Source organism: Scomber scombrus, chromosome 13 (assembly GCF_963691925.1).
Source record: "Scomber scombrus chromosome 13, fScoSco1.1, whole genome shotgun sequence".
NCBI classification, from domain to species: Eukaryota; Metazoa; Chordata; class Actinopteri; order Scombriformes; family Scombridae; genus Scomber; species Scomber scombrus.
In genome coordinates this window covers 25,588,559-25,659,047 of record NC_084982.1, presented here as the reverse complement: position 1 = coordinate 25,659,047, position 70,489 = coordinate 25,588,559, and the positions used below count along the sequence as shown (strand labels likewise).

Here is a 70,489-nt window from a genome sequence, read left to right as displayed (position 1 = left end):
TAAGTTAATATAGTAATTACGAGAGCAATTTCAACCTAAATGAGAGATTTATGAAGCTGGGTAATAATTGATGCATGTGAGTGCACTGGAGAGCTGCAGGGTGTGTGACTTTTACTGACAAAATACCACCTGAACAAAGGTTCAACCTTACCTGGGTAAATAAAGATAATATACATGATAACACACACAGTAATCAAGACATCTGAGGTCAAGCAGAAAATATAAGGAAAACATAGAGAGATAACTGCTTTCATTATTTTAACAGCTAAACATGATTTTAATAGTATTCAAAAAAGTTTATCAGACCAACATCTGATAAAACACACTTGCTTTCAAATGTAAGTGGTCAAATAAACTGATGACTATAATGAAAAGCAGTTGGCAACTTAGCTTGTTTCTCTTCTCACATCCAGAAATCGTCATCTAGTCCAGGAGCTACTGGAGGACTACAACAAGGACAAGAACAATGTAACAACAAGTAATTCATTAAAATTATATAATCAATAACACTGTAAATACTGAATGCATGAAGTGATTTAATTATCATGTCTTTTGATGATGAGCACATTTCTGGATCTGGGAATCCTTTTATAAAATTAGTCTTTAGGAAAACATTCAATTTTGACTGATTTCTCATTTATATATCTCACAATTATTAGCAGTATTATTGTTGCTTTTCTGTTTGTGTTTTCTGTTTGGGACACACTCACAATTAACATGTAAAGCTTTTGAAGTGCATTGGGTCTGTTTGTGGATTTTCTTGCCATTAAATCTTGTTTAAAAGTGCAGACAACTTTGTAATTTCCAGACTGGACAAAACAGATGTTTAGCCTGAAGATGGTGCCAGAAACCTTGTTAAATCAAGAGCTGAGCTGTAATAACTGTAGATGATATAAATGCACACAGATGGAGACAATAGAGTGTATAGTTTTCACTTTCCTAGCCCATTACACTGTCTTCCTTTCTTGTGACAATGGCCATGCATGTGACCACCCCTGTGCCTGTGCCTATGACCACGACCTCGACCATGTCCATGACCATCACCATGAGAATGACCATGTCCATGTCCATGTCCATGTCCATGTCCATGTTCATGCCCATGTCCATGACCATGCCCATATTCATCACCATGTCCATCACCATGACCCTGACCATGTACATCACCATGACAATGACCATGTCCATGTTCGTGCCCATGACCATCACCATGACCATGCCCATAACCATAACCATGTCCACGACCCCAACGTCGACCATGTCCATCATCATGTCCATGACCATGTCCATCACCATGACAATGACAATGACAATGACAATGACCATATCCATGTCCATGTCCATGTCCACGTCCACGACCACGACCTCGACCATGTCCATCACCATGGTCATGGAGATCGATCTGCAGTCCAATTAACGGTTACCAGACACAACATCATACTCTTTCAAAATAAAAGTTCTGGTTAAATATAAAACCTACTGTTAAACGTAGTATCTGTAAACGTATCTATCTTCTCGTTGATTCTGCTTTATATGAACAATCACACAGTCATCATCAGGGGCGGTGCCTGAACCCCTCTTTTAAAAAAAACCTTATTTTTTTTAGTAAGGGTGTGTGTGTGTGTGTGTGTGTGTGTGTGTGTGTGTGTGTGTGTGTGTGTGTGTGTGCGTGTGTGTGTGTGTGTGTGTGTGTGTGTGTGTGTGTCTAGGGAAGTCCTTAATGTACAACTAAATAAATGAACCACAACCTTTTAAATAAACATAAACTAAACTGCCCTAACTAAACCCTTATTTTTTTAATAAGGTGTGTGTGTGTGTGTGTGTGTGTGTGTGTGTGTGTGTGTGTGTGTGTGTGTGTGTGTGTGTGTGTGTGTGTGTGTGTGTGTGTCTCTGTGTGTAGGGAAGTCCTTAATGTACAACTAATTAATTGCATTTGTGTAAAAATCAAATCATTTAGATGTGGAGGAGTGGTGGTATTTATTGCAATTTAATGCTTCTATTCAAATAATGGGTTTTGAATGAAGTACTCAATTGGTATCAGTATCACTTTAAGGGTACTTGGATTGGTACTGGTATCGTCCTTTTTGAAACGATACCCAGCCCTAATCACAATACTTTCAAATAGTAATAATCACAGAAAAACTCTACACACTGTGGCAGTCTGAAAATCCTACAAGTTGACATGAACACAGGTTGCTGAAAAAACTGAAACTGAAGCTCATCTGTTTTCAGTTTGAAAATATATTTTTTTATTCAAGTATTTGATACAAAACCAAGCAAAATGTGTACTTTACATATGTTCTGACAAAAGCTTGTTTAAATTTATTGAGGGAGTTACGCAGTACATCTTAAGGTCATACTGTGTACGACAGGAGGACGAAGACTTCCAGGTGGTTCCTGGTCTTGTTTGTCTTCCCATCCAGGAATCTTCATTTAGTCAGAGTCGCTGCTGCTGCTGCAGGAGCTGCTGGAGGACTAAAGCATAACAGAGAAACATATATTCAATGAGGTGACAACTACCAAACAGATGTTAACTTCATTTTATAACTTGTATATTAGATCAGTTTTGGAGAAATTGTGTCCGAAAGGTTGTCGGTTCAATCCCAGACAAACAGGATACATTCTGAGCAGGTGACAGAAAGACTAACACTTGCTCCTCCCTGATGATGACTGTTAAGATGCTCTTCAGCAAGGCACTAAACCCCCAAACTGCCCCAATAACGTATCAGTAATCATCCAGTTGTGGATGCATGTAACTCAGTTCTCACTACTTTAGATTTCGCAGACTCTTCATGCTTCTGGTTTCACTGAAGAAAATACACCTTCTGTTGTGAAGAAATGGACCATTGCACCACTGGATCTTACCCCGTGACAGTCCTTCCCCTTCTTGTGGCACTTGGCATGCTTGTGGCCACGCCTATGCCTGCGCCTGCATTTCTTCCCGCGTCCATGCCCGTGTCCATGCCCGTGTCCATGCCCGTGTCCATGCCCATGTCCATGTCCATGTCCATGTCCACCACCAACACAACCACCACCATGTCCATGGCCCTGGCCACCACAATCCCCTCCATGTCCATGGCCCTGGCCACCACAATCACCTCCATGTCCATGACCATGACCATCACCGTGTCCATGTCCATGCCCATGCCCATGGCCATGACCATGACCATGAGCATCACCGTGTCCATGTCCATGCCCATGTCCATGACCATGACCGTGACCATGACCATCACCGTGTCCATGTTCATGTCCATGTCCATGTCCATGTCCATGTTCATGTCCATGTCCATGTCCATGTCCATGTCCATGTCCATGTCCATGATCATGCCCATGTCCATGTCCATGTCCATGTCCGTGGTGCTCATGCCCATGTCCAGGACCATGGCTAGGCCCATACTCACAACAAGACCCTTGTCCATGACCAGGGCCTGCCTGCCCTCCACAGTGTGGGTCTATAGGACGGATTACAGGTGGACCACATGGCTCAGGGGGTAAGATTTGAATAGTCCCTGATGGACCATAGGGGTATACTCCGGGTATTGGCTGAGGACCACAGCCAGAGGGAATCTGAGCTTCTAGTCAAACAAAAGGGTGATAATTTTAATCAGTTTCATTGCCAGTTTGTGATGTAATTTTTTTGCTCCTTAAAATCCACACATAGAGTTTGAGAGAAATTATGGGGACAGCATTTTAGTACAGGTGAAAAATACTGAGAAGTGAACAGAAGAAATGTGACTCATTTACCTTGATTATGCCCGTACATGTCGAAAAATGTCAGATCCAAACCCTGAAACAGAAAGAACACACAAATCCCCTCTGAACACAGGAAAATAAATTACTTTTCATGAAAATGTCGATATATTATAAGCAGCTATGTCGTGTAGACAACAGCCGTAGTCCAACTCGCTTTGCTAAATGTTACAAAAACAGGGTGAACAAGATAACAAAATAATCAGTCTAATAATTTACAAATAATAAAACACACACACACACACACACACACACACACACACACACACACACACACACACACACACACACACACACACACACACACACACACACACACACACACACACACACACACACACACACACACACACACTTTATGGTATTTAGCCCTGGTAGCCACTAGTGAACTTACTGTGTGCCGGACTTCAGATCCTCAAACTCAGCAGTCTGTTGATTCTGCTTTATATGAACAATCACACAGTCATCATCAGGGGCGGTGCCTGAACTCCTCTTTAAAAAAAAACTTTTTTAGTAAGGGTGTGTGTGTGTGTGTGTGTGTGTGTGTGTGTGTGTGTGTGTAGGGAAGTCCTTAATGTACAACTAAATAAATCAACCACAACCTTTTAAATAAACATAAACTACACTGCTCAAACTATTTTAGGGAACACTTCACACATCGGATCATGATTAACAAATTATTCAAGTTGAAAATCTTTATTGATGTAAATTGTATAATTTGTTGAGAACAAAATGACCTAACAACAGCTAATGGAAACCAAAATCATCAACCCATTCAGGGCTGGATTCAACATCACACCGAAAATCAAAGTGAAAAATTGAAATCACAGGAACCAACTTATGATCTGTGGTTCTTAAAGGATATGGATGGTGAATTTCTCATTACGACATATGATATAAAATATACAGTTAGGTCCGTATGTATTTGGACACTGACACAAGTTTACCAACACATATTCAACTCACAGTTATATGATGAATATGGGTTTAACGTGCAGGCTCTCAGCTTTAATTTGAGGGTATTCAAATCCAAATTGGAGGATGGGTTTAGGAATTACAGCTCTTTGATATATACCACTCTCTTTTAAAAGGGACCATAAATAATTGGACAATTCACTTAAAAACAGTTTCATAGACAGGTGTGGGCAATTCCTTTGTTATTTCATCATCAATTAGCCAGGTAAAAGGTCTGGAGTTTCTAGGTGTGGTCTTTGCATTTGGAAGCTGTTCCTGTTCTGTGCTCTCTCGTCTCAAAGGTAACCTGGGTTGTAGACGTTCGGATGAGAGATTCCTGTCCTGGAACTACTATTTTCAATGTTGATTTTCAATGTGTTTCTCTCTCCCTCTCAACCACAACCGGTCAAGGCAGATTGCCGCCCACTTAGAGCCCGGTTCTGCCTGAGGTTTCTTCTCGTTAAAAGGGAGTTTGTCCTTGCTGCTGTCGACAAGTGCCTGCTCATGTGGGAATGTTGGGTCTCTTTGAATAAATATTTAAGAGTACAGTATAGACCTGTTCTATGTGTAAAGTGCCTGGAGTTTACTTTTGTTGTGATTTGGGGCTATATAAATAAAGATTGATTGATTTATTGATTGAACTTACAACATGCAATCAAAAGAGCTCTCCATATAGGTGAAACCTGCCAAAAACAACAAAAACTCCATCAGAGAGGCCAAATCAACCGCCTGGTACATTCTGAGGAAAAGAAAAACACACTGGTGAACTTAGTAACACAAAGAGGCCTGGATGTTTACAGAAGACGTCAGTGGTGGATGATCAGGATCCTTTGCATGGTAAAGAAAACCCCCTTCAACATCCAGCTAAGTGAAGAACACTCTGTGTGGAGAAGGCTTGGAACAGCTAATGATGGACAATGACCCAAAACATACTGCGAAAGCAACCCCGGAGTTTCTTAAAGCAAACAAGTGGAATATTCTGTTATGGAGGAGTCAATCACCTGATCGCAACCCATTTGTGTATACATTTCACTTGCTTGCACTTCAATCAAATCTTGATTATTTCATTTCAAATCCATTGTGGTGGTGTACAGACCCAAAATAATGAAAACTGTGTCACTGTCCAAATATTTATGGACCTAACTGTATCAGGTTTTAGATATACACACAATACACTGTAAATTGATCAATTCATTGTTGGTTCTGCTCTGCACGTGAGATTTATTGACATTAAGAAATACATATAAAATCACCAGTTATATACTTTAAAACTACTATGCAAAATATTTGAAAATATCATACTTTAACGCCTCTTGGTGGTCATATCAATAATGACACTGGCTGAAAATGACCTCCAATGACCCTCATTGGTGCAACTTTGATTTCCATCTGAATTGTTTAATTTTTCTACAAAGAAAAACTATCACAATTAGGACTGGGTATTGGTACCAGGCGGGGAGTTCCGGTCCTCTGAGCGGAGGCCAACGCGGAAGTAACTTCAAAAGGCCACCAGGGGGCGACCGTTTTGGTGTCAAAAGGACTTCCGTCTCTATACAAGTCAATGGAGGATTCACCAACTTCTCACTTGATTTCTAACCTCAGTAAACGTTTTCAAAATGTGTTTATGGTCTCAATCGCTAGTTTAAAGCCTTGTTCAATACAGTATGATGTTCATTTGTGAAATTTTGCCCTCACTAATTTTATATTTGACGATAAAGCAGGGTATGCATTAGAGCGTGGCTACGTCGTGATTTACAGGTTGATTGGTTCACAGGTTCAGGAGCGTGCCTCATGCCCCTCCTGATGCCCATATAAGTAGAATCCGTGTTTTTATTTTTCCCGGCATTCACCTGAAATTTTCAAGATGGCACTGCTCAGATCCGAAACTATTGGCCTCCGAGCAGCAGTCCACAAACCAATGGGTGACATCACGGATGTTACGTCCATTTCTTATATACAGTCTATGATTGGTACTCAATACTTTTAAGGTATCAACTGAAATACATCGATACCAACTAGTATCGAGACGTCTCCCATCAAACGATACCTGCAATAAATCCTTTTTGCACCCAGAGCTAGAAAATATGAATATTTATATGGACCTACTCACAGCCAATCAACGCAAGTTGACATGAACACAGGTTGCTGAAAAAACTGAAACTGAAGCTCATCTGTTTTCATTTTGAAACTATTTTTTTTTATTCAATTATTTGATACAAAACCAAGCAAAATGTGTACTCTACATATGTTCTGACAAAAGCTCGTTTAAATTTATTGAGGGAGTTACGCAGTACATCTTAAGGTCATACTGTGTAAGACAGGAGGACGAAGACTTCCAGGTGGTTCCTGGTCTTGTTTGTCTTCCCATCCAGGAATCTTCATTTAGTCAGAGTCGCTGCTGCTGCTGCTGCTGCAGGAGGAACTGCTGGAGGACTAAAGCAGAACAGAGAAACATACAGTCAATGAGGTGACAACTACCAAACTGATGTAAATGTCGTTTTATAAATCTTGTATGGACATTAGATCAGTTTTGGAGAAATTGTGTCGAAAAAGTTGACGGTTCAATCCCAGACAAACAGGATACATTCTGGGCACCCTCCCAATGATGACTGCTAAGATGCACTAAAACCCCAAACTCCCTTAATAATATATCAATAATCATCCAGATGTGAATTAGTGTAACTCGGTTATAACCACTTTAGATTTCACAGACTCTTCATGCTTCAGGTTTTACTGAACTATAAAGAAAATACACTTTCTGTTGTGAAGAAATGGACCATTGCACCACTGAATCTTACCCCGTGAGAGTCCTTCCCCTTTTTGTGGCACTTGGCATGCTTGTGGCCACGCTTATGCCTGCGCCTGCCTTTCTTCCCGCATCCATGTCTACCACCACCACAACCACCATGTCCATGTCCATGTCCATGTCCATGTCCACCACAACCACCACAACCACCATGTCCATGTCCATGTCCATGTCCATGACCATGACCATGACCGTGACCATGTCCATGTCCATGACCATGACCATGACCATGACCATGTCCATGTCCATGTCCATGACCATGTCCATGTCCATGTCCATGTCCATGTCCATGAACGTGGCCCTGTCCGTGTCCATGGCACTCCTGGCAATCCTGAGGACCGTGTCCTCCTGGAAATAGTCATAAATTCATATTTAGCAAATGGGAAGATACAGTTCATATATGAACTAACAGCAATTGTGTTATTTACCTTGGTTTTGAAACATTTCACAACCTGAAACCCTGAAATTAAAAAAATACACATTAAATTGTTTTGAATAAATCCATACAGATCCACTTTCACATGGGTAATTAAAAACATATGCAAGATGGCAATGTTTAATGACAAAACATTCAAAATTAAATGACTGTAAGTAAGTGTCATGTGCAAAATATATAAAAAATTACACCATCATCCCAGTACTTACTCCTTACACTCCAATCTTTTCAACAGACCATAAGCAGAGATGGACTTACTGTCTGCTTTGGTGCAAATCCACAGATGCACCTGTTACCTGCTGCTTCTTTTAATGCGAAGCCACACCTCCAGAGTTGCTTATCATGGGCGGAGGCTGACGTCCCATCACAACATCTTTGTTCTGTCAGGGTAAAGTATGTGTGTATGATCTGAACCATGGAGCTAGAATGAAAAAACACAGCAGTAGCTTTTTCATGCTATTTGTAACAGTTGCACTCATGATTTGAACATTGTTAGACTTATTGCATGTTTACTGATATATTTGCAGTTTAAGACACAGAAATATTAATGCAATTCAAGGCTCAATGTTTTTTTTCAGTTCATTTGTTTCAAACACACACCCTCATACCAAACCAGTGTGATGTTATCAGGAAACAAAACCTGTATTCTGTCCTCCCCTGAGGAACAAAGAAACACTTGAACCATCTGTTTTGTTTTGTTTTTACATACCAACACACAGATCTCTGTAATTCAAACCCTCAACAAAAGATTTGAGGGTGTTTCTTTTCATTGGTATTGCAGTACACACAAATTGAACAACATAATAACAGGCAATGAAACTGTCAATCAGCAATAATTAACAAATACTATAGGGTATTTTTTATGCTAGTGTTATGTATGTATGTATCCTCTAAAATAGTGTCAAATGCAGCTTTATTAAGTATAATATCCTGAAAGATAAGTTTTAGTCACACAAAGCACAAATCAAATACACACAAATAAACAAATAAAATAAATAAAAAATAGGTAGTCAAGGCTTTAGGGGGTCACATCTCAGGTCAATTGATCAAACTACTTAAAGTATAATGTGGGACTTTTATTGGAAGTGTGATAAAAACAAGTGCAGTTCTTTTGGAGGTCAAATCTGAGGAGTCTGGTCAAGACTTTTGGAGCCAGGTGAAATCTAACAACTGTCATGTTATAAATCTGCTCTCAGACACAGAGTTATTGTGGGCCAAGTGCAGCATGGAAGGCTCTGGGCCACAGGCACAGAGCAACACCTGTCCACAAGAGAGGGCTGGTGGTAAAACAGCAGGACTAGGTAGAACGATGTGCAAAGGCGGTCTCACAGGCAAAACTGGGCCAAAGGGCAAGATGGGAAAACCTTGAACATCGGAAGCTTGTCTGTAAGGATCTTTGGGAAATAGAAGGAGGCAGTCTTAGCTTCGTTATCAGAGCTATCTATGATGTTCTTCCCAGTCTGAAGAGCCTAAACCAGTGGTTTGGAGAAGACAGATCATGTTTGCTTTTGCTAAACACCAGCAACCCTTTGGTGCATACTCACTGGCTGCCTCAACCAAGGATGCTACACCTGCAGGCACAACCAGATCTTAAGCCAAGACTAGTATTGGAAGAAAGGAGGTAATCCCCTGGCTTCTCAAACACCACCACCTTTGTACCAGCAGTAAAATGTACCAAAGAGGTCAATTCCAGGAGAAGAATCAAGCCCAGGCTACTGGATACAGCCCAGGATTTGAAGATAAACATCAATCTAGACCAGAGGCTCGCCCTCCCACTGGAGATCATTAAAACCAGTCTCAGGCCTGATCTGATCCCCTGGTCATCATAGAAACTACCTGTGCTGAAGTACTCTAATCTAGCAAACCAACATAGGCTATCAAGTCACTGGCACAAGCTGCCGAGCGAAGCAGCAACTGAGTCTGGCTGGAAAGAAACAAAAGAACTAGACAGCAAGATGATCATCAGCCAGCAGGAGGGGCAGAAACAGAGTGGCAGAATCGGGGGGTACATCCGGTCAGAGGTTTTATAGGCCTGTCAACAAAACACCAAGGAAGGATGTTGCCCGCCTTATGACCCAAGTGAAGCTTCTACCTCCACTGCTGGTTATGATTTACAGTCCACATAAACTGGACTGAATCACTGACAGAAGAAATCTGGACTTGACTGATCCTCTTGAAGTTCTGTTGTGACATGGCCCTATCAAAGAAACACCAAGGAAGGAAGATGCCCACCTGATGACCCTATTGAAGTCCATGATGTTGAGATCAGTCTTTTTCTTCTTGTTGATGACTCTGGCTGCATGTTCGGGCTTATTGAATAAATTTGGGTCTGATCTGACACCTCTCTGATGGTGTTGATTTATGGACAAGAATCTAATCAACTAAAGCGCCTCAAACTTTTGCACAGTACTGTATATATTTATTTACTTGTCTTGTTTCAAAGGGGAACTCACTTTTAATTTGCACTTTTCTATTGAAGATATGTGGAAAAGGTGAGGGAGGTGAATAGAAACCAGCTGTCTTATCAGTATCTCACCACGCTTTAGACTCTAAACAAAGAGTAAACAGCACAAGCTGAACCAGTTACATACTCACATACTACTTGAGGTCTTGTTTCAAAGGGGAACTCACTTTTAATTTGCACATTGCTATTGGATTTGGCAATCTTGAAGAAGATATGTGGAAAAGGTGAGGGAGGTGAATAGAAACCAGCTGTCTTATCAGTATCTCACCACGCTTTAGACTCTAAACAAAGAGTACACAGCACAAGCTGAACCAGTTACATCACACCACTCACATCTTACACGCTTGTTTTCAATAACAAGATCTCAAAAAAGACCCACTGTGTGCTGCTGCAGTCACATGTGCCTGCACCCAAGCTACACAAATAAACACTCTTTCATATTAACATCAGGCACTCCCAAGGTGAACAGCTTTCATATGCACATTATATAGCACATTCACACATTTCCACACAAACATTAAATACCTTAAAACATTCATCACAACCACACCTATACACCCTTCAGAAATTCAGGTGTGCCAGTGACGACATTATTGGTCAAAGGGCAAAAAAACTGAGGCTTCGGTTACAACTGACTTTCCACACAATCAATCAAAGTGTTATGGGTGTCAGAGGGACCAGCTTCATAAATAATCTAACTGTGTGAGATGGGATTTGTGGGATTTCTGACTCCAGGCTGATGTAATTATTCTGGCAATCTACAGAAGGTGTATAAATCTGTTTGCTGGAGCAGAGGTGAGAAAGAAACAGAGGTTACAGAAGTGGATTTTGCAGGTTGCATTTTTTAATCCCTGGATCAAAGTAGAAGGTGTGAAAAAGGCACATGCTTTGCTTCTTTCCCTACAGCAAACTCTCAAACCGGCTCTCAAAATGTCAGACAGTCACGTCTGCTAGATAAGAGAGTTTGACACATAAACTCTGTAAAACAACCATAACAAATAATATATAATGTGCTAATAAGGGATTTTTTATAGTGCAGGTATGCCAATTATTTTTTTTAACTTTTTGGGCAGAACCTGGCTGTCTGTTTCCAATCTTTATACAGAGCTAGGTTAAGTGACTGCTGGCTTTACCATCATATTAAACTGACTAATATTAAAGAGTGGTATTGACCTTCTCATCTAATTCATGCCAAGATAGCAAGTATGTGTTTTTCTTAAAATGTTCAACTATTCTTTTTAGAGCTGCAACTATTAATCAATCAACAGATAATTAATCAGCAACTATTTTGATAATGGATTAATTATTTTTAGTCATTGTTTTAAAGAAAAAATGCCCAAATTGTGCTGCTTCTCAAATAATCTCAAAATCTTTTATGTCTTACATGAGTAACTGAATATCAACACATCTGAAGACATCATCATGAACTCAATGACACTGTAGCAGTCGTTTTTCACTATTTTCTGACATTTTATAGAGAGAACATAATCAATAGATTATATGGCAGATTAGTCAATACTGAAAATAATTGGCAGCTGCAGCTCTAATTCCTTTAGAAACGTCACCATTAACTCATACATATTGTTACAGGTAATTTTCACTCTTATCTGACATTGCATTCAGAGGCAAATTTGTTGCTAATGAAAATAATCACCAGTTGCATAAACTAACATTTGGCCTTATCAGTTCAGATTGATCAGCGTCATGTTTGGTCTTTCTCCAAATGAAATAATTTGTTTTCATTTCCTGCATGCTCTGTGTTTGATATTCAGCTCAGCACAAAATAATGTGAAGCAACATCAACTAAAGACACACATTCATTTTAAATTATACCATAGAAAAATTCTTTATTCTAAATTCACATAATACATAATTAAAAGGAAGGAGACAGGGCTGTAAGGCAATGTGAACATACAGTAAACACATTTTTTTTTAACCACATTACCTACGTGTCTTGGATAGCAGCAGATCTTATCGTCATGGCTACAACAGACTAGCCACGCTGGAATGTCAACATAGACAGAAATTCAGAGAACGAAATGTTTTTTTTCTGATTGATTTATCTCTGAAATCACATCTGACACATCACACCACATGTCCATTGTGGAAATTTACACTTAAAAAAGGGCCACATGCATAATGCATAATGCATAATTTGTGGGCTGGCTTCACGTCATTAACACTCGTTACTCCATTGAGACAGTTCAGGTAGCGTCAGAAAATATACACTTTCCATTAAGTGTTTGAGCTTTTTGACAGACATTTACATGTAGTGTTCTCATCCATTTTTTTTAAAGGTCTTCACAGCTTGATCTTCCCAGTTAGGGGACTGAAGGGGTAAAGTGTTGAGAAGCGTCCGAGGGTCCAGATGGGGAAGACGTTTCTGTAGGAGGTGTAGCTGATAGCGCAGCTCTTGTTGAACACACCTGCAATATTCTCCTGATGAGAGGGAAGCAAATATTGTCATTAGATTAACTTCACTGTAGCTGTAATACTGGTGGAGTAAGCTGAGTATAATTAATAATAAAGAATATATGACATGTAAGTAAGAAAATATATGCAGGACAGAGACTCACCTGTGGCCAGTCTCCGTTGGGCAGCTGCTTGTCAATCAGCAGCTGGACTCCTCTCTCAATGGCCCGCTGGTCAGGATGTCTGTGTGAGAGAGAGAGAGAGAGAGAGAGAGAGAGAGAGAGAGAGAGAGAGAGAGAGAGAGAGAGAGAGAGAGAGAGAGAGAGAGAGAGAGAGAGAGAGAGAGAGAGAGAGAATGAGAGAGAGAGAGAGAGAGAGAGAGAGAGAGAATGAGAGAGTGAGTAAGTGAGTGAGTAAGTGAGTGAGTGAGTGAGTGTGAGAGAGAGAGAGAGAGAGATTAGAGATTAGAGATTTGACTGAATTTGAATTAATTAATTTTGATTAGATTCAACTTTACTATCAACAGCCGGATTTTCCTTTTTGTAGTGAGGTGAATATTCTGTGCAGACACATCTTAAAGGGGATAAATGATGCATTTTGTGATCTTCTGTCATTTATATACTATTATACTATTGGATGTTTATGTTATGAATGGTCAAAGCTGTAAAACTTGAGGTGAATGTTTGTAAAAATGCTCCCTGAAAGTCAAAATCCAGCCTGCCCTGAACACTCAGTTTGCAAAGTTATCTCTATTTCCTTCTCAAACTGATATCAAAGACTGTTCACGCATGCTCATTAACAGCTGTCTGTTCTGTAGCCCTCATAGCTCGCATATTTCATATAAGATACAGGTCAAACTAAACTCTATGAACATATGTGTGTCTGCCTATAAATGCAAAATCTGTACGCAAGGGACAGTAACCAGTCTGTGTAGCGAACAAAAAAGAGACAAAAAGCATTGGCTGAAATGTTGTCTGGTCCTAAAAAAAACTGACAAAATGTATAGATGCTTGTATATTATGTGGAAGAACATTATATTTATGTAACTAAAGAAAAAAACTGCTTTCAATTTGCTTCATCAAGTTCCTAATCAGAATGTAAACAATACAGGTACACCAGATGCCCCGAAAGTGATGATAGCTAGATGTGTTAACATTTCAAGTAAAGGACGAGAAAAAGAAGCAAAATCTGACAACTATTGTTTGCTTTGGTGGAGCTAAAACTGTCCTTAAATCACACCAAGATGTTCCAGAAAATCCCAGAATATAACAGTGTAGTCTTGGAAATGTGTGTCCTCGTAAAAGCACAGCATGCATGTTATCAAAGGCAATACAAAATAAATGAATAAAATGAAAATGAAAAAATATAATTAACATATATATAAATAACCAGCACATACAAATAATTGACGCTGAGGACTACTCTACCTGACAGCCATGAGGCCTAACAAAGCCCAGCAGGTGTTGTGGATCTGAGCCTCGCTGCTCTGGATGTAACAACGCTGCTCACACGACTCAAAGTCCTCCCCCCAGCCTCCGTCTGGCATCTGCCAATCCAGCAGGAACTGACAGGCTTTCTGCACCTCCACACACACATCCCTGGTAACAGAGGAGAAGCAGGGTAGTTTATAAAGTAAGAGAGGAGTTGATGGAGGTGATGTGTGGCTCTGCAAGTTAAGGTTATGATCTTATGGGTTAAATAATGGGTCCTTACTCATCCTTGTAGACGTGACCCATACAAGCAAAAGCTTCGAGGCCGAACCACGCTCCATATGTGAAGCACACTCCCCAAGACCTGAGAATGAGCCGAACATTAATTAATATTATTTTATCTAGACCGTGATCTGTTTTTTGGATTTGATATCAAGCAGTTAAACAGAAAGCAGAGTCTCACCCTTCCCAGGATCCATCAGGCCTCTGCACCTTCCTGCAGTACTCCAGTCCTTCTCTAAGGGTGGAGCTGGAGAGGGAATTAACAAACATAACATTTGATACTAAACTTTGTGTATGACATCTTCTGCAATCATGTGTGTCTCATTTAACAAAAACAAGATGTTTTTCATAAATCCAGAAATGTGTCCTCAAAGAATGTTTGAACCATGCAGTGGAAGCCACTTCAATCTGAATTTAGTATCTGAAGTTGTGTTTTTTTCATTCATTCCAATTAGTCTGATGTGTCTGTGCCATCCAGTGATTCAAAATAATATATTCATACAGAAATATACAGAACTGTGCAAAAGTTCAAGGCACTTTAGGTAGTTTGTATTGGTCCCTGGTTTATTCTGGTACATGAGAAGAACAAGGAGTCCTGCAGCAGATGGTTTGACCCCTCAGAGCCCTGATGTCAACATCATGGAGTCAGTCTGGGATTAACATGAAGAGACAGAAGCAGCTGAGACGCCTAAATCCACAGAAGAAGAAGCACTGTGGCAACAACAGACTTGACGAGTACCTGAAAAACTGTGAGCAGGTGCTGTTTTATCCTCCTTTGACTTTTAACACGTAAAACCTTTGCACAGTACTGCATATATATGTGTGTGTGTGTGTGTGAGAGAGGTATTACTCATGTTGTGTGGCGACATAAATCTGTTCCCACAGTAACATTGTGGGGGCATGCTTCCTTTTTTTGGTCGGACGAAATCAACCCTCCATGACGTGAATCATTCATTTAAGGGGTGAAGACTTGGTTAAGTGAAGGTTACAGTTAGGGTAAGTCTCCAGGAAATGAATAGAAGTCAATATAATTTCCTCTGAAGTGATATTAAATACTACTCTTTGTGTGTGTGTGTGTGTGTGTGTGTGTGTGTGTGTGTGTGTGTGTTATATAGTGTACCTTATCTCCTCAGCACGGTGTTCAGGATGGGCCTTCTGGAAATGCCTCAGAGCCTGCATAACGGCTGATGTACACTCCACATAGGTATAATCTATCATGATATCACCTGATTGTGTTTTTGTGTAAAAGAGAGGGAAAGAGAGAGAATCACAGTGATATTAATAAACATTACACAACACACGCTACATCCTCTTTTTAAAAAGGGAAACACACCAATATTGAACTCTTTGCCCTTTTATGAAAAGGGCAAAATATTTCAACATAATCCCGAGTTTAATGGAAAATGGAAAACATATTTTCAGGTTGAGTAACACTGGCAGTGCTGAGTAGTTGACTGAGCTCTTACGCAAAAAGGACTCAGGACTGTGATTTGAACAAGGTATGATGAATATGTGATGCTCTTATTAAATGTGAACATCAAAAAATCATTGCAGGGGCTTTTTATATCATGCCTTTGGTTAATTCATAATAATAATTAACACATAACATAATAAAAGACAATAGCAGACAATCAAGCATCAGACTCACCAAACACCTCAGAGGGGTTGAGCAGCTCCAGTAGTTTCCCTCCTCTCTTCGTTTCATACGTGGCAAACCCACCGTCTGAGTTTTTCATGCTCAGCAGCTGCAGGGAGAAGACGGACATGTGTTGAAAGAGTTGATCCACTAAAACACTAAAAGCAGCTATTTCTCAGTAGCAGGACTCAGGCTTCAGTATGGATTGCAGTCTGACGGCTCTTGCCTGTGTGTGTGGCAACGCTGAACAAATCTTTCAGCAAGTTGTTAATAAACCTGCACGTTTCATTACAGACTAAGTGTGTCAAATATGTAAAGACAGATTTTATGAAGGTGTCAAGCAACTGATCTTGTAACGCTCTTGTCTCCCTGCCTTTTTATTTTTTATTGTATATAGATCAGGATATCTGCACATTGTTTAAGTACAAATATAATGACTTTTAAGACCTTTTTAAAATCTCTTTAAGGAAAAAATAATGCCATTGTTGTAACTAATGATTATTTTATAGTTCAATCTGCTAATTATTTTTTTAATTTATTAATTTAAGTAGTAAAATCATCACAAAAATAATGATGATAACGATGAATAATATAAACTGAACAAATATAATTACGCTCAAATCAAATTTAATGCCTTAACTTCTACATTTTTCGATCTTGAATATCAAAAAGTAAATTTAAGACATTTGAAAGACTTTTTAAGGATCCGCGGGGACCCTGATATAGATATGTATGTTGAACTTTATTATTATTATTTAATATTTATTTAATTTCCTCTGTCACACTTTTTATAGCTCCCCTGTGCGCTCATAATCTCTCCAATATTGTACAAAGTTCATGAATCTTGAGGTGATACTGCCTCTGTTTGTCATATGCTTTTATAAAGCTCATCTACAATACCTTTTTAATACACAGTACGTAGGTGTAATTCCTATTTTCGAGGCCGACTGAACACAAAGAGCTCTTTCTCAAGGACATCTGACAATGAACAAAAGATTAAACGGATGATGTAATTTCTGAGTTTACACAACCGATGGAAAAAAACCAAAACATGGCAGCGTGAAACTTAAGTGAACTTTGTTTTCAAATCTTTAAATGGTCTGGCCCCGCTTTACCTCTCTGAGCTACTTCACCCCCCACGCTCCTGCTCGGTGCCTCAGGTCAGCTGATCTGCTGCTCCTGGAGGTACCGAGGTCAAAGCGGAAGCTCAGAGAGGAAAGAGCATTTTCTGTTGCCGCTCCTAAATTGTGGAACGAGCTTCCTCTAAATATCAGACTAGCTTCCTCACTGTCCATTTTTAAAACTCGTCTTAAAACCCATTTTTATTCCTTGGCTTTCAACCGTGCATGAGACTCTGCTCCTGTTTTAGTGCTTTATGGTTTGTTTTTAGTTATTGTTTTATTGTTTTTAATTTGTTTTAAAAACAATAAAAAATTATTTTAGTATTTATTTCTTTTTTCTTGTTTTATCCATTTATGTTTCAGCTGTGGTTGTTTTAAAGTGCTTTATAAATAAAGTTGAGTTGAGTTGAGAGTTGAGAACTGACCACGTTGACGGCATCGTAGAGGCGCTCTGAGCGGATCGGCTGGCTGATGGAGGAACAGAGCTCCTGCAGCAGCATCACTGACTTCAGGCCCTCGGCTGTGCAGTCGGCCACGATCCAGCCACAGTCGCGGGTACTGAAGGGGAAACCTCCCTGACAAAAATCAACACAGGGGTAAACAATGCATGTACAAACACACACATATATAAACAGAGGGCATTATTAGGGTGTTAAACTCTTATCTAACAATGATGTGAAAGGTGTTCTTGTGTCGTATAGTGTTACCTTGTTCATTTGTCTGTAGTATTTTTGGTATTCAGGAGGATTATCAGGAATCTAAAGGGAGTGGAAAACTTGTCAGGCAAAAGTAATCACTTATGTCAAGGATCATATTACACTCTTTTTACCTTTAGCACACTTTAAAGTCTTTGATAGAGAAAAAAGTGACACAAATAAGCACTACGAAAAAAGTAATAGCAGCAGATTTTTCATTTACAAAGTCAAAGTTTGAATAAAAAAGCTCATTTGTTGTGTATTTTTAAAGATAAATGAACACAAGTAAATGTCAGTATAGTGGAGGATGAGGTTTTGGAGGATCGGTGGGTCGTACCTGTGTGAGAGCGAGGAATTGATGGGCGTCTCGGAGGCACTCAGCGAGTCTGGGGTTATCCTGGGCTCCCGCCTGAAGGAAGACGCCAATAAACTTCTTATATAATAACTAGCTACATGATACATTTCAATCAGGATACGCTGCTAACCACTGAACTGAAACAACTCTTCTCAAGGTGATGAGTAATCTAAAACTAAGCAGTGAAAATGGTGAAATTTCTACTTGAATATTATTATATTTGAGTCTAGTGTTCGATTACAGCATCCAAACTGACATGCTTGGGTTTTTCTGGCTCAGTATTTGCATCCTATCTAAAGAGACGACTGTTTTCTGTGTCTCCTGGTAATTTTACATCAAGGAAAAGTTGACGTTGTATGTGGTGTCCCTCAGGGATCAAAACTGGGTCCACTGCTGTTCAGTTTGTACATAATAATAATAATTATGCAGATGACACCCAGTTATACTTCTAAAAGTCATCTGGAGACCTAAATCCTTTTAAAATCACTGAATGTCAAGCAACTTCTGGCAGCTCAAGAGAAATATGTTCTTAAGACATTACGAAAGAGGTCAGAAATCTGTCTATTATCCTCGATTTAGACATTAAAATCCAGAGCAACATAACAAAAACTACATTTTGTCATTAGATAAACTATTTCCTTCTTGTCTCAAAGTCCAACAACAATCACATTCATTTTCTTGTGTTTTATATACATAACGCATGCATGCTTGCATTAAAAACTCTTAATTTTGAGTGTCCAGGTTTGGGTTACCTCGAGGAAAGCCTGCACAGCAAAACAAGTGTCCCAGAGTTGAGATCCGTTGGTTCCCTGTGCACAACGAAAAGGAGAAAGTGGTCAAGTGTCTTCAATAAATAAACAACACTGTTTAAGTTAAATTCACTGAGAGCTCATATAGTTTGCAAAACAAAACACAAAGCATAGAGCTAGAGTTAGTACAACTTTCAAAGTCAGTCTATTTATTTTCTGATGCTTATCTGCATGTGAACTGGCTGAACTCTACTGAAAAAGTAGAGTTTCTATTTTGAGCTCCTCATCTGTCCTCAAAGGTGAAACTTCACGGTTCAAGAATTTCTTTTGTAAAGAAACAGAACTGAGAACAATCGCTCACCTGCATTTTCAAGCCGTCCAATCCCAACCTGGAACAGACAGAGCTTACTGTTAGTCACCCATTTTTTCACTTTACGTGTCATATATCAGAATATCCATCACATGAGATTTTCTTTAATACCAAATTCTGATCACGGATGGGACAGAAGTTTGTTTTGTGTTGGTTAAACATTGTTAGACACTCGGCTGACTCACCAGAGGTAGTCTGGGATCCTGGAGACATGCTCCTGAAAGACCGCAGAGGACGGACCGTCCACGTACCAACGAACCAGCATGTTGATCGTCTTGGAGATCTGTAGACAAAGGCCAGTGTTTCATAACAGCATGCTATTGTATTTTATATTTGACACACTTGTAACACCTTAGTCTTTTCTGTTTTAGTTTCATTTTGTATGTATTTATCTGTATTTCTTTACTCTTAAGTTTTTATGTTGTATGTCTCACCATAGAAGGGCCACCTAATGAGCCCTTAACGGGTTTTATTGACTCCTTCTGCACATTTTTCTTTTCTTAAAAAAAATTAAGAAAAATTCTGCATGTATTGCTTTTTTCTTGTATTATATATAGAAAATTGTCTTAACATACTGTATTCAATATGCATTCTTTGCTTTTGGATGTTACAGTGTCAATTAAAGGTTTGGACACACCTTTACCTTGAATGAGAAAGTATGTCTAAACTATGTATGGTGTGTTTTTTTTGGCACTGTGTTACATTACCGGTCCGATGCTGATACATTTAGTGAAACGGTCGTCGGCCTGGATGTGATCGTACAGCTCTTTGACAGCCATCCCCCTCAGCATGCTGCTGTGGTGGGCTTCGTACACGTTCAGCACCACTGTGGGGGCGACAGGAACAGAGCGGTCACGAGGTCAGCTGACATCGCAGTGATTCACAGAAACGAGTTTTTAGGGAAATCCCAGTAAAAAAAAACTTCTTCTTTATCATTGCAACAAAACGCACCGTTGCCATGGTTATGGATAAATGTTTGATTTTTTTGTGCATCACAGCTGAGTGTCTCTCTCGGTTGCGGAAAAGCATTACTAATCTGCAATGTGTCATCACCTTTAAGATCAAACTTTCACCTGTGGAAAATTCATTTCGACACCTTATTGCCCCATCTCGCCCCACATGCAGCTACATGTTAGTGTAGGCGGTGCAGTTTATCATTATGGTGTGTAATATTCTGGGCATGCTTACTGTAGGCGACGGTGAGCAGGGTGCTGTGAGGTGTGTATATGTCACAAGCTGCCACATTGTTCCTCTGAGCCGGCCAGTCGATGGTGGCGTAGTCCTGGACATAGAGCTCCTAGAAAAAGGACAAGAAAGAGCACATATTCATATTTTATGAAGGGTTATGGACATTTTTAAAACATATTTCATTGCTGGTGGCATTTTTATCGACCCTATTTTGTGCTCATCAGAGTTCAGAGACTGTCATAATCATATAAAAACTGCACTGGCTGCTCCCTCAGCATAGTTTTTAGGTGAATCACAGAAAAGGAAAATTCCACGCCTTGAATCTCCTGCATTGATTTACAGATGGTTGAGAAGTTAAAGAGATGGGGGGAAAAAATCATAAATATTAAATAAACGAGTGGAGAAACATGAGAAATGCAGATGGTTTTATACAGGGCATGAGGGGTCACTCAATCATTTGTCAAGTATCATATAAAATGATGTGAATGATGTACCGTGGCGTTCACGGACATCAGATTTAAACCAAACTGTGAACATCTATGTGAGATTTTAGAGACTCTGCATCCAGTAGAGTTCTGAGACTGGGATCAGATACAATTTAACTGGTTTTTCCTTTAATATGTCACCCATTATTCACTATTAGTCTGTGATGTTTGTTGTACTGTCATTTTCTTCTCACAACCTCAAATTACCCAAACCTGCAACATTCAACATTCAGATTAATACACAGTAGCAGCAAGTTTCTCTAGTAGAAAAAAAAGTTTAGATTAAAGAAAGGTGTTATTGTATTTGTAGTATCTGACAGCAAACGTCACAATTTACTATTTATAGTTCTTAAACTACTAAATATTGATGTTGTTGTAGTAATTTTTATCATTATTTAGATTTCTCTAATATTAGATTTAATCTTCAATTGAAAAAAAGAGGGCTTTTCTAACCAAGAGAAGGAAAAAAAAGAAATTTGATGAACAGTATTTAGTAGTTGTGTTTAAAGTGCTATATAAATAAAGTTGAAGTTAAACAATGACAATTAACCCTTTATGTCATTTATAAAGCGGATATATATTTGCGGTTTCCAGCTTCTTGAGTGGGACAGTTTGCTGCTTTTTTCTGTTTTAAATCACTGTGAAATGAACATAGTTGTTTCTTTGGCCGCTTGTTGAACCGAAAACGAACAAACATCATCTTGGTCTGTGAAATTGATGAATCTCACTTTTTCCTGATATTTCATTGCTTAAACAGCTAATTGATTAATCACACATAAAAGACAGATGAATCTATAAGGAATAATCATATGTTGATGCCCTAACTATTAATATTGAGTGCTGCATCATGAGGTATAATATTGCTACATCATCATCTTTGAAATTAAACACATAGAAAACAGCTATTTGCACCCAGGAATGAGAAGTACACTACTAAAGACTCTTCAGAGCTTTATCATTAACTTCTGGCTGTCAGTATGTCGCCCCCTTGTGGGATGACGAGGCTTCAGTACCTGTCTGAGGCTGAGGACCAGCGAGTCCTCCTCTGCTGCCAGTCTGACAGCGTAGCAGTAACTCATGGGGAGGTAAACCTGGCGACAGTGACACCACAGGGTGGAGGGGTGAGCTGGCATCCAGGTGGGGAACAACCTGGAAAAATGACAACAATGAATTTATACAGGAGGAAAATAAATGTTCACACGTCTAAAAAAATGTTTCCCTTCTTCCCCGTGGCAGAGATGTCAACAGCAGTGACTCAGTCTGTGTACTGGTGCAACATAATTGTGTTTTCTTTAAACCTTGGCTGAGATTTGAAGCTTGTGTAGTGAAGGATGGATGAAGCCTCTCTCTTTGTTTGTGCCAATAAAAAGATGTGAAGCTTTTTGGGGATTTAAACTCAAAGAGCACAGTGACATCTGGTGGTTTGCAGAAGAAGCTTAAGCACGACAACACAGCTGATTTATAGTTTTAATATCATCTGTTTGCTATAAAAATCCAACAAGCCTAGAAGTTGTTTTCTTTAATAGAAGCTATAATACTGTGTGCAGACGTGTTGCAGTACATACACACATCATTGTGAAATATAGTGCAATAAAATAATGAGTAAATGCATCTATATAAAGGACAGTTTGGTTCATACTGTATGAAAAACTGGTGTGGTGTCCACTATGGGCTCGTGTGATGTTTCATGTGTCATAGTGTAATGTGATTGGAGAATGACATGATATGAATTCCCTCTAATATCACAAATCATGTCGCAAATCAGACCTTGTTTTTTAAACATGTTTTTCACTTCAGCGTAATCTTATCTGTTTACCTGTATTCATTCATCATTTTCTTTTATTTTTTATTTATCTACCTGATATTGTTTTGCATTGTTGCTGTTGTTTCTCCTCAATGGTCTTTTGAGGTAAAATAAAGGTTAATAATAAAATAAATAATAAATAATTGCAATATCAGTAAAAATAATCACAATTATTAATTTTTTCCACAATCATTCAGCTCTAGTTTCAAGTGTAAATCGCCATATTTCTCCACTATTATAAAGTTTGTGTCACTTGTGTCACTTAAGTATATTGTTTATCTGAATTAAGCCTTTTCTGAAGCACGTGTGACGTCTGAAGCTGCAGAAATCATCATCATCATAAGTCACCTGTTGTTCTTCATTAGACGCAAACTCTGACCAAACACAATGAAACTGAGCTTCACAGGAGAGAAATATGCTTCACTGCTTTTGTATTATCCAGCAATCACTAATCTAAAGCTTGACTGAAGGGGTTAAAGAGAGTGTTATGGGATGTTTGAACGTACCACATCTCTGGCAGGAGTGTGTTCATCCCTTCCCAGCTGTAGACATTTAAAATGGCCAACCAGAATTTACCCCACGAAGGAATACCTGCTGCACCTCCTGTAACAAAAAGAAACATACACACATTTTCGGTTAACAGCTGCTAACTTCAGTAATATAAGATAAGCAGTAATTAATACTATCTGTAAATATTACTTGTAGCTTTAATACTATCTGACTCTGTGTTTCATGCTTTTAGGAACCATTCAACGTTTTTTCTTCAGACCTTTGCTGTGCAGGTTGTTTCTGGCTCGAACCATATCTGGATCATCAGGCTCCACTCCGAGGATCCTTAACGAGGTGTAGCTCAGCGCTGTGCCAAACACGGTCGACTTATCTTCAATATGTCTGCAATATAAATAAAACACACACCCACGATGCTGCTTAATCCATATTCCTGGTGTGCTGCCACTTTACGATTTAAGACTTTAATCCTGTAATTATTTTAAGTGGAATGATATTTTTTATTTAATACAACACCAGTTTCCATGTTGCAGCTCAATAACAAATATGACATTAACAGTAGATGCTTGTATGATGAATTTAACACTTTTAAAGACCTTTTTAGAGTGTAATTCAATACTTTTCATTGATCATATTGACCAGAGAAAGAAGGTATGATGGGAAACCAGTAGGGACAAAATTACCTACAATTATTTATTATTAATCACATTCTTTCAGTTCTTCTTAGCAGTATAAGTCCTAAAGATATAACTAATCAAATGAATGCCTAGACCTGAATAAGCAGCAGAAAATGGATTCACCAATTAAAACGTATATGCCTTCCTATAAGAAACTTGCACAATTCATATTTCTGAGATCAAGAGATTTTTCACTCACAGTCCCCAGCCTCCATCTGGCAGCTGAACGGAGCGCAGGTATCGCACCATTTCCTTCTTCCAGGCCGCTCCCAGAGGGATTTTAGCCACATGACACGTAATCAGGAGACCTGGGAAGCACAAACATGGACAGATGTAAAGGCGGAGAAGTACATGGATACAGCTGTTTTGTGATTATAGATTTGTGAGTTTGAAGAATTTTGAAGAGTTTTTCTCTGATCAGTGTACTGCTAACTGTTGAATGAAGCTCCTGTTAGTTTTTAAAAAATCCTTTTACTTTCACTCTTGTGAAGTTTATGTGTATGTTTACTATATTAATTCTAGTGCTGTACTTCATCTGAGGACTTTACTGATGATGCTGTGTTTCTTCCTAGCATGAACAACTTAACAAATTTGAGATCTAGTCTATACTTCCGTTAATCCAGTTTCTATAGTATAGTCATTTTAAAAACTTTAGTCTGACTGTTGTTTATGGTATCTTGTTTAGATTTGAAGAAGAACCTCAGAGTGAGTCTTCTGTCTTAAAGCTTTACTAGAAGTGTGTTTATCTCGCTGAACAGCTGTTCACCTACGCATAGTAAAGGGGAAGAGGATATTGGTTTTAAATGACAAAATATAGCCACTGCAAAGCCCAGGTGGGGACAGGTAGGGGTGAAGATGTCTTCTCTTACCTGGTAGCAGGAAGAGAGGGCCGCCGTAGTCTCCTGCCCAATGACCGTCCTCAGCTTGGAGGTGTCTGTAGAAGTTCATACCTTTCAGAGCAGCATCCACAGCCGTGTGGGCGGCTGGCGAGCCAGAGACGAACTTAGTCTGTGGGGAGGATTTGTGATTAGAGATGAACATGTTTTCCTACTAGTCCTGCTAAAGTTTCATGTGGCGCTCAAACAGGACAACAAACTATCCCAGAGAGCAGCACAGAAAACTAATTTCACTGTTATGAAGAGTGAGAGAAGATCCAATGCCCACCGTGTCGAGACCCAGCGAATGGGCTTCTAACATGGTCTGTTCTCTGTCTGGAGTTTCTTCATCTTCCACATAACGCCACGTCTGCCTGCCCTCCACATTGGTCAGCCTCCAGCGGCTCATGTCTGTGACGGGCTCCGTCTTGTACGGCCCTCCTCGCCTCCGCAGGTGTCTGGAAGAGACAACAAGTACTTTAATATGATAGTTAAACTAATTTAGTCTATATACTATTGGGTACTTTGTTGTAAATATAAGATACTATGATGTCTTGGAAGTATTTTCTCAGCTTGTCAACAGTGAATCCAATGATTCAGCAGGTGATGCTGCTGCTGGTTTTTTGGCTCATGTTTAAAGGTCTGACACACTGTCAAAAACTGTGTGTATAATATAAAGTAATTGAAGCATTTTCATTATAACTACAGTATGTTAAAGTCCCACAATGACTTGGTTAGAAAGTCTTCATAAAACTCATGATGGGGATCTGCACTTATACACGGATACCTGTACACTATTTTACAATTTAATACAACCTTTGCAAAGCTTATAAATGGTCATTTTTTGTGTCTTGTTATTCTATTTATTGATTAGACTTTTACTATTTTTACTGAAGAGCTGCTAAACAGATATCCAGGTGTGAGGAATACATTTACTCCTATTTGAGTCTGTCAGGGGCAAAAAGGCTGTTCAGTTTAATGGCATTGGTTGTCATATTTGTAAACATGTCTACATGATTACAAATAACATATATTACATGCATGTTGGTATATATCTCAAGAATATATTCCATACCAACAACCATCAGACTGTACAACAATGTTCAACACCACAGCTCCCAGTACCTCCCACTCCCACTAAAAAACACTGATGCTGTCCTTATTATGTAAATCCCAGGAACCTGTCATATTTCACATTTATATATTGCACATTTATATATATTGCATATTTACTGTAGTATTTCATTTTATTTATTTTTATCACTTTTACCCTTTTGCTGCAACTTTTTCCCCACTGTACTGCTGTGTCAATTTTGAATTTCAGTAAAGACGCATATTATAATATATTAATTTGTGCTGGGGTTGACAAAGTCAGAATATTTAATCAAGTTTTTATTTTATTTTTTTGCAAAATGTTATTACAGTATCAAAGTTAAAGAACTTAATTTATCTGACATTTACAGAAACTTACTGATGTAATAAAGTAGATTTTCGGACATTCTTCGTTAAATAAACATAAAATACTCACGTTCCCTCCGTCATCGCCGCAGTTGTCAGATACAGAGTTAAATCCTCCACTGAACAGAATGAATTCATTTCTTTTCACTCACTCTGAAGTTTCGGCCCCTTTCTGTGCTTCTAATGGGAATTGTAGTTCTTTAAGGAGCGTATAATAAGCGATTCAACGCGGCGTTGACTACATTTCCCAGCGGGCATAGCGGTGCCGTCCGACGCGCATTCTACATGGAGAGACATGAGCAGAGACGCGGCTGACCAATCACAGAGCGAGTGGGCGGTGAAGTGGGCGGGTCTGCAGTGAGCTCCTCCAATCAGAGCGCTCCTACAGTCAATAGTACACATGTGCTCACCCATAGATTATTATGACCAAATGACAGCCTGTTAAAGCTATGAATGACAGCTGGACCACATTTACATTAAAAATAACACTTTTATTCATTATTTGACTATTTGACAATTTCATGAACAGTACAAAAACAAAAACAAACAAAACTGAAGGTTGGTTTTAACTGGTTTAACAAATATAATCATTCAAGGTGTTTAAAAAAAAGAGACAAAAAGCAGCTTTTCACCAATTTTTGAACTATAAGAATGAAGTTTATGCAAAATAACATAATTTTAGACATTGTATATGCACTAGTACATATGTTTAAGTTACACATGCAAAGTCAATGGCAGAAAATTAAACAAAACGTCTTGATTTGTCTCCTACTTGTACAAACTCAGACCTCACACACACACACTGATGCATTAATCTGATCTCAACAGTCCAAGAAGAAACACTGACAACAAAGAGAGCTCAGAGACGCCATAATTTCATCAATGAAATCAAAAATACTCTCTATTGTAAGCAGACAGGTTTGTTTGTCCTCAGTTTTCAAACATTTTTATAAAAAACTAAATTGAAATGAACGGTTCATCAGTCATCCACGATGCTCAGCAGACCATTCAGCTTTAGTCTGCAGGCTAGTTCTTCTTCTTGGCTTGCCAAAATCTGTTGCTCGAGTTCCTTCAGTCGCCAAGCCATCGATACAGGAGCGGTCTTGGGCCAGTCTGCTTTCTCCGACAGCTCATCAGATTCTGATTCCTGGAAAGTCAAGTCAAATTTTTGTTCTGTTAAGGTTTACTGTGACTGTTAATGCAGAATTCAAGAGTAAAGCTCGGTCAGTTTTGGCCAAATCTGCCACTTTCTGTACTTCTACTACCTAGATTGACTGTGTGAATGAGGAAATAACACGTCTCTGGATCATTGAGTGAGGTGAGCAGAGATGTCTTACCTCTGTGAGAGCGGCGTCCCGAGTCTTGGCTGCGGGTGCGTGCGATATGATTGTGGGCATGGACAGCAGGGTGGAGGAAGGAATGAAAAGCGGAGTAGACAAGTGGTCGAAGGCGTCACCGTCCAGCCAGCGCTGAAGCTGCTCCATGCTCCTGCAGAGACATACAGCAGTGTGAGAGTCACATGACAGATTCTGTATAATCTAATAAAAACTGCAGTATAAATGTGCCAATAACTATTTTTCTTTGCTTATGCCAGATACAATCATCTCTTCCTCTTTCATTAATCTCGCTGTATCTGTACCTTTTGCTTTCAGCCTTCTCCTCCTCTAAGTTCCGGAGGACTTTGTGGGCGAGCAGCTCCTCCGCTGTGGGAGTGTGTGAGACGTCCAGCGGCGCCGTCAGGGCCTTGAAAGGCTCCAGAGGATTGCTGAACAACCGCTGCCTGAGGGACAGACCGGTGGGTGTGGCACAAGCAGCTGCACTCGCCCTGCGGAGGGGAGAGGAAGAAGGGGGGAGATTGGAAGATATTGCGGGGAAAAGGGAGAAAGCAAAGAAGAACATGATGATGTTACTTGGCTGTATGTTCTATAAGGAGCACTTTCTGTGATTTCTCTCCAAAATAAGTTAAAAAAAAGTCTCTCAACTTGGAAGAGAAACTTTATAAACAAGCCTATTTCTCCTAATTACCTGCAATGTTTAATCATACTACTCACTTAAAGGCAAAAGTCACTGCATGCATACAGACTGGAGTCTTTTACACCATCTACTCTGTTTGTGTAATAATCACCTAACCAGCAGTGACCCTGGACATTAAGGTGAGGTCAGATAGCAAGACAAGTGCTGTGAAACTTTACTTTTTTAATGCAGACTGCCTGTTTTATGTCTGCTGCTTTATGATATGTGATATTACAGAATTAAATTCATCTGAATAACCTCTTCAGCTCCACTAAATGAAAATTGCTGCAGCAGTTTAAGAAGGAAGGGTTGCCTTTACACTACATTGATTCAAGGTGACAAGTTGCAATCAGTGGTTTTAAAAAGGTTAAAGTCTAGATGACCAGTGACACTTTTAACGGGCACGTTGGACCTTCATACCCTTTGTTCTCCTGCTGCTTCTCTCTGTGGGTTTGTCTGACGGCCTCGGTCCATCCTTCAGGCGGCTGGAAGCCCTTCAACGACTCTGTGAGGAAGTAAACCAGGATCTCCCCGTCCTCCGTCACAGCATCTTCATAAAAGGGATAAACAATTTCCACCAGATTAGTCATAAATTGTCAGAAGATACAAGTAAAAAATAGGTATACTACAGTAGATTAATCTTTACAAAAAATGCCCTCACCTTCACAGACTGGTGGTCCAGGTACCTGCCAGTCCTTCAGCTTGTGATCTATGCAAATCACCAGCACGTCATCCCAGGGGATCTGACAGGAACTCTGGTCTCCGTCGCCCCAGCTGCCCGCGGTTACCTTCAATCTGGGGGTTCTGCTACGGCGACCCTTTAGTCGGACTCTTTCCAGCAGGTTTTCCAAGCGTGACATTATGAGGGGCTGACTGTTGCGTGAGACCGGGATCTGAGCAGCGTAATGAAAGACGGAGGAGCAGAGTTCGGAATATGAATCTAGAGAGAGGGAGAGATGATAAAGGAGAGGAAAATAAATTGGTTATTTTGTCTCTTGCTTCCATTTTTGTGTGTCTTTTTATACTAAAGAACTACAGTAGTGGAAATAATAAAAACATGAAACTATCTTAGTCACTGACCTGTGTTAGATACTTGATTCCACTGCGGCAGCTTCAGGCTCAGGATGGCTTTTTGTAGCCAGTCCATGTGCGAGGCCGAGTTCCAACCCAGATGAGGGACAAAGTCACGAGTATCAGGCAGGCAGAACTCGCCCGGCGGCCACGACAGTCTGGAGAGATCCTGCGACGTCACTCTGTCAGCGATGTGATCCAGGACAGCGTTGTAAAGCTGGATGACGGGTGCGGGGTCCTGGGAGGGGAGACAAGCCGCAGCTCGTTCCTGGCGGTGGGCTTGAACCCTCTGACTGAACTCACGACTCAGGCTGGCCTCGACGAGCTGCACCAGGGTCTGACAGGAGAGGGGGAAGGGTGGCGGTGCACGGGCCAGCAGCCACTGCATAGCGTGACTGAGCTGGAGACACAGCAGGAAGGCAAGAGGAAGATAAGTTGAATAAAGTGAATCAAACAACATACATATACTACAGATTATTAACCTTTTTAGCATTTGAGTTCACATAAATAACTGAGAGATGCTCCTGCTTGATTCTTTAGAGTCCATGTGTATAAAAGCACATTGTTGCTGACAACTATTCATAGAAATTATAATTCAAATAATAATTAAGTCCTTTACTTCATTTTTTAAGCGCTATCTTAAACACAACATTACTACACTGTTAAATCCCAACACAATCCTGCTCTTGACAGCTGCAGTTTTTCTGTGCTGTAAGTTTCTCTCTGTGTGTGTGTGTGTTACCTGTTTGGATCCCTGCAGATCACTGGTAGTCTCCGGTATGAAGAGGAAGGTGTATTCTGATATCAGGCCTTCTTTGACGAGTGTATCCAGCATCAGGTCTGAGGGACAAAAGGACCACAGGACAAGAGTCAGTCAGACACATTTTGTCTAAATTAATTCAGCTACTTTTTCATGATGACATCCAAAAGCCATCAGAGAACTAAACTGCTGAATGTCAAACTAATAAGTACAACCCTATACTTGTACACATGCAATAATACCCTGATCATGTGCAATATAACTGAGTGCATGTACTCACTCTGCTTTAATACCATTTATTGTTTATTTTGATTTACTTATTCAGACTGTAATGTGTCTACTTGTCTGTAGTTTTATGTTACTGTATATAACACTGGAGACACTTAATTTTGTTTTTGTATACTGTGAATACAATGCAACTTTCCCACAGCCTGCTTTAACTGAGCAGCTGCTTGAATATCCCAGCTTGTCTTAAGCCCAAAACTCACTGCTTTAATTCTGACTAAATCATCTAGAGACTGATTTATATCATCATTCACCTTCTTCTAGTTTCTGTGTGTCGCTGTCAGGTCCTGGCACCAGAATAACCAGAGGCAGCGGACTGTGCCAGGTGCTGGCCTGTTGTAGCTGTCTGAGCTGAAGCCGAGCTGACAGCAGAGGAACGTCCTGCTCGTCTTGCTCGGACTCTGCGGCACGCGGCGCGGGGAGCAGCATGATTAGAGCTCCTGTCCCCTGGAGATCACAGCACTCCTCCATTTTGGAGAGGCTGTCTTCAATGAGAGGACCTCTGGACGCCTGAGAGACAAAAAGAAGGAAGAAAACACCACGGAGGCAGGATATGTCAGATTTTTATTTAACTAAATGATTAAAAAGTTATCTACAATACATCTACATTACTTTATTATTCTCCTCCTTTATCAAGTAATACATTTAAAACTCAAAGTGAATGTCAAAAACGTGCAGTGTGATCTAACCTTAATGCTGACGTGGACTTTGTGAACATGCTGTTCGGTCTCCTGCAGAGCGTTGATGACACAGAGGGTCTGCAGAGTGCCATCAGGCTGCTTCTCCTCCTCCATGACCTCTGACTTCTTGCCACCACCGAGCTTCACCTCCAGCCAGTCAGAGAGGATCCTGAAGCAACGAGAGACAGGAGAAGACACGCATGATGAACAATGTCACATTAAATTTCATTTCTATGGTAATTAAACATCCACCTGTTACTTAAGTGATGTTGCCTTAAAGGAATATTATCTTTTTTTAGTGCATTTATCTGTCAAGTTCATGTAGTCACTAAATCCAGGAAATATCTCCCAAACTTTATGTCTAACTTTATGATAAACTATTCCTGATATATAGATGTGTGTGTATTCTGAAAAGTAACAATGTTTTACCAAAGGAGAAAATTCCTCAAAGTAGCATTAATCAATATTTTTTTAACAAATAAAGAAATGTATAACATATATTTACTCAGTTATTATGATTCTATGGATATTTCCTTTTGCTGTCTCTGTTTATAAGTTGTTATTATTAGTAGGAAGTTATGCTGTTCCCTGTTTTTTCTGTTGTATTGACGTGCAGCTGCTCACCTGTCTGCCAGGCTGGCGACGCTCTCATCATCGCTGGGTAAGAGGAGAACGGCTTTCCAGAAGATTCTCTCCGGTGGATCGGGGATGTTTTCGGTCACCAGTGCTGACAGGTCGAGTGGCGCCCACACCGACTCACTGAGAACAACATGATAAACGTTTTATAAAGAAAAAAAAAAGAAGAGAGATATCCAAGTCCATCGACATACTGATCAACTCGTCACTTACTTGAGCAGCTGTTGATAGTAGTAGTGGACTCTCAGCTGGTGGATCACTTCCTGTCTCATTTTCAACAACCTTAACAAGACACAAAACACGTTACTGATACGAGGCGCCAAATCATCCAAACCAGCATTTATTATAAGCTGTAAATATGAACCACAACCTTAAATAGAACCACATGTAACCACATACCTGGTGCTGGACAGAGCTAACGTCCCTGAGTTGCCCAGGTTGACCAGACCCAAGGCCAGATCTGCCATGGAGGGCCGTGCTGGAGCGCTGGGAGCCAGAGCCTTCAGTTTGAAGCGAGGGTCGACGCAGCAAGGAGCGGCGGGGAAACCTCTCATCTGTCTCTTCAGCTGCCGACGCACCGCCACCACATCACGCCACCTAGATGCAAAGATAAGAGGTGGAAAAAGACAGGAAGGAACAGGTAGAGAGTGAGAAGGATGTAATGGTCTGTCAGTGTGTCTAGTTGAAATTGGCCAAGCCTATGCTAACTAATTTAATCTTTACATTTTCAGTAAAATAATGGATAATCCTGCCTGAACTAGCAGCCAAACAATCTAAAAAGAGTTCCTGAGTTGCAGTGAAATGTTCATAGTTATTAATAAAGTGGTCTTGATATTTCACTGGCTGTCTGTATCCTCCATGTCTTACCTTTTGATGTACTTGTGGATCCGCTGCAGCTCAACATCGAGGATTTCTTCCACCAACAGAGCGATATCTGCATTCAGAGTCTCCTCAACCAGACTGGTGCAGACCTGCTCGGTGCATTTCGCCACACGCTCCGTTTTCTCATCCACAGCTTCCCTAAAAAAAAACAGTTGCAGATGTTGTAAGAGCCTGTATTGCTAACAGTCTATAAGAACACATTCAAATCGATTATAATATGGTTGGGTTTTTGATCCTTACTGGATCTCAGAGGTGGCGGCCTCCTTGATGGTCTCGTCTATGACTTCGTAGATGAGTTCCTTGCAGAGAGAGAAGCTGTATTGGATCAGGAAGGCCTCGTGCTCCTGCTTCCTCCTGGTACACACAGAGAGGAAAAAGGAAATGTGGGTTTGTGCTTTTAATATGTGACTGTGATGATGGATAAAACTCATCAGTCCTAATGAAAGCTGGAAAGAAAATTACAAGGCTTTGCATATTAGATTTTTTGTTTTATTTTACTTTATTATATCTGACTGTTTTAACCCTCACATTATCATTATCAGGCTTTCATTAGCTGTCAGTAGACCCACCTGGCTTCTTCAAGCTTGCGTTTCTCCTCAACGACGTGATCTTGTTCCAGCTGGATCTCGGATGACGACACCTCTTGTAGCATCTGTCCCAAAACCTCGGTCACCACGGACTCCACCTGCACGCTGCTCTCCCTGCAGATCCACAGACAAGAGGCACCACAGGTTAAGTCAAAGAAGTGTAAAAGTCTATTATAGTGTTTATTAAAATGCACCACCTGATCTGAGCTGATACAGAAAGGAAAGGATGTATAAAAAGATAGTTTAAACTTACGAGAGCGCTGTTGTGGTGTAGCTTGCACCGGCATCGGCTACCTCTCTCACCGTCGCTTCAACCACCTCTTCGATAACACGGTCTAGTACGGCCATGATGTCCTGCAGGTACGACAAAGTTACCAGTTAATATCGTTAAATAGTCAATCAACAGAAAAGTAAGAATTTGCTGCTTTTTCTTGTCTTACATTGTAATAAATTGACAATCTTTGGATTTTGGCCTGTTTTTTTAAAGATAAATAAGGTATTTGACATCACCTTCTACAGGGTCTGCTACAGACAATTGTAATCACTGTTTTTGTGATGCTTTATAGACCAAACAATTACTGAAGAAACGAACCGGCAGATTAATTGATAATGAAAATCATTGTTAGTTGTACCCCAGTAATAAGAAACAAACTCAGATACTTCTATCTTTATCTTTTTAAAAATGTATTTTTGAGTTATTATATTGATTTCAGACTTAATATGAACAGATGTGCTGCATCTTTAAATGTTAAAAGGAGAGAAATAAGTTTAAAGGGCCAAATAAATGCAAAAAAACAAGAACTACAGTGCAAGATATTCTGAGACACAACAGAGATCTTCTTCACCTCATCGCTGTACTAATTAGAGACAAACTCAGATACTTCTATCTTTTCTTTTTTTAAATGTATTTTTGAGTTATTATATTGATTTCATAATGAACAGATGTGCTGCACACTTTGGTGGCTTTAAATGTTAAAGCCTTTAGTTTAAAGGGATAAAAAAAATATGAAAACATTCAGGATACAGGAAGTTCAGTAAGGATGAAACGATTCTAACTGAGACGAAGAGCAGAGAGGTCTTCCTCACCTCGTCGCTGTACTGAGGTTTGGGTGGAGGTGATGGTGGTTTGACAGGCTGAGGTTGGGCTATCGGCTGGAACAGCTGCTGGGAGTCTGCTGGACGAGCAGCGCTGTGAAGTGAATCCGCTGGCTCTCCGGTCTCATCTCTAACAGCTGGAGGAAGACCGAACCCGGCGGGAACGTCGACCTGCGTCAGCAACTCAGCGCTGGGTGGAGCTTTAACCTCCAGCTTGGTTGCTATGGCTACGACAATGAAGGACAAACAGAGATGTTAATATTGAGAATAATTCTTTAGATTCTTATATGTGTGGTACAATTACAAACAAAATTTAAGCATGTTACTACTGACACAGCAGTGACATTCAGGTTGGTTTAAATATGTCACCTATTTTATTTTGCTATTTTTTTCCTTTCTCTCTAACCTCATCATGTATTATTCTTGATTTTTCTTGTATGAGTCTGTGTGTTTATTGTTGTAAATGATCTATGTGAAAGAGGAGCAGATATCCTAAAATACTGAACTAAAGTAATCAAAGTAAAGTAGAGTAAAGAGAACTAAAGTAAACTTAAGTAAATTAAAGTAAAGTAAGGTAAAGTAAACTAAACTAAAGTGTCTGTAAAGGTCCGTGTCCCAGTTCAGGATCACTGAAATACCTTTGAACTGGCTCGACTGGCTGGAGGAGGGGAGAGCCATTGGTGCCTCTCCCCTGAACTTGTTCTGGAAGTCGAAGCTGCAGACCGGAGCGTGCTGCGGAGGGTTAGGGAGCGAGCCTCCGTTCACCACCTCGCCAACCAACATCATTTTCTTGGAGAGGATGACCTCTGACTTCTTCTGGGAGAGAGGAAGCTCCGGCTCCTGATAGGCTATCCGACTCAGCTCCACCACACTGTCAACAAGGTGTTGAGATAATTAAGTGAAACGTTTTTAACCCAAAATGTTCCTAAACAATACTGAGTCAAGAGAAGATACGATAAGATATTCATTTATTAGTCCCACGTGGGGAAATCTACAGTATTACAGTAGCAAAAATAGAAAGAGCATCAATAAAAAGAACACTAAATAATACATAAGTACACAAGCAATAAAACAATTGTAGTAAAAAATTGTGACATTATGTTCAAGATGATTTTAAACTCTAAACCGAATAAAAAAATAATAAAAACCACTATTAAGGCACGCACCCGTCATTGACATTGAGGCCGTACTGCTGGATGAAGTCCGTTGCCTCGTCAACGGTGCGAAACATTAACATCCGAACGATGTCATCGAGTGGAAACGCAGTCGACCGTGGACCAACTGTGTGAGCCACGTTCAGAGCCTTCAGGGCCTTCGCTCTGACCTGCAGACACATGAAAACTCATTTAATAAGGATTTAAAAAACACAAGATACATAATTTAGTATTAAACTGCAAACTAATGTGTACTTGTGTGTACAATAATTTAATATCTGCTGTTTTATAGACTATACTTTGAAAAAAAGAAGACAACATTTTTAAATATAATAAAACAGAATAAAGATCAATAAAACACAGAACAAAGTAGAATTAAATTGTCTCTAAACTGAAAAAAACATTGATTTAAAATGGGAAATCAATGAGGGACAATTAATCTCTTTTTTAGTTTTTAGTCTAGCTTTCATTAAACTTAATCTATTTTATTTCATTTTTGCTTTTGTCTTTTTAATTTATTTGAACCTACCTAACTTTTAATAAACTTGTTCTCTTATTTTCACATACTTTATTTACAATTTTTTAAACACATTTATCATTCTTAATAAATTCATTTTCTTAATAAGTCTAAATTTTGTAGAAGTCAGTCTTACTTAAATTTATTCATGAAGGAGTTTTAGAGTTTCTGACCTGGTTGAAGTATCTGTGCAGGAGGCAGCTGGCCAGGTAGGAAGCTCCTTTCACCAGTTTGAAGAAGCGCACAAAGTTGTTGCTGTTGACGGCGGCGAATGCCTGCACGGCAAACTTCACCTCAGGAGAGTTACGCACCTCGTCACGAAACTGCTGCACATCACTGCGAGGAGAAGAAGAAGAAGAATAAGGAAGTGTGAATACAAACAAATCACAGCTGAGGATGTGTGTGAACGTGACTTTGTGTGGTTTCATGGACAGACCGCAGGATGTCGCCGTCGTTGAGCTTCACCAGGACGCTGTACTGGCGGAACTCGGCCTCACGGGCGCAGTAGATCTGACGCGTGTCCAGGTCCTCGTACATCTCCTTCAGACTCTGCAGGCACTTGGTCATGTTCTCGTTGTTGATCTTGGCGTCGAAGGTAGAAAGGCTCTCCTCGCAGAGGTGGTGGGAGCAGTGCACGTGGAAGCGGGTGCACTTCTCGATCAGTGACACGGTGTGAGGGCAGCACAGGCGCTGCTGGATGATATCCTGAAGGGGTCACACAGGAAAAATCAGTCTTCAATATATATGTTGTGATTTGTGAAGTATCATCATTAACATACTGCTGTTTTTCTAATACAATAAGGTGACAAACACATGAAACTACTCATTATTTTCTTTAAACTGACACAATAATCCATCTTATAATTTCACATTAGTGTAGATCAGCTCCTCTGAAGCAGGTATTGTACCTTACGGATGCCGCGCGTCCTGTTCCAGACAAAGTCGTACCAGTCCCTGTAGTTGTCGGGGCCCTGGTCCATGATCTGAGTCACCAGGTAGTCCATGGTCATGCTGAGTACGGGCAGGGGGCGCAAGTCGTGGGGCAGCGGCTCCTCCTGGTCGGCCGATGAGCGACTGTACTCTTTGATGGCCGTTGTGTGATCCACCTAGTAGAGAACAGTCCAGATGTGTGTCTAAATTGTGAACTTTAAGATAAATGATCAGCTATTTTGTGTTCATTAAGCTACATTTATTAATATATTCATCATACCTGGATAACAGAAAAATAAACTGATTACTAATTAATGCAACAGAACACATTTAGCTCAAACTAAATGAAAAAGGACAACTCAATTAATGAATATCCGACCATTTTGACAAGTATAAAGTATTTCAAACATTACCATCTCTGTGTTTGCGATGACCTCGAATACGCTGAGCTGGTTCCTTGTTTCCCTCATGTACCTCTCCTTCTCCGGACACATATCAGGACACGTTCCCACAAACACCTTGGACAGGTCCAGGTCCGTCCGCTTGGGTCGACCTGTGTGGACACAACGCAGACAGACAGTTAGAAATGTGTCTGAAGCCAGAAGTGAACGACAAAGCAGCAGGTTAACGCAATGTCTTCTTCACCTTGACGCAGGATCTTGTCTCTCTGCTCCAGGAGGCGGTACTTGTCCTCGGCGGTGTCAGCCAGCTGACCGATGAGAGGGAGGAGGGAGGAGGGGACCGGGCGCTCCAAGCTCTGGGTATCTGCGCTGCTCTCTTTCTGCAGCTCGGAGTCAAACTGGAGAGATTTCACCATGGACGACTTCTTCACCGGAGAGCTGACGGAGACGTAAGAAAGAAAGAAATAAGAAAGGAAGGAAGAAAAAAAAAAGGAGACAAATCTTATGTTGTGTTGACCGTGGCTGGACTGACTTCATCAAATTTAAATCTGCTTTTAATGTTTGATTGTTTTGATGTTTTCTTTTATTTGTTTTGTTTTTCTATTTTGTTTCTTCTTCTCTGCATTGCTTTTATTAATTGTGTTTAAATTTATTCTGTATGGTTTTATTGTTTCAATTGTTTGATTCTGTAAAGTGTCTAAATAAAATGTATTGTTATTTTTATTATTAATGAGAGTGCTCCAAACTGTAATTTATGGATGTGATTAGATAACTATAAAGCAAGTAGTAAACAACCAACACTATAACTGAATTGGACTTTAACCTCTCGTAATGATTTCATGCAGGTGCAGCTGTTACCTGCGGCTGAAGTTCATTGCGCTGCCGACAGCAGCACCTCTGAACGGAGGCCTTCTGAGCGGAGAGGAAGCCGCCTTGGACGCTATGTCCTCCTGACCTTCTCCCTCTGCCTCCTCCCTCTCTGCTGCAGTTCTGCTCCCTTTGTCTCCCGGACCTGATGCACAAAATAAACCAGAATCAAGTCAGCGAGGAACTTAATGTTGAAAAGTGAAGGAAATATGACAATAAAAAGTCTTTACCTCTAAAACAGAATTATTAATCCAGCAAACTGACATTTATTTCTATAATAATTGAGGTTTCTTAAAAAGGTGTTGTATTTACTTTGCTTCTTTCTCTGCCACAAGAGGAGAAGTTCTTGTCTGTGCATCATTTTGCCTTTCTTCTTTGCCTTTGCCGCTGACGCCTGTAAGAGATAACATGTAAAAGTGACAAAAAGCAACATTATTTTGTGTTTCAGTCTTACAAAGAGTCAAGTTTAAACTGAGCTCTGAGGACGAGGTAAATGATGCCAAAAACCAAACCAGCAAAGAGTCTGTTGTTGTTTTAGAGCCATCAATGAACTACTAGCAAAATCACTGCTCCAATCTTATAAGGCAGTCGTTCTACCATAAAGCACTGTGAGTAATTAATAAAGTTAGTTGTAGCTGAAAACACAGAGTGAGTTGAGAAGCAGCTTTGTAAGAACGTTTTTGGGGAGGCCAGGTGAATCAAAAAGACCTTAGGAGCCTGACGGTGTTAAAGCAGGATTTAACTCACGTGGTCATCAAAGTGCACGATGGCCAGGTTCTTGGCAGTCCGGCAGAAGACTTTGCGGACTCTGCCGAACCGACCGAAGTGCTTCTCGATCAGCTCCTTCTTGTTGAGGGCTGGAGGAACGTTCCTGCACTGGATGGTGGTGCAGTCAGCGGAGCCGCCGCTGAGGCTCTCCATGCTCTCCCGGCGTGTGCCGCGCTTCTCTGGAGTCGTGTTTTCAATCTGCGGTTCTGGAACGACTGCTGAATCTAGAGAAGGGATGATAGGTGAGTAAAAGAAGAGAAGATGATGGATGTTCTTCTAAATAATTCAAGGTCTTTAGTTAAAATGAAGTGGAAGATGAAAGTTTCTGCGTCTAGTAAACTAGATATTTATTGAGCAGCAGTTACTTTTAGAGACCAAATACGTTTTAACACGAACTTTAATGTAAAAGGCAGATAATACACAGTCTGTCTGTATGATTTGAATATCTCACCTGGCTCGTCAGCTTTTTCCATCACCTCTCTCATCAGTGTTTGGGCTTCAGGAGTTGCAGCAGTCAGGTTTTCATCCTGAATTTGGACATCATCACCCTCCGCCTCCTCCAGCTGACTCTCCTTGGCAGCATCTCGTCTCGCCGGTGGAGTCACATCTCTTCTCAGTCCGCTCAGCGCCCTGCCGAATAACCCTGGTGGGGGCCCACGGGACCTCATCAGGGGCCTCTTTGGGGGGTGTCTGGGTAAATCTGTTTCTGCTGGAGCATCCTCCTCCGCAAGGGGTTTCTCTGGGGCAGAACTGGGGACCACTGCATCCTCTTTACGCTTGGTGCCTTTGCTGGACCGTGCAAATATATTAGTGTCCCCTAAACCTTCGAGGCTGCTCCCTTTATCATCTGAACCGGCTTCTGTGTTCGCTTTGGCCTCTCCAAAAGCCGAGGGCTGCACAAAGTTGCTTCCTGTAAAAATTGACGCCGTCTGTGGTTGGACGGTTTTGGCTGAGAAGCTGAAAGAGGATGGGGTGGTGGGCTCGGTGGTGGAGGCTTTAGTGTTGGAGCTGGAGGGGGCGCCTGGTTGGGAGAAGGTGAACTGGAGAGTGCTGGAGGGGCCGCTGCTAGTCCCAGTTGTTAAAGGGTTACTTTGGGTAGAGATCGAAGGGGCTGCAGCAGGCTGAGAGAAGCTGAAGCCAAGAGGTCCAGATTTAGCTCCGGTCAAGAGGGGGAAGCCAGTGGTGGTGCTGCCGCTACTCATGGTGGTGGAGCTGGTCTGGGGTGCGTTACTGCTGCCAAAAGGTGAGTTGGAAGTAGGTTGAGGGTTAGTGGGCTCGGGACTGGCGCTGAAGATAGGTTTGAAAAGAGCCTCGTTGGCTGGCTTGAAGCTGAATTCGGATGTGCCAAAACTTCTGCTTTGGGTCGATGCTACTCCAAACACACTGGTGGTGGAGACAGTGGTGGATGTTGGCTGTCCAAACACACTGCTGGTGGGGACACTGGTGGACGCTGGCTGTCCAAACACACTGGTGGGAACAGTGGTGGATGCTGGCTGTCCAAACATACTGTTGGTGGAGACAGTGGTGGATGCTGGCTGTCCAAACATACTGTTGGTGGAGACAGTGGTGGACGCTGGCTGTTCAAACATACTGTTGGTGGAGACAGTGGTGGATGCTGTCTGTCCAAACATACTGTTGGTGGAGACAGTGGTGGACGCTGGCTGTCCAAACATACTGTTGGTGGAGACAGTGGTGGATGCTGGCTGTCCAAACATACTGTTGGTGGAGACAGTGGTGGACGCTGGCTGTCCAAACATACTGTTGGTGGAGACAGTGGTGGATGCTGGCTGTCCAAACACACTACTGGTGGGGACACTGGTGGATGCTGGCTGTCCAAACACAGACTGTCCAAAACTGAGCGGCTGAGGTTGCCCTAAAGTTGTGTTGGAGCCTGAAGAAGTCATCATCTGAGAGCTCCCAAATCCAGACGGTTGCTGCTGCTGCTGCTGCTGTTGTTGTTGTTGTCCATATGGAGGTGGTGGTTTCCCAAATCCTGGAGGCTGCTGAGCAAACCCTGCCGCCTGCCCAAAAGCAGAAGTCTGTCCGAAAGCAGGTGTCGGCTGCCCAAACACTGAACCCTGACTTGATCCAGTTGTCTGCCCAAAAGCTGGAGGAGGAGCACCACTACTACCTCCACCACCAAATCCAGAGGTGTTCATCCCGAAAGCTGGAGGCTGGCTCACTGGAGGCTGCTGCTGCTGCTGCTGCTGTTGTTGTTGTTGTTGTTGTGTGGACGGCTGGCCGAAAGCAGAGCCTTGTCCGAAGAGAGGGTTTCCATGCTGGGGGGGGTTGACAGACGGCTGTCCAAATGCAGAAGGCTGGAAAAACCCCACAGACTGAGGAGGCTGATTGTTTGGGATTTGCTGCCCAAATAAAGGGAACGATCCAGTCTTCATAGCATTGTTTGGGGCTTGGAAAGCGCCACCTTGAGGGCTCCCAAACGGATTTGCAGGATTCATACTGAAAATATAAGAAGGTATAACGTCTCTTTTGTTATATTTTTAAGTAAACACCCCCACTTTCTTCTTCTTTGTGCCATTAAACTTCACTTAAACACAGCGGCATGAAAACAGCAGCTTGAGATAGTTAGATAACAATATACAAACACTTTATAATCTCTTTAGAAATACTTTAAACCTATACAATCTCTCACCTTTAGTAGTTTGCGCTTGTTTTCTTTAGCTTCAAATGCTGCATGTTTCTACATCCGGCGGAAGGTGCTGCAGCTGTTTTAGTCCCCACTCGTGCTTTTAAAGAAAAGTTCCGTTTTGCGTCAACGGTAAGACCATTCATTGCTCGGAGAGGTTCGTGTGTTTTAGACAATAAAACGACCACTTATATTTAGACACATAGTGTGGTGTAGCTTCTTAAAAAAAGGTTATTGTTATATTGTGACTATACTGAAAGTAAAGTTAAATTAGCGCTTTTTTTAAGGAAGCAGGGAGTGTCACCTTGAATTCAGTCGGAACGAGTTATTATTATAACTATCCATCATCTGTTATTATGGATTAGTTTTATCCTTCATTTATATGTTTTTCCAAGTATCTGTTGTGTGTGTTTGGAGCTTTAGTGTTAAAATAAAATCATAGGAGTAGAGGTGCGTAATCTCCATAGCATGGGTGTAGTGGTGCGTAATCTCCAGAAGGTGGTGCCTTTGCGCAGAGCCAGGCTGCGCAGAGATGTGGACACACTGAGACACATCCTGGGTGTGCAGAAGTTTGACCTGGGCATCATCTGTGTGGACAACCAGAGGATGCAACACATTAATAACATCTACAGGAAGAAAAATGTGCCAACAGATGTCCTCTCCTTTCCATTTTATGAGGTAAATATATGTTGTTGTTTTTTAAAATTACAATAATGCATGAACTACCTGCTTCCACTGGAGTCTGGATTTTAAATATTTGTATTCATTTAATCATTTTAGAGCAGTACAGACATTTTAAAAATACAGTGCAGATGTTACAGTCCATGTCCATGTTTCCTCAGTGCAGAACATGCTGTTATTGTCATTTTTTATTCATTATAGTTGACTTATGCAGCTGTAACACAATGATTTAGTATATCTATCTATATCTATATGAGCTGATTGTTCCATGTTATGTGACCCAGTGGTTCAAAATCTATTCTAAACTGTGTAGACCTCTCTCCAATATCTATATTGGATATTAATTCTTTGCCAATTTATTATTAACCTTTTTTTCATTAGTATTATGATTTCTGTCCAATAGCTTCCCTGTTATGTGACTCAGTGGTTCATCAGGGGTCAGCTGAGTTTACTAACCAGGTATTTATTTATGTATTTTCAGGACATGAGACCCGGTAAGATGCCTTGCCCTCTTTACAGAGACGAGCTGAACCTCGGGGACATTTTCCTGGGTGTTGAGTTTGTGATGAAGCAGTGTCGAGAGGAATCCATGGATCTGCATGGAGCTCTCACTGTGGGTAGCCATGTCATTAAATAGCTTCACTAATGTTTCTAATACCTGGCCTGACATTGAATGACACTTTTCTCTTCATGTTTCAGGTTGTCACAGCACACGGTATCTGTCACCTGCTGGGTTACAGGCATGAGACAGAGGAGGAGTGGGCTGAGGTATGTGAGGAGATAACATGAAAGAAGCTTAATGTACAAAACAAACACACACAGGGTTTCTTCATCCAATGTACAAAAACCCACATTTTCTCATTTATCTTTACTGGTGTGAAGCCAGGTGGATCTTGTTGGATTTTTGCCTCTAAACCAAAATGATCGAGGTGTTTGAATTGGCTTTTTTTTCACAGTATTGAAACATTTAATGGGAAAAAAGAAATGATCAGCAACACGTATTTCCAGATCTCTCTCCCTGTTACTCTTAATATACTTAAAACTCTTAATGCTGAGTCTTTAAAGGGACTTTTTCTTCTTCTTCTCAGTTAGAACTACAGCTGTGGTGTTTCTGGACTTCATAATTATATAGTTTAGTTTTTATGTTAAACACTGTGTTTCTTTATATTTCTTTGTCTTTTACCATCTTGGGATCATGTTGGTAAATATGTTTTCACTTTAACATGGTATCCTTAGTCTTGGATTTTAGTTTTAGTGTCTGTATTCCAAGCCCTACTATCCATTAAGTTTTGGGAAAGATATTATGGTTTTGAATCTTTTAAATGTGAGTTTTCAATGCTGAGAGACGGAGGTGGACATTATTAAAACCTTGACAAAAAGCAAGACAAAAAAAAAAAAAGATACTAGCAACTGCAAGTGATTAAAAAAATGTTATATTGAACTTTCGGTTTGTAATCAGGTTTCATCTCAAACACTTGAATCACATTTATGTTAAAGTAGAACATGTTAACATCTGAATGATTTAACTGTATGTGAATATTTGCACCTTATAGATTCATAAAGCAACTAACTGAACTCTGTATGTGCTGTTTTGTCCACACATACATCACACATTTAATAATAATAATAATAATAATAATAATATTATGACGTTCATTTTTTCCTCCAGATGCATCAGAGAGAAAACTACATCCTGAACGAGTACAACAGACTGACAGGACGACATCTGGAGCCTCTGATGAAGCGATGCAGTCAGGACAGGTGACAGCAGCAGCGAGACGTCACCTGTTTAAATAAAACCTCACAGCCTGAAAAAAAACAGTGAACGCTGCATTACGGAAACGCTTCACACTCTACTGGACTACTGATTAACTCATTAACCTGGCAGAAGACAAGCACACAGCTGCTGGATTGTGTGCTGGACTTACTTCTGATATAAAACTGGGGACATGAAGAGTTGTGAAAAGTTTTCAAAACATCAAATGAACAACAAAGAAGTCTGTGCACTTACACTGTAATATTTTATTAAAATCTGCTTTAAGAAGAAGAAGTCAGTTTGTATATGAAGGATAGAAAAAGCTCATTTCTTACTTCACAAATACTTTGTACCCTCTTTACACTGCGTCTGGGACAAGATGTTTCAAGAACTGTAACTCCAAAGGCTTCAAGGACATAAAAAAAAAATGATAATAATAATTAACTTTTTCTTTTTTTAAATGTAATAACAGGCCATACAGGTTCATGGTGCAGCAGAATACTGTACTCACAGGAAGGCAGCTAAATAACGATGCACACCTCCTTTTAAAAAATAAAAAAAACCTCACTACAAAGTGCTGGATTTTTGCTTTTTTAAAATTCTATGATGAACAAATATCTTCAAATTTAAAGGAAATAATTAAGACGTCCAGCAAGACATCATGTTCGAATGTTTACGGTTGTTTAAGTGAGATTTCTTTTTCTCTCTTTTTTTAAACAGTGTTAACACAGAAGAGCCTATAAAACCGGAGATCAGGGGGATAAAATAAAATAAAAAAACTCCCATTTTGTTTTCGTACTATAAGCGAGCAGGTGTGACAGGAACAATGTGAAGAGGGTTAGCAGAAAGCATCGGGGGGGGGGGGGGGGGGGGGGGGGGTTTCGTACTATACTGTATACTGGCCTTTTAAAAAAAAGAAGACGTGAAATAAGACTTTACACTATAATATATATATATGTATATATATATCTAGCTTCCCTGGTGGTCTAGCATTTATGACTTCTAAATTTTGCCGTGGCTGATTAAAAGATAAAATCAACCCTATGTTGTAATAAATAGAAAAAATCTGTTGGCTTTTTTTTTTTTTTAATATATATATTTTTGTATATAGAGAAGAAAAAACTCTTGACTTAAACATTGCAGAGGTTTGACGAACATTTTCAAAAAAAGAAAAGAAAAAAAAGGTTGTGCAACTTTTTTTTTTTTTTTTTTAAAGTAAAGCTTGAATTGAATTGAAACACACATTTATAAAAAAAGATTTCTCAGGAGGGGGGGGAGGCACAAGTCTTCAAAAAAACTCAAAAAAAATGAATAAAACTGATTTTTTTGTAACCTTTTTTACTGAGAAAAGCTCAGTAAAAAAACCCAACTTATGAATCTTACCGATATTTTTTTTTACCTTTTTTGCTTATTTTTTAAATATTTTGAGATCTATAAAATATGAAGACAGCCACACATACAAATCGATTAATATACCAAAGCACGAAAAGCAACTTTGAGGAAGGGGGGAGAAAAAAAAACACAAACAAACAATCCACACACTCTTGACAGAAAGCTGATTTTTTTTTTTCTCTTTTTTTGATTTTCTTTTTGTTGAATTGGCCAGTTTGTGCCACCAGAACAGAAATATTGCACCAAATGTACCCGCTAAATACAACAACCCTCTAAAACTCTATAATAGCTTATAATCCAACATAGAATATAGCTTTATTTAAAGTTTATATAGGGGGAGGAAAGGGGGAGAGAGAAGAGAAATAAAGGGGAGGGGGGTTTGCAAAAAAAAAATTAGAAAGAAAAACAACAACATACAATGCATGAAAGCTCCAGTAGCATCTGGTGTTCGATAGTTGCTTTTTAAAGTGAGTTACTCTGAATAGAGCATCAATTCAAAAAAAAAAAAAAAAAGACGTGTACAAAGAAACAAAGACGTTGATTTTTTACAGTTTTTTTGATAAAATCATAGCAAAGAAAAAACAAAAAAAAACTCCAGCCTCCAAAAAACATGAAGGCCAAAAAAAGTTTGATCCACTGAACATTTTTCTTAAACTGCATTTCTGGCATTTTAAAGAACAAGTTTCTGCACCTGTAGATGGTGTTTTTGTTTTTTGTTTTTTTACAGGTGCCGTCATTTAGTGATTTGTAAAAAGGAGGAGAAAGAAAGAAAGAAGTGCCTGAAGACGACCGAAAAAAAGAGGACGGCAATCAGTAGTATTGAGTTTGTTCAGAAGAGAGAGAAAGAGAGAGAGAAGGGATCAGCTGCTAGTGTGTGTGTGTGTGTGTGTGTGTGTGTGTGTCTGCAGGCGTGGAGGCTCAGAGGGGCTGCAGGACGTTCCTCCCCACCTCTGAAGTGCTGCTGGATCCAGATCTCTCCATTTCCGACAGCTGCTCGAACATATCTCTGCAGACACAAAAAAAGAGGACAAGTGTTAGAGCGACTTACAGATGTGCTTCAACATGAATACACACATTTTATTTTACTCTATTTTATTTCCTTATTGTTTTACTTCATCATATTTCCTCTTTAGTTGTTTAACTTGTTTATTATCTTCTATATTTTCCTTTCCTTTTAACCCTTACATACTGCTCAGGGTCTAATTTAACCCATTTTTTACATTTGAGAGAAGAAAGTCAAAAATGTCAACTTTCTAAAAATGTGTTTGTGCAGCTGATACACATTTTTGTTGGGTGTTTGATTCATATTTATTAACCCTTTACATACTTTTCATATACTGACTCATGATTAGTCTTTACACCAATTCACATTCATAAAATCCCCCATCACTCATTAATAAATAATTGATTAATCTTATTGGAAAGACATTCACAATGACTGTTTTATAGATTATGAAGAATAAAACTACATGTTTGAGGTTGAACATTTGCATATTAAAATAGTCCATCAGCTGCACTAGAATGATGTAAAAATGCATTTTATCTCCATTTTTGTAAATTGTGGGTCACTTTAGGAAGTGTCCAGCTAAAATAAGTGTTTTTACAACTTTCAAATGTTAAAAATGGGTCAAATCTGACACTGAACAGTATGTAAAGGTTAATACCCCTCCTCACATTTCTGTTTTTTTACCCACTTTAATTTATAGTGACTTTATTTTATTCTATTAATCTCTTATTTTATTTGGGTATTCTTTAATTGTTTATATATTTTCTTTATTTACAGTCACAGTAAAGTCAGTTTAGTGTGCGTAGGTTTCACTTTTTATCCCTCAGATGAAAAGATGACAATCAGGATCAGACATTAATCTAAAAACACTCCATGTTTTACTCTGCTGACTAACTTGTGCATGTAGAAGAAGATATATCCGCTGCGGTCACGGTCTCGCTGGACGGCGGCTTCCTGCGTGCGCGACACGTCCAGATCGTTGTAGGTGAGCCAGGACTGCTTCTTCATGTCGTAAACGTCGCTGATGTAATGTCCTGGAGTGAGAAAAACAAAAAGGTCAGAACAGGTGTAGAAACGTGTCTCGATGAATTCACGTTTGGCTCTGATCTATTTTCGCCCCTACTCGTGTAGCAGCAAAGCTTGGAGGAGATCAGCGTAAAAAAACAAAGGAAGAAAAAAAAAAAACAGCACAGGTTGGCAGCGATTGATCAGAATCTATCAGCTTGATTGATTGATTGATCAGAAGATGTACAGATGTGTACCTTAAAGCTGCGGAACTGATCCTGATTGAGGATACGTTGTGCCAAAGTTCACAAGAAGCAAGTAAATATCAAGTTAGGCAGAAAGCAACATGACACGAGGAGAGAGTTTATTACACTACAAACCATTAAAGGCCAAATATAAAAGTTAATTCTATATAATAAGTTGTAATTTGACAAGTTAAAAGACATAAAAGATGTTTGCAAGTCTGTTTTTTTACCAATAATTCTGATTGGGTCAGTATTTCTGTGTTCTTACTATACAAGCATCAATTTTAGGAGCACTTTTATTTAATTAATTCTTCCACATCAGTGAAATCATGAACTTTTTATAGTCTTTGGGTCAAATTTAGGCCAAATTTACACCCAGTATTAAACATGTGAGTGGCATCAGGGGGGGATTCAATATTTGGATAAAGGACATCTGATCTATGAGTCTTTGCATTTAACACCTGATATCAATAAATGTCGCGTTATCACAATTCTGCCCTCGTTGTGATCTAATATGTAAATGAGGCAGGCAGAGCTATTCTCAGAGTCATGTTCATGCAGCTATTGTCACCTTAAAAACCAACATGAAGAAGACGAGTTCAGGGTCCTTTTTTAAACTTTCTGTGTGGATTTCCTTCTTTAAAACAAACAAACCTAGAGTCTTGGTTCTACTTGAGGTTTCTTCCCGTTAAAAAGAGTTTTTCTTTGCCGCTGTCGCCAAGTTTACACTCATGTGGGAATGTTGGATCTCTTTAAATTAAATTACATTAAACAGTATGATCTACACCTGCTCTATGAAAGTAAACCCCTGGAACACATCACAACTTAATGTGCAATAATTACGTTTATGCATTTATTATTACGTGCAATAATATCTATGAACACTTCCCATCTTTAACTGCGTACACTGGCAATGATGAGTGTATGAGTGAATTAATGGATGCATTTATTAAATGTTATTTTATTGTTGATATTTGAACCCGGTCCTTGAGTGCACCTGAATTTCGTTGTATGTTTTGTACAACGACAATAAAAAAATCTTATTTTATTTCTAATCTAAAGTGAAAAGTGTCTTGAGATCACTTTTCATGTGATTTGGTGCTCTATGAATAAAGACTGATTGGTTGAGATTGATATATCTAGGTTACCTACCAATTATACTGAGTAAAGAAGATGGATTTTACTATAAATATTATTAGCAAATAGCAAAAAAAGGAGAAATTGGCTGAGCAGTGAGTGTCCGACAATGTTAGACTGGTAAAGAAAGTAAAAGAAATTTAACATTTTCCCTGAGACATGATACTGAGAAGAAGAAGACAGGAGATGGAGAACTTTTTAAAAATGTTTCCATGCTGGGACTTTTAAAATAGACTTTGTGAATGGTATTGAAGGTATCTCAAAGGACATTTATAGACACAAAGGAACCCCGAACCCTAATCCTTTAGCCCAGCTGCTTCCTATTTTCGGCTTTAAACGATATTCCAGTATTTCACACTGCAGTAGATCACTCTGTCTGTCTGTTGTGATATGTCTAAAATATATTGCTGAAACAATATAAATAAAGACAGACAGGTGCATTTAAACCTGCATTAATATTAGTTCTTCCTTAATCCAGACGATGCAGCTCACATGTTAATATCAGGTGTAATTAGAGTCATGACTGGAGAAGCTTGTATCAGACAGTTAAGGTGTTTTTTTTAGTAATTAACATAAACGTTGGTAGAGAATTCATCATCCACACACACAGACGGACACACACAGAGACACTAGTTCTCACCAGAGGAGGAGCTGCTCCCGATGTGACTCACGACACTGATGAGTCTGAATGAGTTGGCCAAGTCTCCGCTCTGTGGATTTAAGAGGCTTCAATTAATAAGCAGGTTACTACAATTGAAAGCAGTTTATCACACAAGAGTAGTTAACTATCAATGAATGGATGTGAACTATAAATATCATGGAGGCTTCACACAAAACATGATGATAGGAAACTGAGAAAATTAGCAGTTTACTGTGGCTGCTGCTCACATTGATTTACTGTTTTTTTTAAATGTATAATTAAAATAATAAGCTGATAATAAGTGTTTATTTAATGTATGACTAATATGTAATAAGACTTGGGTTGTGCTGCCAAATAAGTTATGTCAGTTTTACTTTAAATTGAGCTTTTTTTTCACCAAAAATCTGCATTTTGCATTTTAATAAGGTGTAAAATATGCTAAAATATAGAAAAGATATTGTATGTTATTATTATTAAAGTAAGAAAGAAATAGTAGAAATGTTGAGACTACTGCATATAAAAAGGTAATAGAATGATTTTTACTTCAGTATGTAAGTAGTACATTAAGTGTTTTATTGTTATAGTATATTTATATGTATTATTATAGTATATTCAATTATATATAGTATAATATACTAATTTAATTATTATAGTATAGTAGTCATATGTAGTGATATATGCAGCAGGATTTTAAGCACCTCTGCGTTCCTCTTCAGGTTTTCGGCCTCGGCTTCAGTGTACTCCATGTCCAGCACGTCCTCGTTGCCTGAGTCGTCATCGGAGCACAGCAGCTCAGGCAGGGAGTTATTAAACTCTGTTGGGTGAGAAAGGAGATACTGTTACTGATCTAATGAATCATTATAATATTATCAGAGCCCCTTACTGAGAGCACGTCTTATATCAAAGTTTGGCTCTACAGTGTAAAGTCGTTGCTTGTGGAAGAAGAAACTTAATACTGAGAAGACACTACACTGACAAGCATAATATATCTGCCAACGATGCTCAACTCAAAACAAAATCAAAGGCACTGAGTCGTCTGAGGGTCGGGGGTCTGTGAGTTTTAACCGTCTTGGTTCATACCTTGCAAGCTGAGCTCCGTGGCCCTCTTCAGTTCATCGTCCTCTCTCATCTCTTGGGCTTCCTGTATATAAAGACAGAGCAGAAAAACATTATATTACTTTACTTATATATGGTGTGTGTGAAATTTCAACTTTGCATTTTCACCTTTTAAAAAAAAATTATTCTAGTTGTCTTAAATCTTTTGTGTTGTTTGACTGTTTTTTGGCTTTGGTTTGGTTGTTAGAATAAAACATTTTTAAAAAAGGAAGTAGGACTACCTCCCTTCATACATCCTTTCCAAAAACCTTTTAAAGTCACACGTCTTTAATGTCTGTTTGATCACCATGAACGCTACAGTGCGATTTATTAATCTTGAAGCTTATTATGTTCATGTTTTACTGCTATATTGTAACATCTGCTCTGGTTGGAAGGTCAACATCACTCATTCGGACGGGAAATGTGTTTTCTACATTTAATTAGGTAATAATGAAACTTATATAGCAGGTTCATGCAGGTTAATGCAGTTCAAAGTGCTTCACACATGACAAATGCAAACATTAAAAAATAATCTGAGACTACTGCACACAAATACACTTCTCAAAGAGTATTTTAGCCTTTATATTTGATGCAGGTGCAGTTGTATTGCGAGCTACATCATGGTATACTGGTGCAGCACTGTTGTTTCATCCTTTAATTAAAGCTCTACAGATGCTATCTGGCCTTCGACCTTACATGCTCCTGGAGGCTCTGGGCCAGAGCTTGCTGCAGCTCCTGCTCCTCCCTCTCTTGATCCAGACTGTACTGCTGGACCCAGTCCAACTCCCCCTGCTGCTGCACGCCCTCCGGAGTCTGGTTCTCCTTGTTCTCGTCCATGGTCAGGTCCAGAGAATCCAGCACATCTACACCAGAACGACACACACAAGTCAGAGTCGGTTAACTTTCAATATGTAGTGATTTACTTACTAATTAATCAATCATTTATTAATTGCATGTATTTATTGATATTTTTTTCAGTGACCTGGACTCACTAAGTGGCAGATAAACTTTGATTAATTACACAATAACTTAAAGTTTTTGCTAATATTGGCTCTTCCATTTTGAGTCAATGAGCTTTCGAGCTACAGCAGCCGACAGTAAAAAGGCCTTTTTCAGAGTTTTCAAGCCCTCTAGACAACACAAACCTTTTTTAACTTCATTATTTTGGCCTTCTTGGCTGCGTACCTGCAGGCTGTTTGGTGTCTGTGTCCAGCAGCTCTGTGTGATAGGCCAAGTCGTGGGCATCCGCGTCCCCGAAGCCTGTGTCCGGGCTGCTGGTCGGCTCGTCCTCCATTGGAGGCGGAGCGGAGAGTCCGGCTTCTTGACGGCTCATCTCCAGCACGGCTGCTAACATCTCATCGTCATTTATACCGCTGAAGTCTGCTGAATCCATCGATGCTCCCCGCTGAGAAACACAGAATTGTGTGAGGAGAAAAAGGCAGCAGAGATAGAAGAAAAGGGTGTTGAATCATTTAAATACTCACCTCCTCCAGCCGGTCATCGTCGTCGGGCAGACAGCTGCTGAATCGTCGCTTGCGGCTTGCGTTCCCCTTTCTGTTGGGCTCCTCCTCACAGTCGGAGTCCAAGAGGATGGAGGTGCAGCTGGAGTTGGCCACCTTCCCTCCAACCCTCCTACACACACATTTAAAAAGAGTTCAATCACTAAAATGTACAATCTAATAGTGGAAATCACAGTCTGAGCATGCTGGATTCTAGTTGAAATGAGCTCAGTTGTGCCTAATTTGAATGCAGCTGTAATTACCGGAGAGGTCCTGTGGAGGAGTTGACCGACTGTGACGTTTTGAGTGTTCTTGACCTTTAAATACAAGAAAAGCATTTAAATAAAAACAGCAATCCTCTAGTATAGGATTTACAAAAGCTGTCAAATGTTTAAGGCTGTCTTACAGGGAGGACTGGGAACTCCAGCCGAGGTTGATGGGGGGCCGCGTGGATTCGGTGCAGTGGGACAGTAGGGTCAGGTAGCGGGGGATCACCACCTGCTGGCCCAGCTTGCTGTTCAGAGACAGCTGGGCGTTAAAGCTGTACCGTTTCAGATGGAGGATGAGGACTCTGCAGGGGAAAAAATCCATCAGGAGTTCAGTTTAAATTAGGTTAATTTAGCTTAGTTCATTAGGATCCCCATTAGATATAATAAATGCTTATAGGTACAGGTGTCTCTTAATGAATGAATGTCCTTTTTGTGTGTATATACCTCGGTAGTTTGCTGAATTTATGTGTTACAGTCGCTGTTTTCCCATTGCACTTTTCACACGAGTACTCAATTTCCTCCATCTGCAAAGTAAAATAAAAGACATTACATGTTTAAAATATTGTATATTGGCTGTTTGCTTCATTTAAAAGGAATATAAAGTGTTTAAAGATAAGCTTTTGATTCAAACTGTTAATGGAGAAGAAGACGCACCCTAAAGAAGAGGTCCAGAGAATCTTGAATAGAGCGAAGCGGGAGGGTTTTCTTTCTGCGCGGTAGGTCGATGGACAGGTCGTTAAACTGCTCTCGCTTCGTCACCAACTCGCCACAGCTGCAACACATCATCAAGGTTAATCACAGGGCGTCAGATAACATTATAAAGCACAAAATCAGATGATCCGAGCAGGAAAACAGGCCTCACCCTTTGCAGGTGATGGTGTGCTGCACTTCAAACTCCATGTTGACGGCCACAGGGCAGGTGTAGATGCGGGAGGTGTCCGTCTCGTCACCGGGCTCGGCCTTAGCTGCCAACGACGATGACGACGTCGATGCCTCGTGGCCATTCTCGCACACAGTGGAGGAAGACGAGGAGGAGGATGATGATGCTGAGGCTTCGTTTGTGCAGTTTTTATTCATTTTCTCCACGTCGTCCTTCAGCTGGTCCAGACACTGACTCAGGAACTCGTGAGCATCCTGATAAAACACGGAAACATGCAGAGACTTAATGAATATATGAAGACGTTTTAATTTTAAAGTGACTCTGATTTAATGGGGGAAACAGGTTTATTGGAGTTTCACAGCAACAGCCGAAAGAAAATCAGGGCTGCAACCTTTTTTAATTACAACGAATGAATGAATGAAACAAACTACCTTTAGATATCAGGGAAGCAGCTACTATACCGCCATACGGCTCAATTTTCTTGCTTTGTGTGTGACAGAAAGCCTCATACAGCAGCAAGTACACCACTGCCTCAATGTCCTCCATTGTTTCTTTGTTTTGTGTCGCGTATAAAACGAAGTCACGGCAGTTTCACGGAGCCGTGCTATGACGACCCCGCCCACGTTGAGTAGGTACTTTTTTGTAATGGAAAAGGTCTGTTCTGGAGCCATACCGAGGCGAGTCGTGCTGGAACTGTGTAGTGGAAAAGCGCCATATAACTGCTCTGAGCTGTTGATAGCAGAGAGACAAAGAGAGAGATCTTACGTTCTGCATGTTTCCAGAGAAACGCTCAGCTGTGGAGGAGATGGCGCTCTTCACTTTCCTCAACAAGTCCTTTTTCGTCTCCGGACAGCTCACGTCCTTCTTAGCCATGAGGTGAGCGAAACGCCTGGAAGAGGAAGTAAAGATACCACACAGAAAAAAGTTGAGACCTTTTAAAAAACTTCTCTTTTTGCATTTTTTCTAACCAATATCCTCAAGAGTGTTACAGGAACTTTTTATGCTGATTTTGAAAGTTAAAAAAAGGCATCAGCTGGCAAAACACGTGAGCAAATAATTGCGACTACATCACATTAATTTGGGTTATTGAGGTTTTTTTCTTGCATGACATGTTGACTGTTTCATTGGATCTGGTCATTTCATTTCAGCAGCTATTCGTAAACTGACCACAAACAACAAAAAGGCTCCTTTAACACATTAAAATGAAAAATTCATCAACTATGCAATAGTGTGTATTGAATGTGCAATTAAGACTGTAACTACTGCAGTTATCTCTATATTTATTAGTGCCATTTTATATATTCTCTTTTTTTATCCATGGTGTCTTTTATGTGTCTCATTGTCTGTTGTTTTATGTTCATTGTTTTTGGCTGTTTTTATGTGTTATCAGCCACTGGGGACAAACAATTTGTCTGTCAATTGTACTGCTGTGAAATGACAATCAAGGCTTTGAAATGGAAATGAACAATCTGTCAATGTGCTGAACTACATCGTCCCCCTTTAAATCTGTCCCACTGATTGTGCTGAACGTACCTAAGCAATGCATTGATAGGAACCTTCTTCCACGAGATGCCTTGCTTCAGCATGTCGTTGGAGAAGGAAGGGAGGCTGAAGAGAGACTGCAGGATGGCGTTCATGTAGCACGTGTTGCCCAAGTTGGAAAATCTGTGATATAGAAGTTGGAAGAATTAGACATCGGATGGCATAAAAAAAACAAAAAAACTGCAACATCTGCCTGACTGGATAAACTGGATAAATCTTTTCTTTTTAATAATTTTGAGGAACTAATTTTCATAATCTTACAAATGTTTTAATGTCATTTTCCAATCAAATAAATGTAAATTCAATAAGCTGAAACTTCAACGTTGACTTCTGGAGACAGTTTTTATCAGGGCAGCATCTCTACACATAGTTTTTTGATTTTAAAACATCCAAAATGCATGCAGTCCATTCTCTCTCTACACATTTAACCTATGTGGCATGTTCGTACCCTTGCAGTGGAGGCTGAGTCTGAGCCAGCGTGGAGGGCCTCTGCTTGTTCCAGCCACCGTAATCCAGAGAGGGGCGGACCTTCTTGAAAGGAGTGGAGTGATTGGGCAGTATGAGGCTCCTCTTGGCCGAGCTGGTCTGTGATGTGCTTGACGACCTGAGGAGATTTTTAGTAAAAGATGCTACAGCTGTCAAATCATGGCTTTTAACAGCTTTAAAATTCTTCAACGTGACCATTTATTAAAAGGATGATTTGAAAACCACAATTTGCTTCAGAAAATCTAAGCTGAAACTGTATAGTCATCAAAAAAAGTGCAATAAAGTAACAGTATTCTCCTACTTTATGAAGCATTGCTAGCAGATGTTCCACTGCATGTATTGCTCATATATTCTTAAATTGAAAAGTGTGATAGTCGGACGTTTTAAGCGGACCACTAAATAAACCCACCTGTCCAGAAAAGAGTGGCTCTGACCGTAGTCTTTAGTCACAGATCGGCTGCCGTAGAACGACGTCGGCTGAAGGGGAGTCGAACCCAGAGGAGCTGAGAGAAAGGTAAAAAACAAAGTGTAGTGAGGAAACAGAAGATAAAATATGCTGGTTAATTTTCTACATAAACTCTCAAAACATTCTGCAAATATCCCAAAATGATGCAGGATGAGTTTTACTGCTACTAATAAATCTGAGTCTCCAGTATGTGGAGGTTTACCTGGGCTCCTGTTCTCCTCCGCCTGCTTCAGTTTATCTTTGCAGCTCAGCAGAAACTTTCTCGATGGGTCTGAAGTGGCCTTGTTGTTGCTAAGGAAATATGTATATGTATTTTATTTTGTATGTTATCTGACTGTGGAAAGAGCATCTAACATTAATTTATTACGACAGAAAAATACTCATCTACACATTAATCTGTGATGTAATGTTATTTTTTGCCATTGACAGAAATTACACACTTTTATAGATACACGATACAACTTATACTACGAGATATTAGCATTCTGGCATTTATCTAACCATCAGATTAGCAGAAAAACCCCAATAACAGGTCCTATGTTTTACCTTGAGGAGTCATTTTCCTTCGGGTAGTCCTCAGTCAGGTCACTCTCAGAGTTCATGAGTCTTTTTCTCTTCTCGCTCCTGAAAAAACAAGGAACACAGAACAATTTGTGAAGTGACAATTACATTAAATTGGAAAGATTATTCCTTGAATGTCAGATACAGTGCAACGTGAACCTGGTGACAAGATTATAGTAAACACCTTAAAATCTCTCATGCAGGAAAAATGATCAACAAGTTGATCTCAGCCTGTTGTTGTAAGTCGAAATAAAAACAACATTTTTGTTACTCTGCCTAAAAGCACACAAAACAAAAATTTTATTTTTTACAGTGAGAAAGAATGCTTCAGGGTTTCTCATCAAAATCTGCATTCTGGTTCAGGCTCGACCAATACTGAGTTTTTTTATTTTATATTTAAAATGATCGATCTGTTACCATGGCAACAGCATAATTAACCTCCTTCACACCTGTTCTCAGAGAGTCCGGGGCGAGTGGGTGTAGACGTCGCTCTGCTCGGGCTGCCCAGAGGTTTCCGTGGTATCGTGTCCTCCCGTCCTTCCGCGCTCTGCCGCCTCGGTGTTGTCTGGAAAACAGTTAGGAGTTTAAATGATCACGTAATCCAACGTTTCTCTCTTTTAAAAAATGTTTAAAATGTGGTTTCGTGTCTGGGGTTTTTTTCTCCCTCACCTGTCTCTCTCCAGGAGGGTTGCTCTCGTTTTTCGCGGAGCGGTTGCCGAGAACGCTGAAGTTTGCGCTTCCATGGGAGGATTTTAAAACTGTCAAATAATTAAGAAAGAATAACAATTCAGTCAGTGGTTATGAAAATATACGACTTTTACCTATTGATTTCACTACAAAAACTTTAAGCTTTATATTCAATTAAAAAATCTGTATTGAAGAGTTTTAAAGAATCTATAAATAGTTGCATCTTTGATCTGCGTTCTGATGTTTTTGAGTGTGGTTGAGAAATAGTTTGATTGAATCATCAACCATCAATGTTGTTGTAGCTTCGTCTAAATATCTTCAAAAATGACGAGATGAGACTCAACAGTGCTCAACATATAAATATGTGGCAGTATCTGAAGAGTTTTGACTAATTTTATTAAAAGTTACGACTGGATTATATCAATGTTCATCACACAAGAAAAATCTGCTACGTGTGTTAAAATTATGTCCTAAAATTGCCAAAATCTGAACCAATACAACCAAAGCAGAGCTGTGAATAAATATAAAATTACTATATGGGAAAACTGATCAATATGAGTGTCAGCATCTTTTTAATTTCTGTATGAAGCTTCAACAAAGTTAAAAATACAATGAACAGAAGTGTAATTACTTGTTTTTGGCTGCTTCAGCTTCTCCAGATATTCTTTAGTCTTCTGGGCTAAATTGGGGGGCAGTTTATCCAGGGTGATCAGACTGTTGTCCTTCAACGTCAGCATGATCCGGTTATGGTTCGGGCTGATGCTCTTCACGTTCTGGTTGAGCTGAGGGCGACAAAACAATCCAACATAGTAGTTTTATTGATTTCTTTTCTATGTTTTTCCTATAAAAGAATTACAACTGGATTTACTAGCCACTTAGTGCTATGCTGAAATCAATTATTGTAGCAATTAAAGACATAATTAAAGAGATAAAAGCTAAAGCTGCCTGATACAGACAGAGGCTGAACTGACGGGTTTCATTAAGGGTCATTATAAGATAAATAAAGAGGTTTTTAAGATGTAAATCCTGCAAAGTAAAGCCCCAGATTAAAAATATAGACCTGGAAATGTGCATATTATGTCTCCTTTAAAGAAACTTGCGGCTGTCAAAATGCCATCAACATATAAACATGTCAAATCTCTCCTGGAGCATTATGTTCCACCTCTCTCACAGTCTGTGCATTAACTCTGTCTGATCTAACTATACACTCATATTTGTGCCAAAACAGTTTTCAACCCCTTATAGACGACCCCTGAGCTTGTGAGCAGGCATGTGTTGTTTTCCTTACATTATAGTGACTAGGGCTGAGCGAATATCAAATGTCACACAATTCATTCGAAGGTATTGGAATATCCGATCCAGATCCAGAAACCGCTAAATTAGTGCCTCAGACGAATTAACATTATTTTACACACACAGAGAGACAGCCTTATCATTAACTTGGAGCCATCCACGGCGTAGAACCCAACATTTTTCCACACACTGCTTTTCAGATGACTCAGGGTCATAATTATCCACTCTGCGGCTGCTCTGCATGTCTTCATTTCCATTTTCCAACAAAACATATCATTGGTTTCATTTAGAGCTGGGTCAAGAGGGGGGGGCAAACTATAACCTACAAAACTTTTAGAGCACACAATGCTGGCTGAGATGGCAAACAACAACAACAACAACAACAACAAAACAAACGACCTAATGCGCTACGGGTGACAATTTTTTTACAGTGAGCGTCGTACAACTGAGCCGTACTCCTGACCCACATCTCCCAACAGTAGATGAACATAGCTGCCAGTATGTAGAGGTTTACAATGTGCTTAATGTATAAGCACATTGCAGGTAATACGGATGATGCATGATTGATTTATATTATTATTATCATCATTACTATTATTATTTTATGACATATTATATTACTATATCTTGTGTTAATGTTTTGAAAGCCACCTTTTAAGTCTACTTGGGTGTTGGATACTTTGAGTGTGAATCATCGCTGTAATCAAAGGGTGGAGACGAACCTTTTGATAGTTGAGCAAACTTCCGACGTGACCGAGATGATCTCAGTCGGTCAGTTGCTGTTATGAGTCAACATATAAAAATCATACAGTGTGGGATAGTTAATGCTTTCTTATTATTGCTTTTATCTGCAGATCCAGCTAGTTCCAGTCATTCTCATTCATTTAAAGTTCAGACAAACGCAGGTTTATTTTTAGGGACTGACTTCAGAGAAACGTGTGTAAAAAGAAAAAAAGAAAAGAAGAGATAAGGAAAGGTGGCAGGAAAACACTGAGTGAGATTTATTTTATAATCTAGCTTGTCTGCACTGCCCTCATCTCTTCATCCAAATTTAGCACTTTAATATATATATATATATACATTTTTGTAAATACTGCAGCATACATTAACAAAACATGATAGCTTTTGTTTTTTCTGTTTGGGTACAGTCGCTGATTTTTCTTGTGGGACTTTGAGGGTTACCGAACAAGGAGGTACTACTCTTAAATTACCTCACGTTGACAGTATGTGTACCTTTGTTTTTACCGAGTTGCTCTATATACACTCATATACTCTTTGTGGCTGTCATGACAATAAACATCCATAATAATCCAGTGTGTTGTTCACCCACTAGACATTTCAGTCTCAGACCATCATCTGGTAAAATTCAGAACTTAATATTCATGTCTGCCACGGATAAAATAAAGTGTGAAGGCTCCTATCTCCATGGTGTGTTCCTGGCTTAAATGTTGTTGTTTATTTTATAATATTGGTGCAGCAAATGCCACTGACACCCCTGCAACTGGAATAAGAATGGAAGTTAAGGGACAGGCTCAGAATATGGTGATAAATTATCGTCAGTCAGCGTCGACCGTATCACCTGCTTTCACTAAGGATTCTCACATTAAAAGGTAATGAAGGCAGAAACAACAAAGACTGCTACACTGCATACTGTTTCAGGATGCAAAGCGATTGTTAGCAGCAAGTATTATTAAATAAAATAAAAAGAAAACTATCTGAATAATACCTGGAAAGTTTTAGGAGATCCACCACAGTTGAATCTCAGACAGAGGCTGATTTTGTTGTCCTTCTCCAGGATCTCAAAGGTTCCCTCTTTCCATCGGGTGTTGCCCAGGTCCATGCTGGTGAAGCGGATCTTGACAGTGCCACCGCTGGAGAGTTTGGGCACTAAGGTTGCCATGGCTTACTATCCAGGTGGTGCCCTTCGGAGGCTTCGGACTTGACCAAACAAATCCTTAAAAAACACAGGAGGGAAATTAAATCAGCTGTCAAGCAGTTATATCACTGATGTGGTATCATAAAATGCAGTCTTATCAGCGGATGTTGTGTAAATTAATGAGCTTAAAATCACACAACACCTGTAATGTGTGAACATTAACGGTAACCCAGTCACATTTAATTGTTGCATTAGTCATTGTCTTGGTCCGTAACACCGTTTATATTTAATTTGAGCAGTTTTTATATTTTATACCACATTTTAAAGCTATTATTCCTCCATTCTGTAAGTAACTTTTTCATTTATTTTATTGTTATTACTTTACTCTTGCTATATTTTTATGCTTCTATGTTGCAAATGTGGGAGCAAACACATACTTGGCTAGTAGATGTATTCCTATTAATGTTATTAAACTATTGTACGTCTTATTATATAAATAATTATACTGATTTTATTTTTCATATTTCATTTTCTACTGTGAATATAATCACTGCACAAAAACACAATAACTATCATTATCTATCACATTACCCTTATTTTATGATACACTGCTATGTATAATAATTACTGCACTGTATAATAACAGTCTTTTATATTTTACTATCATTGTGTGTGATGTGGGCTGCTGTTGTGACCCTTAAAAGTGTGTCTTTATTCTAAATAAAAAAAAAAAAAAAAACAATTACAAGGATTAATGCAAGAAAAGATTTGTGAGCCTAAAAAGAGGAAACAATCACATTATTGCTGCTATTGCTTCAATAACTTCCCCATCGTGGAACTAATAAAGTAATATATAAAAAACGCATGCAAGACAGCTATTGTGATGCTTAAAACAAAGATTTGTGAGCCTAAAAAAGTTGTCTCATCTCATTTTATCTGAAATAATCAATCAATCTTTATTTATATAGCGCCAAATCACAACAAAAGTTATCTCAAGGCACTTTACACATAAAGGGTCCAAACTGTACTCGTCAGGTTTAATCTTAAAGAGACCCAACATTCCCACATGAGCAAGCACTTGGCGACAGTGGCAAGAAATATACTCTATAAGACAAGTAGCACCACGTTGGCCATCACTTTAATTGACAGATCAGCTCCTCATTAAAAAGTCACAACGAAAACCAAGAAACAAGTTAACCAAGAAAAGCTCAGCAGCTAAATAGCACAGAAACATTTAACGTCTTGTGTGACTCTTTAAAAAGTAAGTATTTATTCTTCATAATAATAATAATACTAATAATAATAAAACAAATCTGTCTTTTATATTGATGCTTTTACTTGTATCACGTTGAGATTTGCTTCAAATGTAAAGTACATTACAAATAAACATTATTAATTTATTATTATTATCATTATTATTAGAATTTTTAAGACTGCTTTATGTTTGAGATCAGACATGGTGACTGAGAAGTGTAACCCCTGCAATCATGATACACTCACTCACATACACACATTTTGTTAGTTTGTAAATAAATCATTATGTCAACTTAAAAGGTATCACTGTACCAATTAATCCCATCCCAGAAAATGTGACTCTCTTTATGTTATATACCAAAATCTACATAAACTAATGAATACATTTTCAAATGAGAGATACAGCTTGCTTTATAAGAAATGATCTCCCTTATAAATCATGTCAGTATCCATGAAAAACAGCTGAACTTAGATTTTGGTGCTTAATGGGTACACTTACCCTAACAGCTGAAAACATGCATTAGAAAAATAGAAAAGTAATAAAATATAATAATAAGTTACATTACTTTGATTAAGTAAGTGAAATAGTCAAATTAGTTATAACATTTTAAATGAGGTAACTAGTAATGTGTAACCTATTACATTACCATAGTAACCTTCCTACAATTAACCTTAAAATAACTCATCTAAGACAGCAGCAGCACCACGTTGGTCACAGCTTTAAATTAACAGCTGAGCTTAAAAAGTCACCACTAAACTCCCCAAAAAAGTCAACCAATAGCTCAGACACATTCATAAACATTACATCTTGATGATAAACTAAGATGTTGAACAAAGTAGAACGGCTGTTAGCAAGGCTTCTCTCTCCTTTAATAAATATATAAATAAATATATAATATAGCTTTGAGTTTGTGCTTTAGCTTTCATCCAAACAGCAGCCATTAAAAACGGTGTTAGCATTATCATGATAACACACACAAGCAGGCAGCAAAGTTAGAAAGAGCTACACCACAGCTGTGATGCAGGTAAATGTCGCTGAATGGAGGGATGAAGAGGAAGAGGAGGAGGAGAAGGAGGAGGCCGACATTAGCTAACGGTGCTAATTTACCTTGATTGTAATTTAAAAGGATGAAAAAAACAGACAAGAGTGACAATTTAATCACATGTACTCACCTGTGTGTGGTGTAAGGCTCGCCCCCGACACTGTGAGTGTGTGTGAGGTGCTCTAGAGGAGAGGTAAAGTTAGTTTAGCCGGCATCCAGCAGCCTGCTCGGTGTCTTGTTGACAGTGGAGCCGCTCACACACACGGTGATGATGGCGGGAACGGGAGGATTTACACCGGAAGTGAGGGACGAGATCACGGCCGACGCTTTCCTCCTATCTGTCATCTCGCGATGTTTTTCGTATTATTTATTTATTTATTTATTTATCTAGGGGGTTTTTTTAAAGATAAAATACAAACAACATTGATGTACAGGGTGTATTAAGAAAATTTAAAAAAATAAATAAAAACAAAAAACACAAGCATGTATAATGTAAACTATAAAAACTAGATAATGAACAATATAATAAAAATAAAATAATAATAATAATAATTAGCAGCAGCAGCAGCAACATTTTACCTGGCTTTCCGCTGTCATCTCGCGATATTTTACTTATTATTGATTTATTAATTAATTTATCTAGTGGTTGTTTTTTTTGTTTTTTTAAGATAAAATACAGACAACATGGATGTACAGGGAGTATTAAGAAAATAAAAAAAAACACATAAAAGAAAAACAAAAAACACCAAAAAAATCACTATTATTATTATTATTGTTGTTATTTTCCCTCTTTTTTTAATGTTGTAATTTGTTCTGTCTTATTATCAGCTTGTCAATCAAATAATTGTAAAGCACTTAAAGTAGTTACATTACTTTGATTAAGTGATTGAAATATTTACATTACTTATTACATTTTAAACAGGGTAACTCTAATAATCTGCAACCTGTTACACTACTACACTACTGCACTGCTGCACCTGTAAAACCACTGCAGTAACCATTACTGACCAGAGGGGGCGGTGGTGCGCTATTATCATAATCTGACACCACCTCACAAAGCCAGAGAAGAAGAAGATTAGGTTGCTAACCCTTTGAACAAAAAAACTCGCTAATGGGTTATAATTTCTAATCAATAGCTTTCAGTTACAAATGATATTAATAACGCATTTTTTATCCGGTTATTTTAGTGAAACTCTGTAGATTGGAATGGTGATGTAGGAGTGTGCTGGATTGTATTAGTCGGGACGTTTTAGCGTTAGCAGCTAGCTAACGCGGGCTAGCTGTCTGTATCGTGTTATATTGATAAATAAGCCAACTTTGTTTTGTTTAGTTGATACAGTATTTCCCTTTTTTTAATAACCACAAAGAGCTTCAGAGGATGCTGGCTACGGGTGCAGTGAGTATATAATATATTGCATACTATACCAATCTACTTGAAGCCCTAAATGACAGGTTTACGGTCTAAAAACAAACAAAATGAGCATTAAAACATGATTTTTGTTGCTGTAATAACTCCTTCTGTGCATACTGACCATTATGTGGGCGGGTCAAAATGTACAAACCTCCTGGTGTGCAGAAATGTGTTTAAAGCGTTTGTTACTATACTTACACTGCAGCTCAGGAGGGAAACACACACACACAGACGCGCGCACACACAGAAAGAGGTATGATTTTTCTTGCTGTAATTATTCCCTAGAGAATAGATCCCTTCATAATACACTTACAATATAAGTGATCCACAGTCCTCTTTCTATATTTAAAAGTTGATCTGAAGCTAATATGAAGTTTCAGCCGTTCAAATGAGTCAAATCAAGTAGATATGTTTCAACGTTACAGTGTTTTTAGTGCCAAAGTCCCTCTTTGTGTTACTATACTTCCACCACAGCTCAACAGAGAAAACGCTAAGAGGGAATTTGATGCTATAAAGACTGTAAATGGGTCAGATATGACTTGATATGACTAACTCAGACTGCTGAAGCTGAATATAAACTTCACGTCTACTTTTAAATGACTGTGTGGACACACTGTGGACTTTGGCCTCCATCACTTCCAATGAAAGCACATTTGAAGATCTTTTAATAGTCAGTATGAACAGGAGGAATAATTACAGAGAGGAAAACCTGTTTCATTGTTGATATAATGACCTGACTGTTTTAAGATGGATAATTTTGTTTCCCCTCAAGTAGCTTTAAGGTTTTTTAAAATTGTCTTACTAAACACGGTCTGTTTCATATATATTCTTTATCATGTTCCAACTCATTTATATTTAACCCCATTACTATATATATTTGAAAACTTTAGGTTCTCCACTTGAGCTTAGCTAAGTTTTGTGGCTATATGAACGATATTCGGCTGACTACTTAATTTATATTTGGACAGTGACGTAAATAGGTGAACACATTATTATAATAATTATAGTTAGATCTCAACAAGACAGTTCATTCACAGTGATGTCCAGTTAAAGCTGTTCACTGCTGTAAAATCTGGTGTCATATTGTTGTTATGACTGTTCATGTTTAATAAAAATGTGTATTTTGTGTTATTACTATAAGAAAAAGCAGATGATGTCTTTCCTCATACCACTCTCTCTCACTCTTTCTCTCGCACTCTTTCTCTTTCTCTCTCTCCCTCTCTCTCTCTGTTTCTCTCTCTCCCTCTCACTCTTTCTCTCTCTCTCTCTCTCTCCCCCTCTCTCTTTCTCTCTCTCTTTCTCTCTCTCCCTCTCACTGTTTCTCTCTCTCTCTCTCTCTCTCTCTCACTGTTTCTCTCTTTCTCTCTCTCCCTCTCTCTTTCTCTCTCTCTGTTTCTCTCTCTCCCTCTCACTGTTTCTCTCTCTCTCTCTCCCTCTCTCCCCCACTCTCTTTTAAGAAGTAATATATTGATAGTTTTCCTTTAATGTCACAGGCTGTCACTAATGTCACAGCTCTGGCCCAGGTAGACCGAGAGAAGATCTATCAGTGGATCAATGAGTTGTCCAGTCCTGAGACCAGAGAGAATGCTTTGCTCGAGCTCAGCAAGAAACGCGAGTCTGTGCCGGACTTGGCCCCCATGCTGTGGCACTCCTGTGGCACCATCGCCGCCCTGCTGCAGGTATGACCAACGTCTTATCCCCAGCTGTAGAATGTAATATCTCTTCACTCTGTCATTTCTTTCTTCATATGATTGTTTTTTTGTTTCTCTTTTTAGGAGATAGTGAACATCTACCCCTCCATAAACCCACCAACACTTACAGCTCACCAGTCTAACAGAGTGTGCAATGCTCTGGCTCTGCTGCAGTGTGTCGCCTCTCACCCAGAGACAAGGTAATACATTTTTAGAGTTTATTTTAATGGAAAACTGCAGCTGTTTTTATAAATGGCTTGTGTGTATGTAATGCTCCTAAATAATGTTTCTTAGTTAATCTGATTTATTTTTTATTAAACCTGACATAATTTGCTCTGAACTTATTGATATTTCAGCAAGTATATTCAGTAATCATTTAAAATACAGTGAAATATTCACTGGTAATGGAATTATTTGAGTATTTCATGTGATTCTTCAGCACTGGGTCTTTCATGAACTTAGCTATTTGTAATGTGAACGTTGTTTAGATGGTCAGCAAAAATCCACAAAGGTATAAAAGTAACATCGGAGCTTACATTTGATATTTAAGTCTAGTCATGTTTGATTATAACCCTTTCTTTAAAATTCTTTGCTCTTCACCAGGTCGGCCTTTCTTGCCGCTCACATCCCTCTCTTCCTTTACCCTTTCCTGCACACTGTGAGCAAAACACGGCCGTTTGAGTACCTGAGACTCACCAGCCTCGGAGTCATAGGTAACCTCTTCTACTTCTATTTCATGATTCAGGGTTATTTTTTGACAATTCTTGTGTGTTTATCATTGATTGATTGTGTTTTTGTGTTTGCTGCAGGTGCTTTGGTGAAAACAGACGAGCAAGAAGTGATTAACTTCCTCCTCACCACTGAAATCATCCCACTGTGTCTCCGTATTATGGAATCAGGGAGTGAACTCTCCAAGACGGTACATGATTGTTTGTCACTATGACTCTCTCTCTTCTCTTTCCTCTCCTCTTTCTTTCAATCTTTGATCATTAATCTGTTAGCTTGACTGCTTTCCTGCTCAGTTTGTGTTTTAATATCAGACCTAATACCAATAATTTCTCCCAACTGTGTCCTTTTCATTACTCTGTTGTTAAAGAATAAGAAATAATACATCACAGGTTTGTGACTTTAGCTAATGTCTCATCTTTCTTCTCTTCATGTTTATTTGGCAGGTTGCAACCTTCATACTGCAGAAGATCCTGCTGGACGACACGGGGCTGGCTTACATTTGTCAGACATATGAACGTTTCTCTCACGTGGCCATGATCCTCGTAAGTGTCTCATTTTTAAAACATAATCTGATTGGTTGAATTCACCTGCTTTGTCTCTCTGCACTGTGTGAAGAATATCATCATTTTTTCTTTTCTCTTCACAGGGGAAAATGGTGCTGCAGCTCTCTAAAGAACCATCAGCTCGTCTGCTCAAACACGTCGTTCGCTGTTACCTTCGCCTCTCAGATAATCTCAGGTAGATACTGAGTGTGTGCTCATTTATTTAAAAGTTTGGGTTTATAATGTATGGTGATCTGTGTGACGTAAGTTCCCGTCTCTTATAACCCTGAAGCTTCAGTCTAACAATAGCCCACACAAACAGCACAGGACTCTTATCAGAATAATATAATAATAATTCATCCTGTGATAAAGGCACTGAAGCTCATGTGCTCAACTTGCTCTCGGCTATCAAATTGTGAGTGTTACATTAATCAAATAAAAAAGAGTAAACTAAGATCATTAAAAAGGTGAAAAGAGAGATTAAGATTTCACAAAATAGCAGATTTACATATATGCTGTTCAATTTACGAAAAAAACATGAATTAGGATTAGTGAGTTGTTTACAAAGATAATGCACAAGGATAGTATTGCAGCGATAGAAACAAACCTTTTATAGTTTTCTTAAAATTTGCAGGTAACACAATCCACATCACTGAACCTCTGTAGATTAGACCAAATGTAACTCAGATGTTAGATAGATAGGAGGCCCTGAGTGTAAAGATACAAAGCAGACACACTCTAAACTTCTAATTAGACTTTTGTTTCGGTTGCTGGAAATGATTTAGGATCCAAATTTACATTTTCCTCCATGTGAATTTTTTAATTTTTGGCCTGTTGAGCAACCAAACAAACCTGACATTCATCAATTCTTACCACCAGGAGGTGCTCTGACATAAATATCATCACTCTATGATCACTCTAAGTAAATGGCATTTGTAATAGCTCATTATAATTAGTTAATCTTACATAAATCATACATTCACTTTTATATAATCAGATAATTGTCATGTCAGGGGGAAAAAAAGACAAAGTTGTGTTTTTATATGTTCGGTAAGAGTCAAAGGAAATGAGGACGTGCATTTTAGCAAATAGTCTGCATCAAGTAGACAAAAGATTACAGTTAGATATCATCTATTTAGTGTTGGATCATCAGCAGGGGCGTGTTTGTTCCTGTTTATTTGGCGCTAATCAAATAGTTATTTCAAAGAAGAGCACAGAGCCAGAGGTCTGCTGCTCTGCTTGATTCTCCAACAGCTGGAGCATAAACACCATTAATCACACAGAATACAGAGGCTGAATGGATGACTCTCACACATCACATCTTTTATGCTTTATTGAAGTTTATCAACCTGATATAACCTGCTCGTATCTTTAAGTAATACCAGTAATGTGTGTCAGGAAAACTCATTACAGGAGAGAAGTGAAGTTTGAAGTACATTTGTCTTTGTTAATAAGCATCAGAACCTCCATAAGTTCAAGTTTATTTATCTATTAAATACATATAGTGGGACCAAAAGAAACAGAATAAACTAAACATAGCTGAGAAACTCATAAGAATTATTAAAAAGACAATAAGGCAGCAGCGAGTGCTATGATAAAATAAAGTGCCTGATAAAATCATAAATAACAATAGATTGACCTTTCATCTACATGTTGTTCAGTTTGTGTGTGACACTGAGACAGCAACACATGGAAAGTGTTTGTTTCACGGCAAGATGTCAAGCGACAAAAATAGTGCGTGTGTTTGTGACCCTCGGCTTGTCTTTCAGAGCCAGAGAAGCCCTGCGTCAGTGTCTGCCAGACCAGCTGAAGGATAGCACCTTCGCTCAGGTGCTGAAGGACGACACCACCACCAAGCGCTGGCTGGCTCAGCTGGTGAAGAACCTGCAGGAGGGTCAGGTGACCGACGCTCGAGGAATCCCCCTGGCTCCGCAGTGAGAACAAATATGCGCTGGCAGTGGACACGAATGGACTCCCATCACTGTCTAGATTTTTGTATTTTTGCCAAATGTGGTGCTAAGACTGTCTGCACAGTGAAGGACTTGAAAATAGAAGAAAATATTTTTGCTTTTTTGGCTAAAAGGATTTCTTTCCATCACTTTTTTTCTCTCTTTCCTTCCACACTGGTTACTCTCATAGTATCAACTTGTGTTATTTTCTTTTTTAGAGCCCGACAGATTTTTGAAGCCAGCACTGATATTTGAAGAATTTAAATCCAATAATGATTGTATTGGCTGTTATTTACTTTAAAAATGTAGTTTGGCAAAATCCCTCAAATTTAAAGAGTCGTCTGTTTTTACAGCTGAACAATAAACTTCAATATCAAATGTGACAAATAGTGAATATTGCATTTAGGCAACACTGCTGAAAATGGACTTAAACATGCAAAATGGCCAAATGTACAATTTACTGCACTGCATATCTGTCAACATATAGGTCAGTACTGATGTATCAATGATAAACCAGCCTTTAAAGTATCGGTCTCATTTTTGGGGGGTTATTATCACTGTAACTTTCTGTAACATTCCTCTTCAAGCAGTTAACTGTTCAATTTGTGTTGTTTTGTTTTGCTTCTCGCATTTCAAATAAGACTTTTTAATCTTCTACATGACTGGTCTTGTCTCTTTCTTTCTTTCTTTTTTTTAAAACTCTCTCCAGACTGATGTGTGCAACAGTTTAGTTTATTTTTTTTAAATGTTTTCCAGACCTGGGTTGGGCTTCAAGATGTTATAAATAAACTGGTTTCCACCCAACTTAGGATATTAATCGCACCCTTGACATGTTGTAAGAGAAAGTGCTTCCAGTCTTATTCAGCAGAAAGTCACACTGATTTTGAAGGACACATTTTTCAACACACAATACATACCAATACTATACATTATTACAACATGCTTCATAATTACAGTTTCCACTCTATGATGATAGATATTAAAGCCCTGAGCGAAGAAGATAAGAGTGCATCTATCCATTTTCTCTACCTGCTTGTCCTGTGAAAGGCTGCAAGTGGATGATGTCATCCTATCATGCATCAGACAAGAGGAGGAGAGGTACATCCTGATCTAATTGCCAGGCTGAGAAATATATAGACAGATGATGCCAATGGGAAATTTAAAGTCATCATTTCACCATAACTGCATATAAAACCTGCACACGTATGGGGGAAAACATGCAAATTCCACATAAAGGCTTCAGCTGGCTGCTGGATTTGAACCCAGGATCTTCCCAGATGAAGCATTATTAATCTGCATCAGACTGCATGTATCTCAGATTTATTCTGACACACAGCAAATGAAATATGAGGACAGGAAGGTATTAAATATTTGGACTGTGTCATCTATATTTTATTTCATGCTGAGACACATTATTTGAGTTGGATTGCATCTAAAATGTGGTTTCCCTATTGATTAATCTGTCAGTTATTTGTGTAATTACTCATTTTTAGTCTTTTGTTGGAAAAATAGTGAACAAGCTTTACAGTCAGCCAAAGATCTTCTATTCAAAATGATCAAACACACGGAAAATGCTCATCACTGGACAATAAATGATAAATCGCTTATCA

The 70,489-nt window shown here is 39.3% G+C and overlaps 5 protein-coding genes across 7 annotated transcripts; 2 read left to right on the top strand and 3 right to left on the bottom strand.

Annotated features, from left to right (window-relative positions):
• Nucleotides 1–12,239: 12,239 nt before the first annotated feature.
• Nucleotides 12,240–26,615, bottom strand: lss (lanosterol synthase (2,3-oxidosqualene-lanosterol cyclase)). The gene is made up of 22 exons (XM_062431421.1): nt 26,522–26,615; nt 25,283–25,451; nt 24,988–25,126; nt 24,318–24,426; nt 23,704–23,825; nt 23,441–23,537; nt 22,144–22,279; nt 20,646–20,754; nt 20,165–20,283; nt 19,643–19,740; nt 19,449–19,476; nt 19,091–19,147; nt 18,321–18,392; nt 17,996–18,046; nt 17,714–17,863; nt 16,180–16,276; nt 15,652–15,757; nt 14,713–14,778; nt 14,533–14,613; nt 14,247–14,417; nt 12,984–13,062; nt 12,240–12,846 (listed from the first exon to the last, which is right to left on the bottom strand). The coding sequence occupies exons 1-22, from the start codon at nt 26,587–26,589 to the stop codon at nt 12,709–12,711; spliced, it is 2,262 nt and encodes a 753-aa protein (XP_062287405.1). The 5' UTR covers nt 26,590–26,615; the 3' UTR covers nt 12,240–12,708.
• Nucleotides 26,616–26,988: 373 nt separating this feature from the next.
• On the bottom strand, nt 26,989–41,820 carry mcm3ap (minichromosome maintenance complex component 3 associated protein). The gene is made up of 29 exons (XM_062432028.1): nt 41,751–41,820; nt 39,549–41,557; nt 39,077–39,321; nt 38,642–38,723; nt 38,321–38,474; nt 37,707–37,900; nt 37,475–37,614; nt 37,040–37,237; nt 36,568–36,836; nt 36,305–36,467; nt 35,627–35,784; nt 35,099–35,331; nt 34,452–34,687; nt 33,619–33,719; nt 33,348–33,479; nt 33,019–33,132; nt 32,764–32,916; nt 32,296–32,493; nt 32,110–32,178; nt 31,885–32,019; nt 31,270–31,429; nt 30,835–31,090; nt 30,278–30,375; nt 29,545–29,935; nt 29,126–29,404; nt 28,885–29,014; nt 28,091–28,276; nt 27,789–27,939; nt 26,989–27,598 (listed from the first exon to the last, which is right to left on the bottom strand). The coding sequence occupies exons 2-29, from the start codon at nt 41,554–41,556 to the stop codon at nt 27,431–27,433; spliced, it is 6,801 nt and encodes a 2,266-aa protein (XP_062288012.1). The 5' UTR covers nt 41,557; nt 41,751–41,820; the 3' UTR covers nt 26,989–27,430.
• A 223-nt stretch (nt 41,821–42,043) lies between these two features.
• On the top strand, nt 42,044–45,021 carry LOC133992772 (endoribonuclease YbeY-like). The gene is made up of 4 exons (XM_062431501.1): nt 42,044–42,422; nt 42,907–43,038; nt 43,125–43,193; nt 44,095–45,021. The coding sequence occupies exons 1-4, from the start codon at nt 42,213–42,215 to the stop codon at nt 44,188–44,190; spliced, it is 507 nt and encodes a 168-aa protein (XP_062287485.1). The 5' UTR covers nt 42,044–42,212; the 3' UTR covers nt 44,191–45,021.
• A 1,228-nt stretch (nt 45,022–46,249) lies between these two features.
• On the bottom strand, nt 46,250–62,816 carry usp37 (ubiquitin specific peptidase 37). The gene is made up of 24 exons (XM_062431500.1): nt 62,688–62,816; nt 60,111–60,338; nt 57,723–57,873; nt 57,074–57,162; nt 56,854–56,969; nt 56,390–56,467; nt 56,046–56,134; nt 55,787–55,880; nt 55,340–55,495; nt 54,883–55,014; nt 54,115–54,238; nt 53,332–53,603; nt 53,124–53,241; nt 52,914–52,993; nt 52,607–52,771; nt 52,464–52,517; nt 52,186–52,333; nt 51,887–52,106; nt 51,398–51,564; nt 50,687–50,747; nt 50,305–50,420; nt 49,607–49,676; nt 47,475–47,613; nt 46,250–46,579 (listed from the first exon to the last, which is right to left on the bottom strand). The coding sequence occupies exons 2-24, from the start codon at nt 60,282–60,284 to the stop codon at nt 46,492–46,494; spliced, it is 2,901 nt and encodes a 966-aa protein (XP_062287484.1). The 5' UTR covers nt 60,285–60,338; nt 62,688–62,816; the 3' UTR covers nt 46,250–46,491.
• Nucleotides 62,817–63,615: 799 nt separating this feature from the next.
• Nucleotides 63,616–69,536, top strand: LOC133993299 (CCR4-NOT transcription complex subunit 9-like). 3 transcript variants are annotated; one of them, XM_062432215.1, is made up of 8 exons: nt 63,616–63,953; nt 65,492–65,647; nt 65,744–65,859; nt 66,263–66,372; nt 66,469–66,578; nt 66,832–66,930; nt 67,035–67,126; nt 68,700–69,536. In XM_062432215.1, exons 1-8 carry the CDS (start codon nt 63,936–63,938, stop codon nt 68,866–68,868), a joined length of 870 nt encoding a protein of 289 aa, XP_062288199.1. In that variant the 5' UTR covers nt 63,616–63,935; the 3' UTR covers nt 68,869–69,536. The 3 variants fall into 3 exon arrangements, with proteins under 3 accessions (XP_062288199.1, XP_062288198.1, XP_062288197.1); XM_062432214.1 differs by having other exon boundaries at nt 65,462–65,647; XM_062432213.1 differs by having other exon boundaries at nt 65,462–65,647; nt 66,263–66,578.
• The last annotated feature ends 953 nt before the right edge of the window (nt 69,537–70,489 follow it).

Excerpts from the sequence above, each read along its gene's own strand:
- usp37 (XM_062431500.1), bottom strand. The coding sequence starts at position 60,284 with ATGGCAACCTTAGTGCCCAAACTCTCCAGCGGTGGCACTGTCAAGATC. Across the intron at positions 53,242-53,331 it reads CACACCATCACCTGCAAAGG|CTGTGGCGAGTTGGTGACGA; the intron begins GTGAGGCCTGTT and ends GATGTGTTGCAG. Across the intron at positions 52,994-53,123 it reads CTCTGGACCTCTTCTTTAGG|ATGGAGGAAATTGAGTACTC; the intron begins GTGCGTCTTCTT and ends TTTACTTTGCAG.
- LOC133993299 (XM_062432213.1), top strand. Across the intron at positions 65,860-66,262 it reads GCCTCTCACCCAGAGACAAG|GTCGGCCTTTCTTGCCGCTC; the intron begins GTAATACATTTT and ends GCTCTTCACCAG. Across the intron at positions 67,127-68,699 it reads CGCCTCTCAGATAATCTCAG|AGCCAGAGAAGCCCTGCGTC; the intron begins GTAGATACTGAG and ends CTTGTCTTTCAG.
- LOC133992772 (XM_062431501.1), top strand. The coding sequence starts at position 42,213 with ATGGGTGTAGTGGTGCGTAATCTCCAGAAGGTGGTGCCTTTGCGCAGA. Across the intron at positions 43,039-43,124 it reads ATCTGCATGGAGCTCTCACT|GTTGTCACAGCACACGGTAT; the intron begins GTGGGTAGCCAT and ends TTCATGTTTCAG. Across the intron at positions 43,194-44,094 it reads CAGAGGAGGAGTGGGCTGAG|ATGCATCAGAGAGAAAACTA; the intron begins GTATGTGAGGAG and ends TTTTTCCTCCAG.
- mcm3ap (XM_062432028.1), bottom strand. The coding sequence starts at position 41,556 with ATGAATCCTGCAAATCCGTTTGGGAGCCCTCAAGGTGGCGCTTTCCAA. Across the intron at positions 33,133-33,347 it reads CGCAAGCTTGAAGAAGCCAG|GAGGAAGCAGGAGCACGAGG; the intron begins GTGGGTCTACTG and ends TGTGTGTACCAG. Across the intron at positions 28,277-28,884 it reads AAGCAGCAGGAGAACAAAGG|GGCGAGTGCAGCTGCTTGTG; the intron begins GTATGAAGGTCC and ends TCCCCTCCGCAG.
- lss (XM_062431421.1), bottom strand. The coding sequence starts at position 26,589 with ATGAATTCATTCTGTTCAGTGGAGGATTTAACTCTGTATCTGACAACT. Across the intron at positions 19,741-20,164 it reads AATGTATCAGCATCGGACCG|ATCTCCAAGACGATCAACAT; the intron begins GTAATGTAACAC and ends CTTTGTCTACAG. Across the intron at positions 14,779-15,651 it reads CACCGTGCTGAGGAGATAAG|CTCCACCCTTAGAGAAGGAC; the intron begins GTACACTATATA and ends TTCCCTCTCCAG.